Source organism: Callorhinus ursinus, unplaced genomic scaffold, assembly GCF_003265705.2.
Source record: "Callorhinus ursinus isolate GAN/ISIS: 27379988/994484 unplaced genomic scaffold, GSC_fseal_2.0 scaffold1, whole genome shotgun sequence".
Classification (NCBI taxonomy): domain Eukaryota; kingdom Metazoa; phylum Chordata; class Mammalia; order Carnivora; family Otariidae; genus Callorhinus; species Callorhinus ursinus.
In genome coordinates this window covers 95,582,606-95,642,699 of record NW_027397063.1, presented here as the reverse complement: position 1 = coordinate 95,642,699, position 60,094 = coordinate 95,582,606, and the positions used below count along the sequence as shown (strand labels likewise).

General features: G+C 37.8%; 2 protein-coding genes across 3 annotated transcripts; one reads left to right on the top strand and one right to left on the bottom strand.

Annotated features, from left to right (window-relative positions):
* The first annotated feature begins 6,745 nt into the window (after positions 1 to 6,745).
* GFM1 (G elongation factor mitochondrial 1) lies at positions 6,746 to 51,579 on the top strand. Of its 2 annotated transcripts, XM_025879780.2 has the most exons (18): positions 6,746 to 6,952; positions 8,186 to 8,338; positions 9,428 to 9,560; positions 9,996 to 10,200; positions 12,310 to 12,426; positions 14,494 to 14,644; positions 18,558 to 18,715; positions 19,315 to 19,399; positions 22,480 to 22,617; positions 24,147 to 24,248; positions 25,805 to 25,861; positions 28,711 to 28,848; positions 29,750 to 29,832; positions 40,175 to 40,337; positions 42,542 to 42,686; positions 48,123 to 48,283; positions 49,047 to 49,100; positions 49,252 to 51,569. In XM_025879780.2, the coding sequence occupies exons 1-18, from the start codon at positions 6,863 to 6,865 to the stop codon at positions 49,381 to 49,383; spliced, it is 2,265 nt and encodes a 754-aa protein (XP_025735565.2). In that variant the 5' UTR covers positions 6,746 to 6,862; the 3' UTR covers positions 49,384 to 51,569. The 2 variants fall into 2 exon arrangements, with proteins under 2 accessions (XP_025735565.2, XP_073754163.1); XM_073898062.1 differs by lacking the exon at positions 12,310 to 12,426 and having other exon boundaries at positions 49,252 to 51,579.
* On the bottom strand, positions 29,862 to 35,987 carry LXN (latexin). The gene is made up of 6 exons (XM_025879794.2): positions 35,665 to 35,987; positions 34,271 to 34,333; positions 32,997 to 33,174; positions 32,590 to 32,726; positions 30,449 to 30,511; positions 29,862 to 30,179 (listed from the first exon to the last, which is right to left on the bottom strand). The coding sequence occupies exons 1-6, from the start codon at positions 35,791 to 35,793 to the stop codon at positions 30,081 to 30,083; spliced, it is 669 nt and encodes a 222-aa protein (XP_025735579.1). The 5' UTR covers positions 35,794 to 35,987; the 3' UTR covers positions 29,862 to 30,080.
* Positions 51,580 to 60,094: the final 8,515 nt, after the last annotated feature.

Here is a 60,094-nt window from a genome sequence, read left to right as displayed (position 1 = left end):
ATTGTCTCAAAATTTCTTAGACAGGTGATATGTGTGTTTGAGCAAGGTACTTAATAATTCAGTTGTTCCTTTTATACCATTTAAAAATTCAGCTTTAGCTTTTTTATTCTAGAATTCAAGCATTAACCTTTTTTAGAAAGTTTAAAGTTTATGAGAATATAAAATCTTAACCCTTACAGGAGGAAAAACAACAGAAAATACACTATCACTTTATAATCCTAATATCTTGCTTTCTTCACTTTGGAAATAGACCTATGTCATTGTGCTTATACTTTCCTAATTTTCCTTATTATATCCTGTTAATTTTATTAGTCAGTGTGTTTCATGCCTGTAATTAGTTACTAAAATAAGATACATACATGTCAATTCATTTTTATAAGAAAAAGTAATTGAGCAGGTATTATTGAAAGATGTTAACATTTTCCTCTTATGCATACTTTAATATACTAATAACATATTGGGAAGTTGTCATAAGGCATAAATTCTAAATACTTTTGCATAAATTTACTTGATAGAGCAAAATCCCAATAGAGTAGACACTGTAATTATTCTTCTTCTGCCTAAATCATTGCACTGATGGTAATTTGAATCATTATATTCAAATATAAAAACATACTTTAATAAATAATTGTATTTAAAACAGTATAACTTCTCATCATATAGCAGTTAGAGCATTTACAGCTATTTTTTCTCCCAATTTGTTTACCATAGAAAGTAAATAAAAATTGAATTAAATATATATTTCTTCTTATTCCACAGTGCTTCATAAGGGGACACTCATAAAACTGTGTGACATAGATTAAATGTCAATTCTTCATATTCAATGTTGCTGAAATTGCCTCTCTTCAGAATTATTTTTACCATACTGCTGAAGTCAACCACATAAGAAAGAAGGTTCTCTGTAGCTTGTATACAGTTCATATTATTTTTCCTTTGTGTACAACCATTGATCTTTCTGGAACCCTGGATCTTTTGGGAATGGGAAGATAGTAACAATTTGGGAAATGTGGCCTTGGCAATGAGGCCAAGTTGCATACTTAACACTCCTTGCTACATTAGAGATTTTCCTTGTACCTGGTAGTCTCAGTGATAGGTTTCCATTACTCTACCTTTATGACTCCATTATCCCTTACAGTCACAAGGCAAGGGCAGAAGCACATTGGAACTGAGGGTTGCTGGAGGGGAGGGGGGTGGAGGGATGGAGTGGCTGGGTGATGGACATTGGGGAGGGTATGTGTTGTGGTGAGCGCTGTGTATTGTGTAAGCCTGATGAATCACAGACCTGTACCCCGAAACAATACATTATATGTTAATTAAAAAAAAAAAGAATCAGATGGTGCCCTAAATGTGGTAACATGATGATGATGGTATTTGGAGATGTTGCTTTGGGGAGATGATTAGGTCTTGAGGGTGGAGCCCTCCTGAGTAGGATTAGTGCCTTTATAACGGAGACACTAGAGAGAGCTCCCTTACCTTTTTTTTGTTTTTTAGGATTTTATTTATTTATTAGGGAGAGACGGCACAAGCAGGGGGAGCGGCAGCACAAGGAGGGGGAGCAGCATGAAGAGAGAGAGGGAGAAGCAGGCTCCCTCACAGAGCAGGGAGCCTGGGATCGTGACCTGAGCCGAAGGCAGACACTTAACCAGCTGAGTCACCCAGGTGTCCCCCCTTACCCTTTCTATTCCTACTGTTTATAAGCCACTATATTGTTTATGGTATTTTTGCTATAGCAGCCTGAATGGACTAAGACAGTTGTCTTAGGCTGATAGGGCAAGGACAATTTGGAGATTCTACTGAAGTGTGACATAGACCCTCACTGCAGTGAATTAGGATCTTCAATTTAGTAATAATGTACATATCTGAGACCTCTTGAGTCCCCTCTGTCCCTAATTACATGGAATTTGCAGTAAATTTGCATTCTGATGATTTCTTTGTCCCCAGGATCATGCTTATTTTGTCTTGGGGATTGGGAGTTCTGATCAGACTTTGGTGTTCTCTGGTGAATTTGACTTTAAGCACCATCTCCTATCTTCTGACTACTTGCCCAACATCTTATATTATTTGTCTGTGAAAACTTCCCTCAGTCTTGTCACTTGTATGAGAAGTTTGCTTTGGGAGACGCCTTCTATCTACCCATGTTGCCTTCTAACCACATGTGTCTCAGGTCGGTAGTCATGTGGCTTAATGTTAAAGCCTGAGACAGACATAGCAGTCAGTGTTTTACATTTGATAGAACATCAGGCGGTTTTTCATGGGTTTGTCAGCTAATAGACTTGTACAACCTCCTGGCACAACTTTAGCAAGGAATTGTAGTGACCATTTTGGGGAACTTGGATGTGAAAAAAACTTGCACTTGAACAAGGCACTTGCCTTGAGAGGCACGTTGGAAGAACAACACCAAAAAACAACAAACAAAACCTCAGGAGAGCCTTTGTGTTATTTGTCTAAAAGAGACCACTTTGTTTATGTAAAAGACTCTCTGTCTTTTATTTCCATACTTCATAGCTTTTTAGAATTTTTTTTTAAGCAGGCTCCATGCCTAGCATGTAGACCAATGCAGGCCTTGAACCCAGCCCTGAGATCAAGACCTGAGTTGAGATTGAGAGTTGGACGCTTAACCAACTGAAGCACCCAAGTGCCCCCATACTTTAGAGCTTTGTAACTGTATGGTTTATATTTAAACTTTCTCCTCCCTTCTTGAAAGGGGGAAAGTAATTAGCCTTTTACAGGAATACTTTAATATTTGTATAATTAATTAAAGAAGCCATTAGACTGAGACGGCTTTAATGTCTTAGTAGCCCATGTAAACAAACTAAAACAAGCCTGTTATGCCTCAAGGTTAAGAAATTGAAACCTAAAGACATCAATCACAAATAGCCAATTAGGCTTTCCCATATAAGGCAACCATTTAAACTATAGCCAGCCAATCAAATAATCAAATAATTTCCTTGCTTTGCTTCTGCCTCTTTGTTATAAAAGTCTCCCTTAGCTCTAGTTGGTGAAGACCTCCTAACCACCACTTCCTGTTTGACCACCGCCTGGTTGCAATTGATTTTTCCTCAAACTGGAATTTTCTTTTAAAGATTTTAATTTTTTTCAGTAATCTCTACACCCACTGTGGGGCTCGAACCTACAACCCCAAGATCGAATCACATGTGCTGCTGATTGAGCCAGCCAAGTACCCCCTCAAACTCAATTTTTAATATGCCATCTAGCTCACTGTTTTTCCTGTTCCTCCCAATTTTTTCCTCCCACTTGAAAATTTTTAAAGATTTTATTTATTTGTTTGTTTATTTAAGAGAGAGCATGTGTGAGTGGGGGGAGGAACAGAGGGAGAGGGATAAGCAGACTCCTTGCCGAGCTGAGCACAGAACCCGACATGGGGCTTATCCCAAGACTCTGAGATCATGACCCGAGCTGAAATCAAGAGTCAGATGCTCAACCCACTCAGCCACCCAGGCACCCTGCACTTGAAAAATTTTAAAGATGAATTAAGAAAAAAGTCATTTTTGCATATGTGTAATCTAGGAATATCTATCTAGTCCAAATAGTCTAAAATGTCTAAGAGAAAAAGTCAAACTATTTGTGCTGTTTTGCATAAAATTGTGGACAAGTGCATTTAAATAATAGCTTTTGTTAGTATGATTATAAGAAGAAAGGTTTCAAGATAAAAGTAACTTTTAAATATGATTTAATGATTATGAGTATAAAGTTTATGAAGTATGTTTTAAAAAGTTTTATGAAATATTTCTGATAAATAGGTGGATTTGGGTAAAGGAATGAATATATAACTATATGTCTTCTTCCAGGTTTTATTATATAAAATTAATGGTAATAAAATCTTCTAGTTTATATAAAACTAAGATTGAACTCATGATTTAAACTTTCCAAATTTCCTATATCTTATGGGTCAAATAAGTTATTATTGACTCCATCAATTGTGTAAGATTACAGAATATAAAATGGTGTTTATCTAAATAAAATTGAAATACAGATGTCTTTTAAAGGGGTTTTAATCTGGGTGCCTGGGTGGCTCAGTCACTTAAGCACCTGTCTTTGGCTCAGGTCATGATCCCAGGGTCCTGGGATCAAGTCATGCATTTGGCTCCCTGCTCATCGAGGAGCCTGCTTCTCTCTCGCTCCACCCCACTCATTCTCTCTCTCTCAAAAGAAAAAAGAAGAGTTTTAATCTTACAAGATTATGATAATACTATTAATTATAAGGACTAAATGTGTTAGCTAAAATTGTAATTTTTCAAATCCTTAGTTAACTTTTCCAGAGCTTAGAAAATATTAAATTAGTCCTTGGATACTTGGACAGTTTCTAAGTAAAAACTGATACAAGATTTTGGTCACTGAATAGTTCCAATTTTCTTAGAGATTATAAAATGACTGACTATGAATTAACAGTGTGGAAATGTTTTGGATGATACTGTATATGTGTATTTTGCCACTTAACAGAATTAGGAGTACCTGAGTGGCTCAGTTGGTTGGGTGTCTGACTCTTGATTTTGGCTCAGGTCATGATCTCAGGGTTGTGAGATCCAGCCCACATAGGGCTCTGCACTGGGCATGGAGCCTGCTTAAGATTCTCTCTTTCCCTCTGCCCTAGGCCCCCAGCAAGCTCTCTCTAAACACACACACACACACACACACACACACACACACACAAAACCTTAACAGAGATAATCTATAATATGTACTCATAAAAATTTAGCTAGACACTTCTTGGATTTCTGTCTTCCAGTTTTCTTTTTGGAATAAAGAAAAATGGATTACTTAAGTTAAAAGTGATTAATAAAAATAATATATTCACAATAATTACAGAAAAATATGAACATATAACACAAGATAATGAGCATGAATTTTTACTTAAGGAAACTATTTGTTAAAGTGATTTTAGGGGTGCCTGGGTGGCTTAGTTCGTTAAGCGTCTGCCTTCGGCTCAGGTCATGATCCCAGGGTCCTGGGATCAAGTGCCGCATTGGGCTCCCTGCTCCGCGGGAAGTCTGCTTCTCCCTCTCTCACTCCCCCTGCTTGTGTTCCCTCTCTTGCTGTGTCTCTCTCTGTCAAATAAATACATAAAATCTTTAAAAAAATAGTGATTTTAATGTAGTAGATATACTGTTTTATTTGACATAATTATATCTTAAAATTAAAGGTATCTTAATTTTACTATCATTTGCATAATAATATATTTATATATTTTAAACAAATACATAAAAGGCTTATAAAGATTAAATTTTTGAAAGTCTATTAGCAAAAAAGTTTATTGGGTATAGTCAACATTAATGAATTTATTCTTCAAATCAGTTTACAAATTGTTTATTGCAAATTAATACATGGATGACATACAAAAAGTAAATTTGAAATTCATCATTGAACTTTGATTTTTCTTTTCTTGCCCCTTGTACTTTGATTTCTATTAATTTGTTCTCATTCGTACATTCATTTAATACTTATTGAGCACCTAGCACACGCAAAGGGATACAGAAATTAACAAAACCAAATCAGTCTCCTTTTGCAATTTACATTCCCATTGGGAGAGCCTGACAATAAACAGGTATATGAAAGGTCTGGATATATCTAAGAAGTGTTCTGAAGGAAAATGAAACAGCATGAGAAGATAGAAAGGGAGGAACCTGCTGGTTTAGAAAAGTTGTTTAGGGAACATCTCATTGATGAGGCTATTGAAAATAAAGGAAATAGTTGGCAGTGTTGAGAGGCAAGGAGAAGGGCAGGTCCTGATCTATTTTTGAAGGTGGTGCCTATAACATATGCTGACAGATTAGGCCAGAGGTGTCCAAGAGTGGTGTTGAAATGACTAACATTTTGGTCTGGGCAACTTGAACGGAGTTTCCATTTTCAAAATAAAGACTGCAGAAGGTTTTGGGGAGGAAGATGAGAAGCTCCATTTTGGACATACTGAGTCCCAAACGTTGAGATCTAACTGGAATTCTCAAGGATGCTGTCTTCCATATGGACTGAATATGTTACATTTAACATTGAACAATGAACTTTTTTGAAATGAGAAAAAATACTTATAATTGATCATTTTTCCATATTCTTTTCACGTCATGTCTTTTTTTTCTTTTTCTTTTTAAAGATTTTATTTGAGAGAGAGAGAACATGAGCGGGGCACGGGGGGGGGGGGTGGTGTTGGTGAGGGGCAGAGGGCAGAGCACTGGGAGAAGCAGGCTCTCCACTGAGCAGGGATCCGGATGTGGGGCTCCATCCCTGGAACCTGGGATCATGACCTGAGCTGAAGGAGTTGCTTAACCAACTGAGACACCCAGGCGCCCTTGGGTTCATGTCTTATAATTATTTTTTTCCTATTTGTAATAACATAGATAACAATTTTTCTCTTTTCTTTTCTTTCTTTTTTTTTTACTTGAATTCTGTTATAAACATTTCTCTATATTGCTATTTTGGTGTGGCTGTTCAAGCAGGGCCTTGTAGGCACTTTGAAGGAGAGAGGAAGCCATTTCAGATTTTTTAAAAGTTATGAAAAATTTTAAACCTACACAAACAAAAGTAGACATGATAGCAACAATGAAAACGCAAAATAACCATGTTTTAAAAAGTTTGCCTCTTTCTGGGAGCATACAAATGCTTGATTAGCTCGCCAAACCGACTGCACTTTCTCTTCCAAGTCCACAGACGGCGCTAGAGCAGCGGACGGGGCTGCTCTGCTCTGAGTTCCGGAAGTCCCTCCTCTTTCCTCTCTCCACCCCGCGTCCTCCGACTCGGAAGCGCTCTTCCGGCACTGATTGCCGGCGTGACTTTGAACGGTTCTAGGTGTGGGTTAGGTTGCTGAGCAGAACCACAGCTACCGGACCTTCACGCCCGTTCTGCGCTTGCCATGAGACTGCTGGGAGCAGCCGCCGCCGCAGCTTTGGGGCGCGGGCCGCCCCCGCGGGTCCCCGCCACCCTGGGCTGGCAGGGGAAGCAGGTACTAGAGCCCAGCGGGGCGAGACGAACCAGGGACTGCATAGGGGACCTTGCTGTCCCTCCAGAGCTAGGGAACAGTGATGCTTTCCGTGGGACCTCCTGACAACTCCGGATGCGAGATGTCGTTCCTCAGTGCTGAAAAGTTTTTCGGTACCTGCACATCCTCTCGTTATTCATGAGCTCGTCTCGGTGCCTTGGGAGAGTGGAGGGGCCACCGATTTATGGTTCAGCCTCTTTTTTGGGGGAAGTGACTGGAGTGACGGTCAAAACAGCTGAAAAATTAGTGTGTTCAGGTTCGAACCCAGGGCTTCTGACTCATTATCAAGTGCTCTTTTTACTGCACAGTATCCTTGGGCTTTGGACAGCCCTCTTTGGGCAAACCCTGGGTTGTTTTGGCGTTCGAACTTCCGCGTACTTTTCTTTGATCGTATTTCTCCTTTTGCGGGGGTTGCAGAGTGGAGTAGGTTTGGGTAGGAGTTGAGCCTTTGCTAGTATGCAGGCATCGTTTGCTTGTTGGTATTCATGGAATTTCATCTAAATGCCTGTCCACTAGAATCCATTTACTGTTTGCCCACCTTTTCCAAGTTCTTCTGTGTCCCTTTCCCCAGAAGTGCTGCAATACATTTTGGATGTGCAGTCCAGTAGGGAGTAGTTTATAATGTGTCTTGATTCGGTGAAATACAAGATTCTCCCACCTCCACCAAAATGAAATAGTTTTTTAAAAAGTAACTGCTTTTGTGCAGAAGGAATTGGAAACCTTTTGTGGGCTACCTTGGAGCTATCCGCACCACAGCACAGAGCGTAAGTGTTTGAAAACATCCTCGCTAGCTGTGAACTACAGTAAGGGGGAGGGGGGTGCGGAGTAAAATTTAAACTAAAAACTGTTTCCTATTAAAGTAGTTGTTGGAAGTTGTCTTTCTGGTTTTATCAGCCTCAGCATATGTTTTCAAACCTGTGACATTCAGAGAAGTATCTGTTCCCTTTCATTTAACTAGCTCGTTTGAATATATTTTTCTGATTTATTTTAAGATTGTGTATATCCTTTCTGCCCTCTCTTGCAGTTTCTCCTTTAGTTACAGGAATTGCAGGTTGAGGCATTCCCTCTTTTGCCTTCCCAGGCTATGATGTTTTGTGTTCATTGAGATTAGTTGGTGGAAAGATACCAACCAAACCAATTCTAGTTGCCTGTTATCTCTTATAAAAAGTGCATTGATTTGATCTCTTATTTTTTCAGGTTAATTGGAAATTCCACCGATGGTGTTCATCAGGAGTGATTCCGAATGAAAAGATACGAAATATTGGGATCTCAGCTCACATTGATTCTGGGAAAACCACATTAACAGAACGAGTGCTTTACTACACTGGCAGAATTGCTAAGATGCATGAGGTATGGGGTTCATGGTTGATTCCAAGCTAGTTAGAGCTTGGCTTTAATTGTTTAATAGTTATGATTTAATGAACATCACAAAACCTGAAAGATTAAAAGAATGGTTACAGTGGATCTTAATCAAAGTCGTATCACAAAGGGAATAGATAGCTCAAATTGGCTTGCAGTGTTATTGTGAGGAATCTTTTTAGAAACCATCACTATGAGTATCCTCAGTAGATTGTCTTTTAGGAACGTTAAGTCTACACCTGAAACTAATATAACATTGTCAGTTAGACTTCAATTAGGAAGTTAATTCATATGATATATTAAGCAGCTGTTAAAGTAGTATTTACATATTTTTTAATATTATGTAGAGATGTTTATAATGTTAAGTGGAAAAGGGTTTTAAAACTATGGTATGATGTTAATAGTTACAAAATACATGTATCAGGAAAAAAAATTTTTTTTTTTTTAATTTGACAGCGAGAGAGGGAACACAAGCAGGGGAAGTGAGAGAGGGAGAAGCAGGCCTCCCGCCGAGCGGGGAGCCCAATGCGGGGCTCGATCCCAGGACCCTGAGATCATGACCTGAGCTGAAGGCAGTCGCTTAACCAACTGAGCCACCCAGGCGCCCCAGGAAAAAAATTTTTTAACTTGAAAGTCTTCTAAAGAAACTACCATATCATTGAGTAACTTAACTCTTCAGATGCAGGTCATCTTGTTAAATCACATATTTTGAAAGCTGAATCCTTCCCACCCAGGCCTCAAAATCCACATGTTGTCGAGCAGGGAAAATCTGTTCTTTGAGCTTCTGCTCATGGACTACCACAAGGCTGGTGGACAGGAACAGTGCGGAGGAAACAAGACTGAGGTGATTGCTCCATGTTAGCTGTTGCTGGGGACAGCAATGGAAAGAGGATTAGACAGTAAATAGAGGGCAAAACTTATAATCACTTTTCTGTTTCACAAGATGATATGGTCTGACGATAGCCTTCTCTGAAAATTGCATCAGTTAACTATCTGTGTTTTAGTTCCATCTCAGTAAAGATTTCTTTCCTTCTTGGGACGCAGGGACGGGGGACTCTGAATTGCTGTGCTTGTGTTTAGGTGAAAGGTAAAGATGGAGTTGGCGCTGTGATGGATTCCATGGAACTAGAGAGACAAAGAGGAATCACTATTCAGTCGGCAGCCACCTACACCATGTGGAAAGATGTCAATATCAACATTATAGATACTCCAGGTGAGCTGAATTCTTGGTTTTATTGTTGCAGCTTGTTTTGACAAAAGCCCATTTGGTTCTTTACTATGACCCAGCTCATTTTTGAGTGTCAAATGATACTCAAAAGTGTGACTATGAATTCCTGTTGGAGAAATCTGACTTGGGACCTAGAGCATTTCATCATTATGTGGTTTCCTTAAAAAATAGTACAAAGAAATTGTGAGTCGGAAGGTTCTTGCCTCTTGAAAACTGTCGCTGATTTAAAGGTGCCCATGCCCTCATAGTTTTTTGAAGAGATGGGCCCCTGGACCTTCTGGTGAGTAAACAGTATGGTGTTTTAAGAAATCCACATTCTAATTAGAATTATGTCATGAGCAGAGATACAAAAGCTTGTGATCGTGCATGTTATAAAAATTCATACTTTGAGACTCTCACATACTTCTTTGTCTTATTTAGGACATGTGGACTTCACAATAGAAGTGGAAAGGGCCCTGAGAGTGTTGGATGGTGCAATCCTTGTTCTGTGTGCTGTTGGAGGGGTGCAGTGCCAGACCATGACTGTTAATCGTCAGATGAAGCGCTACAACGTTCCTTTTCTAACTTTCATTAACAAATTGGACCGAATGGGCTCCAGTCCCACCAGGGCCCTGCAGCAAATGAGGTACTGAGCCTTAGAAAGAACATGAGGGGCTGTGATGATTTGGATAAGAAACCTTAATGCAGGAGGACAATTAACTCAGTGTCATTAACTTTATTCCCCCCCCAAAATTTTTTTCTCTAAAAAATTTATTTATGTGAGTGACTTATCTTAGTAAAAGAAACATTGAGGTCAGTATTTGGTTTGTGGTGTGATCTCATCAGCTACCTTCTCTGTAAAATGGGGAAAATGTGACTAAAATTGTAGGGAGGTTTAAGGTGAGTTCAGAAAACAATCTGGCAATTCACTGCTTTGCTGTGATTAGAGAAGTAATAATCTAGTGTGGATTCTAAAAGTACTTTATAGGATTAGACAAACCTAGAGGATCACCTTCTGTTTTAACCTTTACTTAAGGAATTTTAATTAATGCCCTTAAGGAGTATGGTGTATTCCCTTGACTTCATATGGTAACATACTTGCTAAGACAACAATAACACTTCCTTTCTGTACCAGATGTAACTAAGTCTGGTTGTAGCATTTTACACTTTGCCCAATACTGTATATTTTACATAGCCTTTGAAAAGAGTGGAAGTTTCACTTTTTACCTTTGGTAGATGTGTAAATGGAGCTATCAGGTTCCTATTCAACATTTCCCAGGGCAGAGCTGATGAAAATAGTAAAGTCTGTGGTAGTGGAGAGACCAAGAGTGATGTGTCCGATGACGAAGGATATGGTGTTGAAGAACTTCAAGCGCTAGTATTGCTGTGTGCACTGATGGAAGTGATGTATTTGGGAATATAAGCATGAAAGTTTTCTTTATTGGGTGTTTGTAATAATTTCTTGGCAAAACAAAACCTTTTCACTTTTTGTCCTTTTTACTTATATTTTACTTGTACTTGGCAATGGATGGGCTGTTTCCACCAAGTCTTCGACTGAATTCCAGGAACATTCTCTTTTAGCATTTGACCACTGCAGTTCTCTTTCTGCTCTACTCCCTTTTATCCACATTCTGTAACTCCTATTAAACAGATTTTAGAACTTCTGGATCCCATCTCCACGTATTAACTTTTCTACCATACACTCTCATACATTTTGTTTCTTCTCATTTTGGACTGCGTAATGAAAGAATTCTTGAGGTTGGTCTTCCAACTCACTAATCTGATATTTAACTGTGTCCCTTCTATTAATTTAGCCTGTTTTTTTTTTCTTTTTAATTTCTGCAATTATGTAATTGCTTTCCTAAACTTTCTCTTTTATTGCAACATCTTCATTAATAGAGAGGTAGTTACTTCTCAGGTCTTTACGTTTTTCTTTTTTTATAACTCTCTACTTGGAAGTTAATACTGTTTCTGGAGCTCACACCTCTTTCCAGCTGTTGGTAACCTTCAAATATTTGGTGATTCTTAGTTATCTATCCATAGTTATAGATGGAGGCCTAGAGTCTAGACTAAACAATGGTAGAGCATATTTTTTTTTTAAAGATTTTATTTATTTATTTGTCAGAAAGAGAGAGAGCATAAGCAGGGGGAAAAGTAGAGGGAGAGGGAGAAGCAGGCTTCCCACTGAGCAGGGAGCCCGATGCGTTGCTCTATCCCAGGACCCTGGGATCATGACCTGAGCCGAAGGCAGCCGCTTAACCGACTGAGCCACCCAGGCACCCCCTAGAGCATATTTGGTTTTGAGTGAATTCCTGCCGGTGAATCCCTTCACTGGTTGTGCCTGATTGAGGGAACAGGCTGATGATGAGTGTCTGATTTTTAACGCGTGTGCTGAGAGTTCTCCTGTAAGAACTTCCTCTTCAAATAGCTGTACTCAGCTCTGCCAGAGTCGACTGATCTAAGAAAGAGATGGGCAAGGTGATCCCAGTGTCCTTTAATTTTCTGACCAACCACCATTGATTTGTTCTTCCCCCTTACGTTTTTGATGCAGGATATAACTTTAGAGTTCTTTTGTTGCCTAAAATGGGTTTTGGCTTCCTGAGCATGGTGAGTTTGGTTGTTCCCAGCTGTTTTCTGTTTTCTGTTTTGAGTTCCTGATTATACCCCTCTCAGTTCCACAACATCTGCCATTGATTTATTTTTATTTGTCGTTTCAAAGGGATTTAGGGAGGACATATGTATTTTTATTTTTCAGGTCTAAACTGAGTCATAATGCAGCATTTATGCAGATACCTATTGGTTTGGAGGGTGATTTTAGAGGTTTAATAGATCTTATTGAGGAACGTGCCATCTATTTTGATGGAGACTTTGGGTAAGTTAAAAATGTATTATATCTTATATTTTAAAAAGCATCAAAGAGAAGAAAAAGGATGATTTCTTTAAATATAGAGAAAACATCTTTTTAAAATGTGGCTGGAGGAATATACTTCAAAATGATTTTGTTTTAATGCCTTTAATCCTAGTTGCTTCCCATTTTGCTTGATATTCATTCCAAGGGAGAGTGTGTTAACTTTTTGGGTAATTTATATCATGATATGCATGGTATGGTAAAAGGCCATCAGCTTGGGCTAATAATGTATCCCTTTTTCCACTTGTTCATTTATTTATTGATTCATTCTGTAGACTTTTATGGAGCCGCTACTATGTCCTGGGTATTGTGATAAAAACTTGGAAGAAAATGTGGATCATGAATATTTACTCTATCTACTTTATGAGATTACAGAGAAAAGGATAATATGTAAAAGCAGTTAAATAGTACAAATGTGGTTTCGATAATATAAGAAATAAATTGGTAATTTTATGACATGATATTTGATCCATCCGTCAATTTTGAGTGACCTCCACATACAAAACACTAATTTCCCAGGGGTTACCAAACTTTGACATTCAGAAAGATCACCTGAAAGCTTGTTAAAACACATTCCTGGATCCACCTCCAGAAGATTCTGATTTGGTACATCTGGAGCCTGGAATGTGCATTTCTGGAAAGCTCCCGGGGGATGCTGGACACTATAGATCTACAGATTGTATTCTGAGTGGCCCTGTTTTAGACAGTGTGGGAGGTCATAAATGACCCTTCCTTATGAGGAGTGGCCCCAGTAGCCTGGCCGCTTCCCCAGAGGCAATCCCTGAGAGGTTTTCTTTCTCTGCTGTGAAACTGGGATTGCTAGTCTGGCGGGTGGGTTAAGGGTGTTGTGTTCACTTAACTATCATTTACCCTCATCAGCTGTCTCGTAGGCAGGGAAAGGATGTAGGCTGCCGAGTGGATGAGGTGTTGCTCTCACATTTTCTGTGACAGTAGGGACTGTGGTTTATCTACCGGTTCTTGGAGCGTAAGGAGCAGGAGGGTGTGGGTATTTTATCAGGTTTATTCAGTGCCGTCCCCAGCCCTAGAAGTTACTGGTACACAGTACGGACTCAAAAAACATTTGTAAATGAATGAGTAAATCCGCTTTTCCGAAGTTAACCAGGGCACACATTTGTCTTCTAAAGTAAAGACTCAAACTTTGCTGTATGTCCCAACCACAGATGAAATTTCTTAATATACCTGCCCCCTTTCCCAGCCCTAGACCGCTGGGTATATAAATTTCGAAAGGACCCACCGCTGATTCTGACATAAAAGGTTAAGAACCAGGGAGCTTGACAAGAAGGATGAAATTATGATCTGAAGGCTGTGAAGAGCATTGTTTGGGATAATAAGAATTATTTTCTGAATATGTGCAGTTGGCTTCTTTATTTTTTTTAATTTAGGAACATGTTTTCTGGAAAGCGTATTTTTTTGACATTAGTTTCCATTTTTAAAGAAATACTTTGAAACCTTTAAGGCTGTTGTTTTTAAATATCAAGTATATCCATTTCTCAGTTGTGTATATTTTATTTGTAACTCTTACCTATCCAGCCCCTAGAGAAATGGAGACCTGGGGTTAAGGTTGAAGAGTGTCATATTTAGTAACCTTTTTTACTGTTGAGTATTCTGTGTTAAAATTGTGTAATTGGGTTGGTTATTAATGGAAAGGAATAGAGTCAGGTCTCTATTCCTCCTTGTTAGTGACTGTGATATTCTGATTAATTTGCTTAATAGAATTTTCAAGAGTCATAAGAGCTTTGGAGTCAGATTGGCTTTGACTCTTGGCTCTCACATTTACTAGTAGTATAACCTTGGCAGTTTGCTTTGCCCATTTAAGTATTTTTGCCCACTGTTCTGTCTGCATTTTAAAGATCTACCTTAGTCTCACTTGCATTTTAATGCAGATATATCAGAGCTCGTTTTCATCTAAAAAAAAAAATTTAGCCATTAGGGATTATCTTTTTCATTGGTGCTTTATACTGTTTAACTGGATATCCTTACAGTAGTAAAATAAAGCATTTCTTTTCTTAGTCAGGTTGTTCGATATGGGGAAATTCCAGCAGAATTCAGGGCAGCGGCAGCTGACCACCGGCAAGAGCTGATTGAATGTGTTGCCAATTCAGATGAGCAGCTTGGTGAGATGTTCCTGAAGGAAAAAATCCCCTCAGTTTCCGATTTAAAGGCAAGTACAAAATAAGTCTTACAATAACAAGAAAAAGAGGGTGCGGTTTTTTGTTGTTTGCTTTTTTGTGGGTAAGAGACATGATGCTTTTATGCATGGGTTTTATTAATGAAATCTGAGGAAATTCATTTAACATCATTGGTTTTTTCAAAAAATACTTGCTATGGCATATTACTTTTTAAGTAAGGGGAAGGAGTTATAGTTTGTTCTAAGAAAAAAAAAAGATTTAAACATCCAGCCTCTTGGGTATATCTTCTTAAGAAGAAGGAAAATAAATATATAAGTGTTAGAGCAGTAAGATTAAGTGACGAGGCTGCTGTTTACAGACTAAACGCTGATATTTGTACTGTTTAGAAGGCTGTATAGATTTCTTCACTTTTTCATTTATCTCCTTTTTTTTTTAAGATTTTATTTATTTGACAGAGAGAGACACAGCAAGAGAGGGAATGCAAGCAGGGGGAGTGGGAGAGGGAGAAGCAGGCTTCCCGCGGAGCAGGGAGCCCAATGAGGGGCTTTGTCCCAGGACGCTGGGATCATGGCCTGAGCCGAAGGCAGACGCTTAACGACTGAGCCACCCAGGCACCCCGGTTCATTTAGCTCCTTAAAAATAAAAAAAATCTCTGCTTAAGACTGGTATTTATTTTTCAAATAGATAATTTTTCCATAGGAGACATACAGATGGCCAATAAGCACACGAAAAGATGCTGAGCATCACCAATTATTAGGGAAGGCAAATCAAAAGCATGAGATTTCACTTTATCCATTAGGATAGCTATTATTTAAAAAAACACAATTTTTTTTCTGTTGATAGTAAAATAACAAGTGTTGGTGAAGATGCAGAGAAATTGGAACTCTTGTGCATTGCTAATGGGAAAGTGAAATGAGGCAATCACTGTGCAAGAAGTATGGCCACTCAAAAAAATTAAACCTAAAACTACCATATGGATCCAGCAATTCCACTTCAGGATAATATCCAAAAGAATTAAATAGGTATTTGTATACCTGTGTTGATAGCAGCACTCTTCACAGTAGCAAAAAGCTGGAAACAACTCAAATGCCCATCAATGGATGAATGGATAAACAAAATTAGTGTGTGTGTGTGTGTGTGTGTGTGTGTGTGTGTGTGTGTGTATCTACATACACATATATATGCACACAATGGACTGTGATTTAGCCTTAAAAAGGAAGGTTCTGTTGCGCTGTAGCGTGGATGAACCATGAAGACATGCTAAATGACATGAACCAGACATGAAAGGACAAATACCGTATGATTCCACTTATATGAGGTACCCAGAATAGTCATAATTCTTACAGGCAGAAATAGTGGTCACCAGGGGTGGTGGCAGAGGGGTGGGTTACAGAATAGAGAGTTTAAGGAGTAGAGTTTCCATTTGAGATGATGAAAAAGTTCTGGAGATGGATAGTGGTAATGGTAGCATAGCAGTGTAAGTGTACTTAATGCCATTGAACTGTATACTTAAAAATGGTTAAAATGATAAATTTTATGTTTATTTTACCATTAAAAAATACTTATTTTGCCAAACCACGTGGTACACTTAGCAGAGATCAGATAAATGATTACTGTGTGTAAGACCTTGCACAATGGAGTCTTTAGTAGGTCAAATGCACAAGGAAAGAACCCTGTCCAAGCTGAGGATGCTTACTAATATCATCTCATAACTTGAGTCCTTTAGCTTTCACAAACTATGTAGGAGGGTATTGGTCAAGCATTGGGTCCTGGGAACCACAACAAGGGTTAGGTTTTTGATCTATTAAAGGTCATATGTCACAGGTCCCCTAGACCATTCCCAGGTTCAGTGATTCACAAGGATCACTCAAAGTTTTCAACACATTTTCATACTCTTGACTATGATTTATTACAGTGAAAGGATACAAAGCAAAATCAGCAAGGGGAAAAGACACATGAGGTGAAGTCCGGAAGAAACCATGTATAAACTCCCAAGAATCCTCTCCCAGTGGAGTCATGGCAGGGCATGCCTCATTCCTCTAGCAGTGAGTCGTGACTGTACCTGTGAGTCTCATCTATTAGAAACTCGGTGCCCTTGGTTCTGTCAGGGGCTAGTCACAGATATCCTCTGCCTAGCATGTACCCAGATTCCAGCCTCCCAGGAGGAAAGTGGGTGTTTAGCATTCCCCTCATTGTGTAGACTATAGGCACTGAACCATTCTCAGTTCTGGGAATGCCGGGAACCCTCCTGAAATCCAGGTTCCCAGACACCAGCCAGGGGGCCAACCTTGCAAGCAGGCCTTTCTAAGCATAGCCGATTCAGTGCTGCTGTGTTTACTGTTTTCTGCAGAGGATACATGGGTGTTCTTTCTGTATTGTTGGATATATCATTAGGGACAGTGGAAAGGCAACGCCTTTGGAGTGTGAAAATGATTCTTATGAAAACAAGGGAAATTTTTGGAAAAATAAAGTTTTTGTTAGGCTGGTATTAGGATAGTTGTAATTTTTTTTTTCTTCTGTTTATCTACCACCCTCCTGTTTTTCTGTTTTAAGTGTGGTAGGATTCTTTTATGTCCCTACCTGCATGTAAGGGAGGGGTGGTAAGGCAGAGTTGTGGTCCTGTGGCTTAAGGTAGCTTATTAAGTGGTTAGTGACTTAGCCATTTCTGGATCCAAGCAACAGCAAGCTTTTAAGATAATTTCAAATGGTAATTGCTTTCTTGCCATGCACATTTCCCCCCTTTTTATACTTCCTTTATTGTGTGCAGCTGTTATTCTCCTTTTCATTGTGGTGATGTTTCGAAATTGTGGTGGTTAAGTTTTTGCTTTAAGCTTTTTAAGGATAACTAGTTTTCTAGAGAAATAATTGTACACTGCTTCCCTACTTCTGCTGTGGCAGGTTGTGGCCACAGCACTGCTGTTGACGTCTTCCAGCTGCTAAGACGTGAAGTTAGTTTCCCTGCTTGCTCTCTGACACCTGCTGAGCCAGGAGAGCCACTTGTGGCACGCAGCTGGGACACATTCATGGTGCTTGCACCGGGGTTGGGGTAGGACCTGGAGGTCATCATCGTAGAGCCTGTTACTCTCATGGCTCTGAATTTATGAGTGATTTGTACTACTTGGCTTCCTGTATGTGTGTTGTTTAAAAAAAGAAAACATCTGTTAATGTGTTTTTTAATAGACGATATTTTCATAGGTTTTAAACATTTAAAAATATATGAAGGTACAAAATAAAAAAATCTCCCGTGTGTCTCCTGTTTGCCTAGTTCTCTGCCTCCTCCCTAAAACAGGTTACCAGTTAATAGTTTTTGGTGTATCCTTCCAGACATTTGTGTGTGTGTGTGTGTGTGTGTGTGTGTGTGTGTGTGTGTGTGTGTGTGTGTGTGTTACTTTTCCTTATGTTTTACATAATTGTTAACCTACTGTTTACACATTTCTGTGTGTGTGCCTGTTTTCTAAGTGTATATATATTCTTTGTCATGTTGAAAATTAGTGACATTCCAAGAGTGTCGAAAGCAGTTAAACAATAAATAGCTTCCTAGCCCTGAAGAAGGAACCGATTTTTTTTCTTGTATTTTGACCTTAAGTTATAGAGGACCTGGTTCTAGTCTCCACTATAGCCTGTACTCCAGAGTGTCAATTCCTGGGGCACCTGGGTGGCTCAGTCGTTAAGCGTCTGCCTTCGGCTCAGGTCATGATCCCAGGGTCCTGGGATCGAGCCCTGCATCCGCATCAGGCTCCCTGCCCCGCGGGAGTACTGCTTCTCCCTCTCCCCCTGCTGTGTTCCCTCTCTTGCTGTGTCTCTCTCTGTCAAATAAATTAAAAAAAAAATCTTTAAAAAAAAAAAAAGTGTCAATTCCTTTTATTCACTTACTGGTTTGTAATTGATCTGAAATACAAAACTTTTTTTAAGGTTAAGTAATTATTAAATTTTTTTCTTTTGTAGTGTGCAATCCGAAGAGCTACTCTAAATAGGTCATTTACTCCTGTCCTTTTGGGAAGTGCATTGAAGAACAAAGGAGTTCAGCCTCTTTTAGATGCTGTTTTAGATTACCTCCCAAATCCATCTGAAGTCCAAAATTACGCTATTCTCAATCAGGAGGAGTAAGTCTTGGAAATTGAATCTTAGTTTATGCAGAAATACTTTTAACATTTATGCACTATGAAAGAATTTAAGAATGGTTCTTTTGATTAAGTTGTGTTTGTGGGCTCCCCCCTCCCATAATTTACGAAAATCAATTGCCAGTTTCTATTTGGGTAACACTTTTGACATATAGAAAACTGTTTATTATACCACTTGCCATATCATACTCTGTAAGTTAGAAGTATGATTAATTATCTACCAAGGTTTATTTACATCATTAGTAAATTTTTTCATTTGGGACCAGCTGTTTTCAGCCACACCAAAAAAACAGAAACAAAAAATACCCTTAAACTTTGAGACACAGACTTTTTTTTAAGTTCTCATTGATTATTTTTTTCTTTCTCTGCCATTTTTGGTGTTTTTAGTCTGCTTTGGTCCTGTCCTGATGTAGTAACTAAGCCCTGAGAAGTTATTCTTACTAATCTCTTTCAGTGAAATTTCATTTATGTGAGGTCAGAAATGTTTAGCATGTATATGCTTTTTCTCAGATAATACTCTGATAAATTGATATAAAAGAAATATCAAATAATGCATCTCACAGATTTATATTTCTTTTAAGTGACTCAAAAGAGAAAAACAAAATCTTAATGAACTCCGAGAGAAGCAGTTCCCACCCATTTGTAGGCCTAGCTTTTAAACTGGAGGTAAGTTGCTTTCTAATGTATTTAATTGCTGTACGTGGATCGTTTTTCCTATTACAAAATGACTTTGTTACAAATTTCTCTGCTGAAAGTTAGTCCCCCTTTTCCTCTTTCCATACTGCCTCTTTAGAAGGAAGTTACTGTATGCAGCCCACACTTAAGGTGTGGGGAATTATGTTCCACCCCCTTGAGGGAGCAGTATCTACTGTTCAGTTATTTGGGATTCTTCTATATGGGAGAGTTGTCTTCTCTCCCCCATTTATATTTTTATTCAGTCATTTCTGTATATCAGCTTGGCCTCATGGATATTTATTTTGTTATAATGAGTAGTATGTTATTTATTTTGTTGTGCAGGTTGGCCAAGTTTGGCCATTGGAGCTCTTTTAGTTGCTCCTGTGTCCTTTTGACATTCTGCAATGTTTTGTTGTTTTGAATCCTTCCTGACTTTGTGGCACTGCAGGATCCTCCACGCCTAGAACCTAGAACCAGTCCTTTCTCTAGGTGCCTTGGTTCCATTCCTTTTAACCGAGAATGGTATTAGAAACCACGATTTGGGTACCTAGGAGTATTTTTTGTTAGGTTGTTGTTGCTGCTGTTCATACTATTTTAAGGGGGAAAGAAGGTGGTTAAGTTAGAAGTGTTAAAAGTGGTCATTTCTGGGGCGCCTGGGTGGCTCAGTCGTTAAGCTTCTGCCTTCGGCTCAGGTCATGAATCAGGGTCCTGGGATCCAGCCCCACATCAGGCTCCCTGCTCGGCGAGAAGCCTGCTTCTCCCTCTCCCACTCCCCCTGCTTGTGTTCCCTCTCTCGCTGTCTCTATCAAATAAATAAAATCTTAAAAAAAAAAAAAGTGGTTATTTCTGGGATGGGATTATATTTTGGGGGCTTTTAGTTTTTATTTTAAAATTTTTACAATATACTTATTCTAAAAAACGTAATTTTAAGTTAAAAAATACAAATAACATTGTGGTGACAATTTTTATGGGTAAAGCTTTTAAAAATATACATTTAGGAATATCTTCTTAGGATTCCTGGAATGGTGATTACTGAATTAAAGGAATAGAATGTTTTATTATTTAATGGGTTTATTGCCAGATTTTGTTCATACTCTCAGAGTTAATGTATTAAATTATTTCAAGGAATCTTTATCAGCATTGAGTATTATTTAAAAGTTACTACCAATTTTATATGTGAAAGTTAATAATTCTTCTTTAATTCCTAATGGTAGAGAACATTTTTCTATATATTGATTATGTAGTTATAATTCCTTTTTTGCAATTGTCTCTTTTCTTATTTTAAAAATTAATGCCAAAGTGTTTATTTAAATGATCTTTCTCTAATCTTATTTTTTAAAACAACAGTTTAAATTTATAGTCTAATGTATCAGTCTTTTTTAGTTCTCTCATTTTTTAACCTTAGAAATCCTCTTTATATATATTTCATAAACGTTTTCTACTTTTTCTATGATGGTTTTTTTTTTCATTGTTAATCCAGCTGGAATTTGTTTTGCTGTGTGCTGTGAGGTGGACTCTAAATGTATCTCCTCTGCCTCCAAATAGAAGACCAGTTGTCTAGCTCCCAGTTTTTGAACAATGCTGTACTTTTCCATTGTCATGTCTTTTGTCAGCATTGTCTGTTGACAAATATATTCTGCATTTTAGATATTTTTTTTACTCTGTGTGCTATTCAGTTTAATTTGTGCTACTTCTTTACTTTTTAAGTTTGGAGTATTTGATATGTTTTTATATCAGTCATGGTTAGCTTCTTATTGCCATAATACTTCAGAAATTTCTATTTTTATCCATTCTTCTAAATGAACTTTAAAATCATTAATCATATGTTTAAAAATTCCTCTTGGGATTTTTATTGCTATTGTGTTAAACCTATAAATTAATATGGGAAGAATTGGCAACTTTTAAAACATACCCAGTTGGTTAGTGTTAGTATTGAGGAGGAATTGATCCATGGTTATTTCTTTTATATTCAGTTACTTTAAAGAATGCTTATTTATATAGCTTTCCAGGTGCTTATCAAAGGGTTTTTTTTTTTTTTTAGATGTATAGTACATTCTTACCATTTCTAATCATATCTTTGTTGTCTTTCCAATAATTATAGTTTGTGTTTTATATCTTAATTGTATTAAACCAAACTTAGGAAATAGTAATAGAAGGCAAAAGGATATTTCCTTATTGCATACACAATTTAAAATTATTTTCTAGGGGCTCCTGGGTGGCTCAGTTGGTTAAACCGCTGCCTTCAGCTCAGGCCATGATCCCAGGGTCCTGGGATCTCGAGCCCCTCATCAGGCTCCCTGCTCATGCAGGAAGCCTGCTTCTCCCTCTGCCTGCCGCTCCCCCTGCTTGTGCTCGCTCTCTCTCTCTCTCTCTCTCTCACTCTCTCACTCTCTCTGTGTGTCAAATAAATAAATAAAATCTTTAAAAATAAATAAATAAAATTATTTTCTAATTTTTATTTCAGAGAAATCAGAAGTAGTACCAGAAAGATCAGAAACAACCATTTAACTCATATATATTCAAAGCTAGTATTTATTTATTTTTTTTACAATTTTGTTTATTTGCGAGAGAGAGAATGAGAGACAGCATGAGAGGGAGGAGGGTCAGAGGGAGAAGCAGACTCCCTGCCGAGCAGGGAGCCCGATGTGGGACTCGATCCTGGGACTCTAGGATCATGACCTGAGCCGAAGGCAGTCGCCCAACCAACTGAGCCACCCAGGCGCCCAAGTATTTTAGACAGTCAACCAAAACGTGTATAAAATATACTACTAAAATTGATAGGGAATGATTGGAGGATGTTGTGAAATTTTTTTCTCTTTCTCTTTTTTTAAAGATTTTATTTATTTGACAGAGAGCACAAGCAGGGAGAGTGGCAGGCAGAGGGAGAGGGAGAAGCAGGCTCCCCGCTGAGCAGGGAGCCCAATGCAGGGCTCGATCCCAGGACCCCGGGATCATGACCTGAGCCGAAGGCAGACACTTAACTACTGAGCCACCCAGGCACCCTGAAGTTTTTCTCACAATTTTGATTCTTATGTTTCTTTTTCTTCTTTCCGCCTTACCCCATCTTCTAGGCTGGGCGATTTGGACAGTTAACTTATGTCCGCAATTATCAAGGAGAGCTGAAGAAGGGTGACACCATCTATAACACGAGGACAGGAAAGAAACTGCGAGTGCAGCGGCTGGTTCGCCTGCATGCTGACATGATGGAGGCAAGTATAGGTCCTTCCTGGCAGATCAGAGATTTCTCTAATGCAGGTGAAATAGATCTACCTTCTTGGTACCCTGAGCCCCACGAGAAAATCACTTCTATTTGAATGTTTCACTAACTTCTTCCTTTTTACTTAGATGTGCTATAATTCTGATGTAGCTCTTTGGTATGGGCTAAATTAGCAGATGTTAAGGACACATTTTATGTACTATTTGTGATTAGTTGTATTTCCTCAATGGCCAAGGTTAAGGAGAAGGGACAGTTAGTTCCTTGACTTAGAACCCAAGATTCAGCACCTTTCTCAAGAGCTGTCATTACAAAGAGTATAACAGGTGTTGGGACAGTGGAACTGTGGTTCTCAAAGGTAATTGAGAGTAATCAATTCACATACAATGTCCCACATTGTTCAGTGAATTTACTTTCGCAAGTATGGCCCCATGTGGAAGCCCTATTTAACCTAGAGTTTTTTATTCCTGTTATAGAACCAACGCCTCCCCCCCCCCGCCGCCGAAGGACCATATTGGTGCTAGAATCCATCTGAAGATTTAGAACCTCTCAAGGTCTTATCTGGGAAATAAACTTTGGCTTACAGCTTAAATTTTTGAATTGGCTCTGACTCTATTCTAGCCTTCTATATAGTCTTTTGGGGTTAGGCCTTAGTAGAAATGCCACATGTGTGGCGTTGTCTCCTACTCCCACTCTTTCCCCAGTCAGCTCTGTATTCCTGGAGAAATTTATTAGTCTGAGCAAAATCTTACGACATTCAGAAATTTGTGGTCTCTCCTGGAAGATGAATAAGCAGTCTTTCAAAATTGGGTGTTATTGCTGTTTTGTGAGATAGGCAGCAGGGGGCATGATACAGGGAGTAGTGATTGTCACAGATGTTTTTATGGGCCAGAAGCTACGAGATGTTTACATCTGTGGAACTGTTAAAGACTCAGGCACAGCCACAGCTGTTATGAATGAACTGTCAGTATAAATGGACAAAAACTAGGAAGTTTAAGAGGCACCAGTGCTTTGTTCTTAGATTTCCTGTGTTTATTTGACTGCTTGCATCTGTGAGAAATTAAGATTATTTTAAGTACAATGGGCTGAATTCTCCTGCCTTTGTTTTCAAAACTTCCTTTGCAGTTTTTCCTTGTACATCTTTGTCATATCTCATTGTTGGACTGTGGCAGCACATAAAATATATCCTTCTTAATCCATAGAAATAACTTTAGAAGTGTGAGGCTCTGTATTCTGTCAGTACTACAGATCTTCCAACTTAATGATGCCATAGCTCTGAGTTTCCATATAAAGTAAAATCTTGTCAGTTGAGATGTGGCTTAAATAAAGGCCCTATTCAAGGTATATCTTGCCTTGGTTGATTATTGGTATTACATTGGTTCTAGCTAATTCATTCTCTATAGAATTCATGGTGAGATTCTGCCATGTTTATGTACAATGTGCTCAGTGTATGATTACTTTTCAGTTACCATGTCCTGATTTGTATTATTTGCAAGTGTTATTTTGTGTTATTTCTTTATTTAGGATGTTGAGGAAGTGTATGCTGGAGACATCTGTGCATTGTTTGGCATTGACTGTGCTAGTGGAGACACATTCACAAACAAAAATAATAGTGGCCTTTCTATGGTACGTCATTGAATTTCAGAGCTATTTATATCACTTGAGTTTTAGAAGTCTGTTTTTATGTAGTATATTTAGTACTTCAGAAAAACAGTCACAGTTTTCATTTATTGCCACAGGCATCAGTATAGATTTGTCGTGGCTTTTTGGATGTCAGTGAGACAAGTACTCTGTGTGACCTAACTTACCTGATTTTTCTTAGTAAAATAATTCCACAGTCCTCTAAGATTTAGCATAGAGGGAAAAATCTTTACTAGATACACCTGAACTGTGTAGCGCTGACTCACCTACTCTGAGATCTTCTTCCCCATTGGCGATTCCTCTCTAATTCCTGTCACCAGAATCAGGCTAATCCCGGTGGATGGCCACTTACTTAGCCAGAGTGGGCCCTTGCGTCAATCCCCCGGAGAACTGTAACATGTAAACTAGGGGATAACAGAATGGAACCTTGCTCGAAGGCAAGGTGCAACTAGACAGTCTGACTTAGCACACATAGTCTGTCCTGTGGAACTCAGAGGTCCCTTTTCATGACTGAGGGATCCCAAAGGGAAGAGCATGCTTGGGCACTTCCTGCCTTTGAATCCCCTTCATTCACTTCCTTTTTTTGCCCCTGTAGGAGAATAGGCTCTCCGACAGTATGACATCTGTTCATGAAGGTGGTCCCTCTCCTGAATTCAGTAAAGAAAGAATATGAGTACATAGGGGGATGGGTAATTTGAGGTGAAGGAATTTACAGTGGGTCATTTACATAAGAACTGGTCCAATCCTAACAGATGAGCACTGTAGTAGTCCCTGTATTAGGTGATGAATTTATAATTTTACAATTTAGCTTTTCTGTGTAAGATATTCTCTAATGTCTGTGGTTTTACATGTTGCTTTAAGATACTACAAAAAATCAATCTATACAGGTCTTTGGGGGGTCTAGAGAAGGGGCATGGTTTATAAACAAATATTGTTGATAAGGCCTTCTCTAAATACTTGTAATTAGTATATGAGGGACTGGAGGCTGTGGGAAGTGCTTAGGCTTAGGACCTTGATTAGAGTCTCACCTCTGCCAAGTTATTTTGTCTTTCCAAGACTTTAATGATTTTATTTGTAAAATGGGGATAATAACTGCTTGTCAGAGTTGTGACTGAATGAGGTATCGTATGTATAAAGAATCTAGTGTCCTTTGTTTTACAGTCAGTCATGGCATATTTTGATTAAATAACTTATCGAAAGACAGCAATAGCACATGTCGCCACTAGCCAATAAGAATTCAAATCTTGGCATTTGGATTCATTAAGATTTTGTTTAAGATGTGTCAGTAAACAAGGGTCTTAAACAGTTAATAAACAGTTTATTTTTGTTATTTTGGGAGAGAGATCATGTAAGTGTATGTATTTATTAATGTATTAATATATTTAATACAAAACAGACCAAGATATATATTGTCTGGCCTAAATGTGTTGACTAGTATTTGTCCTTTGTTCTTTTGTAAGTACCACATTAAAAGTAATCCATCCCTGACCCAAACAGTACTGTATTTGAATTCTTCTCTGTTCTTTTAAAAAATATTTTAGGAGTCAATTCATGTTCCTGATCCTGTCATTTCAATAGCAATGAAGCCTTCTAACAAGGTAGGAGTTTGGTTTCAATCCGAATAAAAACTTGAGCTCTTTTTCATCTTTCTGCACAATGCACATAGTATCTTGTGATAACCAGCAATCTTACGGTCTCTATTTCTTCTTTTGGTATTGAGATCGCCTTCTAAAACTACCAGTCTCTTGGTAGTGATTAGTTCTCACTATACCTGAAAAAATTGATGGTATTAAAATGGGCACAAGACTGTGCTTTCTAACTCTTTATAATATCATTGGCTCCAAAGTGGTAAGAATATTTTCCTATGTTCAGATCATAAAGGAGTGGAAAAAGGGAAACAGGGACATTTATCCTAAGTTGTAGTAAAACCTCACAGGTCCCTTAGATTACTACATAGATTAATTGCCTCATGGATTATATTACATCTCTGGATTTGTGGCAGTTATGGAGTATAACATGGAAAGCCTGCAAACAAGACTTTTTCTCACTTTTTTTTTAAAAAGATTTTATTTATTGATTGAGAGGGAGAGGGAGCACGAGCAGGTGGGAGAAGCAGGCTCCCTGCCGAGCAGGGAACCCGATGCAAGGTCGATCCCAGGGCCCTGGGACCACGACCCGAGCCAAAGGCAGACACTTAAAACGACTGAGCCACCCAGGCGCCCCTCCACTTTTTTTTCTTTTAAAGTAGGCTCCATGCTGTGTGTGGATGTGGGGCTTGAACTCACAACCCTGAGATCAAGAGTCGGACGCTTAACCACCTGAGCCACCCAGGCACCCCTTTCTCAGTTTCAAATATAATAGTTTTATGGTTGGATTTGATGTCATTTAGCTTTTTATGGAACCAGAATTCCTTGAATAGGTTCTTACTCGCATTACTGCCATTAGAATTAGTTTGTATTAATGCCATATTGTTTGAGTTCTTAAATTGCTTTGACATTCATAACAGTCATGTTAATATGGTAAATTGAAACGGACTCATTCATGCATCGAGAACCACTTGTCATCTGGGAACTACTGTTTACAGAACATACTCTGATGTATTGTCTTGTGGGTACGTTAACAGGTACTTCCTCTATTTTGGGGAAATGAGCTTTTCCAGACCCTTCTTAGTATAGAAAAGAGAATGTTTAGGGAGCAAGAAACATTATGTCATTCCATCTCAGAAATTTGAGGAAAGGCAAACCTTGCATATTACCACACAGAGAAATGCCACAGTTCCAGGTGCTTTGCTAAATTGCTTGCTTTTCCCTTCCGAATAATCAGAGAGAGAAGTTAAAGATACTGTGCTTTTTCATTCCTAATTCAGAGTTTATGTAAGATATTTAACTGTTGATAGTTCACAACAGTGGAGGAAAATCAAAGGCATCAATATCTAAAAGGTTTTTTTGATGTTTCAGGCTTGTCTGTTTGCTGGAGTAAATTAATTTAAATCAAATAATGAAGTCATTGCATAAAGCTGTGAATCTCGATAGTGGGGGCAAGGATGATCTTCTAGTAAGTTGGGAGTACCTGGCTTATGTAGGGAAAAGGCAAAAACTTATAGACTAACCGAGGTTTCAGTCCCAGCTTTGCCATGCACTAGCTCTGTGGCCTTGGGCAGGTCAGTCAACCTTTCTAGACCTAGTTTCTTCCCCTGTGAAATGTGGATAATTCTGTCTTGCAGCATTGTGGTTAGAATTTGAGGTACACATTCAAAACATGTATATAGCACAGTTCCATGCACTCGTGATAACTGTTAAATACTGGTGATTCAGGGTGTGTTTGTTTTCTGTTGCTGCCATAAGAAAGTACCACACACTTGGCTTAAAATAGCACAAATGTATTATTTTACAGTGTTAGAAATCTGACATAGTTCTTACTCGACTAAAATGAAGATACAGGACTGTTCCTTTCTGGAGGCTCTAGGGGACATTTTATTTTTGCTTACTCAGATTGTTGGCAAAATTCAGCTCCTTGTAGCTGTTGGGACTGGGGTCCCCATTTCTTTGATGACTGTCATGTGGGGCCTGTTTTTAGCTTCTAGAAGCTGTCCATTTTCGTAGGCTTTGGCCCCATCGTCTTCAGTGCTATCAACCACACAGTCAACTCCTTTTGTGCTTCATATATCTTCTGCCTCGTCTTCCCTCGTTCCATCTTTCTAACTTAACCCTTCGGTTTTCCTCTTCCTTTTTCAAGGCCCATGTGATTACGTTGGGCCAACCCAGATTCTTCATGGTAATCTTCCCATCGCAGAGTCTATAAGTTTAATCATATCTGCACGATCCCCTTTATCACATGAAGTAACATTCACGGGTTTGGGGGGATTAGGGCTTAACTTAGAGGACCATAATTCTACTTACCACGTATGGAATTATATCTAAGGAGAATAAAGATGCATGCAATCACATCCAAGCAGGTTGTTTTGAAAGGGAGAAGTCTCAGTATGACATTTGCCTTACTCTTGGTCTTAACCGTCCTGCTTGAATCTACAATCACATCTTGGTAAACATGCTGATTCCTGTGATTATGTATAGAATTTCTAAAATGTAATAGAGTAACAAGGATTATTTTTCTTCATTGGAGAAAGTTTTCCACAAATGGATAGTTTTCCACAAATGGACAGTTTCTATGTATATCCAAGAATAAAATAGGAAAGGACATAGTTAAGCCTTAGACTCTTGTATCTTGTTGTGGAAAGAAAATTCTGTCAGCCAACCGTTCCCTGATGTCTTGACTGTGTGTTGTCCAAGCTCACATATTGAAAGGGTATGTATGGCCTAGGGACTAGATGGGGATCATTGTTATTTCCTAACTGTTAAGGTACTTGACTTCATTTAGTAAAGTTCTTTCAACAGCCCCATTACTTATCATGCTTACTAAAATGTGTAATGACTTTCTTTTTTTAAAGAATGATCTGGAAAAATTTTCAAAAGGTATTGGCAGGTTTACAAGAGAAGATCCCACATTTAAAGTCCACTTCGACACTGAGAGCAAAGAGACAATTGTATCTGGAATGGGAGAATTACACCTAGAAATCTATGCTCAGGTAATGAATAACAAGGAAGTTAACTTAAATTCATTTTATTTATGTCTGTGTTTTGTTACAAGTCAGTAACTCTCAGTCTAATGACTGTAAACTAATAGTGGTTCTTCAGACTTCATTCTGGCTTATATCCAGATGTGGTATACTGTGTTACAAATGTTACTGTCTCTTACAGATTAATTATTTTTGATTTCTAAATCCTTTTATTTGTAAAACATTTGCAGACTCCTAGAATCAAGACTCCAAGTATTTGCAGTAAGATCATCCATCCATCCCTAGGTCGTGGTTAGTTGGGTCAAGCAAATCCTGGTCTCAACCTTAGGGAGACAACCTGCAGGGAGAGACCTGCTGGGGAAGTTGGCCCACCAGTGCCCACTCTTGAGGCCATTTCTTGCCTGTTTTCTTCTCAAGTTAGTACTTGAAGATCATTAGAATTTAGATAATAGAAAGAGTAGATGGGCTGTATTTTCCCTAGGAAAGGTCTTCTGTATCTATGAATGAAAATGAAAGCTATTTGACTTATGATTAAAAATTCTGGTTGTGATCATATTTTTGAAGTTAAGGTAGTAGAAAACTCTGACGACAGATTCATAGGCTATTCCAGAGAATATGTAATAATATGAAACAAGGGTGAAGTTTTAGTGGATAGATTAATTAGAGGTAAGTAAAAGTTAAACAGTCTAAATTAGAATTCATTTATATAAAATCTCAAAGTCACTTGTATCACTTAATATCATGTATCTAACCTTTGTAAGATAACTTTGTAAAGATACTGATTTAAGATTTATCATTTTTTATCATATTTAAATGAGTGCTTCAAAGGTAGTTAAGATTCTTATGATTTTTCTTCTTTCAGTTTATTTTTTTAAGTATACCAAAAAATTAACTCCCCTCTTCTTTTTAGCGGATGGAAAGAGAATATGGCTGTCCTTGTGTCACAGGAAAGCCAAAAGTTGCTTTCAGAGAGACCATTACTGCCCCTGTCCCGTAAGTATGCAACACAATTAAACATACTGTGAGGCCAGAATTGAAGCTTTTTATTATGGGATATACACACCACTTTTACATCATGATAGTTTCTATTAGGGAATCTGTATCGTTCTATACTGTAATGAAGACATTTATACAAAGTGACATTTTGGGATTTGCTCGGCCCCATAAACTAGGTATTGATGAAGACTGGCATACACACATCATTGATAAGCATGTTGACTCGTCAGTGTTAGGGTCTTCATTTATTCCAGCTGTGCTTCCTTTGGGAGACGGCTATTATGTTTGACTTTAGTACCATATTGTGGATGCCAGAGAACTTGCATTCGCCAAGGAATCATCTCCTGCAAGGAAAGGAAACTAACGCTGTAATAAAATTCAGAAAACATTTAAGAAAACAATGTTGGGTTTAGATTTTGTTAGCGACAAAACAGTCCTTACAAAGAACAACAAAAAAGTTAAATGGCTACCAGTATAATATACTTCAACCTGGTGTCTATATTAATTTACATGAATTCTGATTTAGAGTCAAAATTAATAAGGCATACACTGTGGCTATAAAACATGTCTCAATTTTCAAAGTGTCATCAAATAAAGGTAAATGATACTTTACCTGAGATGCAATGTCATGAAGTAGAATGGTGTAGTCTAACTCAATGAAGTCATCATTTCTTTGCTATCATAAAAAATAAAAACCTGGTGTTTGAAACTTAGTATCTTTGGAAATAATGATACGTTCATTTTAAAATTCAGCTTTCGTTACTAGATGATGATACTTCCAGTTAATAAGTAAAAACAAAAATTGAATGTTATAATTTATTTAGCCTGATCAGAAAAACTGTGTTCTTGGGGCGCCTGGGTGGCTTAGTCAGTTAAGTGTCCAACTCTTGGTTTTGGCTCAGGTCATGATCTGAGGGTCGTGAGATGGAGCCTGCTTGAGATTCCCTCTCCCTCTCGGTCCCTCTGCCCTTCCTACCCCCCCAAAAAAGAAAAACTGTGTTCTTATAAAAAAGTTTTCTTTCAAACTACATTTTAAAATCGTGATTTTTTTCACCTGTTACTCTAAAAGTTGTGTACCCTTTTTAGGTTCTGAGTTGTGATAGCTGCGTCAGAGCATTATGATCTAAAGTTTGTCATTTAAGATTCCTGAATGTTTCCATTATTCAGAAAAGCATCATTTTAAGGGATAAACTACTGAAATGAGTGTTTACATTAAAGGGAACCAATTTTATAATAGAAATTCTCTTTTTAAAAACAAAGTAGGAAAACATAATGAGTGTAGTTATATGGTTTTGCAATTAAAGCTTTCATCTGTACTTATTGTTTTGGGCATATAAAGTATTTATACCACCAGCTCCACAGAAATACTGCATCCACATAGTTTAAAACTACATTCACCAGAGATTTGCTGTACAAGGTTTTTTAAGGCTTATAATCAATGTGTTGCAACAAGCCCTGGCCTCTGAGGGGCAGCATGAGCTGCTGTGTCCCTTTTGGGTAATAGCAGTAAACCTTTCCGCTGAAATTTTAATAATGCTTTAAAACTTTGATGAAGGATTATAGGAGTTTTCTGTCATAAAACTTCTAGCACTGTCTTGAGCATATTTTGAAAACCATGATTATGATTGTATAACCTCTGTAATCTGGCCCTGTTACTCGATTATTTGAGCCTTAGTACCCCAACAGGAATTTGTAACCAAAGTTGATGTCTACAGAAATGCATTTAAAAAATCCTCTGTTGGGATACCTGGGTGGCTTAGACAGTTAAGCATCTGACTCTTGATCTCAGCTCAGGTCTTGATCTCAGAGTTGTGAGTTCAAGCCCTGTGTTGGGTTCCACGGTGGGTGCAGAGCCTACTTAAAAATTTAAAAAACAAAAAAAGGGCTCTGTTTCTTAAAATGTTGTTGTGGTATTTATGTTAGGTATTGGCATCATATTCTACCTATTGTGATTGGGTATCCTGCCCTCCAGTGCCCGTAGGTGTCTAAGAAGTGGTTGCAAAAACCTGTGGAGTAAAGGTGCTCCAGCTTGCAGTTTGTTTCCAGCAAGCTGAAACAAGTCATTTGGAAAGTCCTTTCCTCTTAAAAAACTAAAACTGTTTGTTGTGGTTTCTTTGCACTGTTTTTCTACATATCCATGAGATATCAATGGTTGACTTTTTTTTCTTTCTAACCTCTTAATAAAGCTAAAATGTGAAGTTGACTTTATGTCTTTAAAGACTAGAAAGAGGCGGTTCTAAACAGTCGTATCAGACTTAAAAGAATAGGCTAGCAGTGAGATACAAGGTTGTACATTATGAGTAAACGGGTTATAAAAGCAAATGATACACAGCAAGCTTCACAAAGATTAAAAGATGATAAGATATTTGTTCTAGCTGATCCTTGGGGCAAAAAAATGCCGGCCACGTCTCAGGGTAGCTCTGGCACCACCATTTCAATAGAGGACAAAAAGCACAGTAGTTTCATTTGCATAGCTGTAGAAACTCGAATACAAAATTTAGATCGCCAAAGGGTATAATCTGTATTAAGCTGAGCGCAAAAACGGAATGCCAAATTATTTGTAACTCAATATTTGACTCTGTTGAAACCGCAGCTTCAACTTTTTTAACCTTGGGAACTGACCTCCTTCAAAATGCCAGGTTCACTATTTTCAATATAAAATGACTAAAGGGGCACTATTTATCCAATTATGAATTATCACACTTTCGGTAAAATAAAACCCTGTTAATAGTGTATTTTATAGAAATCACTTACCACTTGCTTGACAGTTTGAATTTTTACCATTTTATACCATGTGTTTTCGGTAGAATTCTGCCATATTATATAACCACAGGCAACCCAGGCTAAGTGTCGAACTGGCTTCATTTCTGGAGATACATTTCCAAAACTGTCTGGTGAGGGAAACATTTATATGGTAAATGGAATTATTTTATACATACAGTGTTAATTTGAGAAATCTAAATTCTAAGTCATGTTTTAGTTTCCTTCAAATGTGTACAGAATTTAAGTAAGGCCCTTTTTTGTTGAATTAGACTAGTAATGAATATTTTTGCAAAAACCAGTATATTTCCAACATATTGTTAACATCTAATAGTTTGAGCACAGATAATTAATATTGATCTTAAAGTTGAGAAAATGTTTTCCATGCCATATTTATATACCTGGAATATTTTGTGCTTCAAGTGGTTCCTTCATGGACTTGAGTCTTTGATAAAATGTGTTATCTTCTTTATCTGGATTCTTTCCAATTTCTCCTTCAAATGTGAAGTTGACTTCTGGTGCAGTATCTTGTCCCATTAGAGGGTAAAGTACTTCAGCTGTGCAGTTCAGTGTAACTTGCTGTTTGAAACATTTTGCAAAATACCTTTACATGTAAATGGCCATCCATTCCTAATTATCATTCTTGAGATAGAACATTTAAAGTGTTGGCCCCCTAACAGTGTTTCAAACTTGACTTCAGAGTTTCTATTACGGAGGTATCTAATTGGGTGTGGCCTACAGTTTTCTTGAAGGTATCTAAAATAGATAACTTATTTTATAACTTTTAAAGTATCATAATCTTATATTTCATCTTAAAACTTTATTATTTCAGTGTTAATGGGGTGTCCCATTTGTAAGGCCAGATTTTAGTCTGACTTTATGTACTACCTCTGGACTTTGGTTACTTTTTAAGTCTATTACTCTACCATCTGCTTCTGAAATAACAGACATATTCTCAAGCCCAGATAAATTAATTTGTATCTAGATGTAAAATTAGAAAATAGTAGCATTGGTTCTTTGAAAGATGGCTGTCTAGTAGCTCAGATAATCTTTTAATAAATCTCTTGTTAGCCTGTGTGTCTTCTGAATTATGGTCAACAAAAGGCAAGCTTTTTTTTTAAATTTTAAGATGGTTATGGTACAGACTGCAGTTCCTTTTTTTTTTTTTAAAGTTTGTCTTAATAATTTGGCAAGTATGTTATATTTAAAAATTTCCCTGCCCCATTACTGAAAGATTCCTGTGAACATGTTGGTATCATTTGGTCATTTTATTGCTCATAAATATCTAAAAGCACTGGCTTTCTTTAAATGAAAGAAATCAAAAACAGAATGAGAAGGGCAGACCTAAGAAAGTAATGACTAGAGAGTAAATTACTTCATTTGTCATATTAGGCATAAATTCAGACTGCCCTAAGAATATATAACATTTTTAAGGGAATTTATTTGAACTGAAATGTGTAGTCTTTTCTAAATAGCTCAGTAGAATTACTTCATGTATCGATACATTTTTAAAAGAGTATAATCTGACCCTTGTATGTTCATTATTTTTTTTCAAGGCAGGGATTTCACAACTTTAAAAAAAAATACAAGTTAATCCTATGACTTGATCAGCAAAGGTGATCTAAAATATTTATAGAGTCAAATTCTTTTTCATAATAAAAGACATTTCACTTACTTTTTGGATAATTTCTTCCACAGAAAATTTAAGGCAATACTTGTGTCCTCTTCCCGGAATATCCTATTAAGAAAATGTAGTGAGTTATTACAAGAACTCGGTTCTTTGTGTTGTTAGAAAAATACACTCTCATTTGGTTGGGGCAGAGGGCTGACTGGTGAGGATAAATGGTTAAAGCCCTAAGGCTTTACCTTGAAAAAGGCATGTCACCATGTACGTAACATGTAATTCAAGAGGTCCTTTATGAGATTTATTTTGGATGAGAACAGAAGAGTGGGATAAAAGCATATATAAAATGGGTTATAATTCACTTTCAATCATTAGAGGACTTCAACCTCTGGATCTGTGATCCTGAATTCTCTACAAAAGAAATTGTGAAACACCTTTTGATTCTAAGACAAAAAAACAGGATATACCTTTGAAAACATTTTCAAAAAGCCCTGTGTACCCTCCAAACACTGTTCAATGAAGGTGAATTCCATTTGGGGGCAGATTACTGGGAAGTGGTTAGAGATGTTAAGTACTGTTTTTACTTGTCCGTTAGTAGACCTGCAAAATGATACTTTTAACAAATTTTATAACCATAAGACAATTGTTTAGGTATTTCACTTTTGAATCAAGATACAATTAAGAGTGTACACCTAATTATCTGGTGCAGTTTTGAAGTAACATCTACTCCCTGTCAGCTCTCACAGACTGTTAGTTAAATTTATGTCCGATAACCAAGCCACAATCTCAAATCTTATATTTTAGTAAAATGGAAACAAGCCTGGTTAGTGACAGCTGTAGCCTTAAGCATTTAATTTAACCCTTTGCCAGAGGGAGCATATCTTTTACAGGAGTCAGTGGTAGTGGTGTTTGGGTAGTTAAGGCAGAGCTTAAGCCCACAATACTTTTGTTTTCTGACTTTGGTTGTCAGTTTGTCTTACTGTTTGCTTACCCCTTCATTTTGGTTAAAGGGTCTGATAAAGATTGTAAAATTCAGGCAAAGAAGTATCGTTTGGAAGACGGGAGCTTTTGTTGGTTCAGATTGGAGTAGATGAGAAACGTAGTAGGAGTTTTGAGATGCTTTTGAATGGTTCTACAGGTTTGTCAGAAAAGGGTAAAATGCCACCCCGCATTTAGAACATTTTCCCATTTCTTTGTAATAGTGCCCATTAAAAACTGTCTCTGTCTCTGGCTTTCCAAGAAAAAACAAACAGCCCTGGCTGTCCCAGAGTGTCAGCTATCCCCAGGAATGTTAACTTCCCTAGACCTGACGTCAACAGCGAGTCCCAAAACAGGCAAGGGTGGAGTGGAAGGGAAGTCGCGCTAAGAACGAGGCTGAGACCCTTGGGAGCTGGAGGGCAAGCAAGTAGGTGCCGGCTCCCGCCCACTGCCCTCGCCGGACTCACCTCCATGCTGGCTTGTTTGATAGTCTGCACCAGAAACACCTTGTGGGGGGTCCCCTGCTGGTAGTTGATGCAGTTCTCCGCCACCGAGGCTGCCCTGGAGGCTGGGAAGTGGGTCGGGGGGATTTCCATTCTTGGTGGGAGCTTACGGCTGCTCACGTTGAAGGGGACCAGATGGTACCAGTGCACCGCCGGCTCAGCCTCCTCCTGGGTGGCCGAGACGGAAGGGTTGTTAGAGTCGGCACGCCTAGGTCGGGCTGGCTGTAGGCGGGATCGCCAGCTCCCACCCTCCTCTCTTCCTCCTTCCCTCCTTCCGATTCAGGAAGCTGCCGCAGGGGCGCTGGCTCCCGCGGCTGCTCCTGTGGCCCCGCCCTGCTGCCGCCCACTTTACCGACTGAATCTTGCGAGGGGTGAGCCCCGGCCTTTCCGGCTGGCGGGGGTGGCGGTGTCGGGAGGGAGTCGGTGGGTTAGGTTGGCTGGAACTTCATCCTTCCCTTCATTAACCTTTACTGAAGTGCAAGGAGGGGCTTTCTGGCTTTTTCCTTTATGGAGTGCCTCCGGGGCCTGCAGTTTCCTCTCCGTGGAAGAAATCTGGTTGCTTCACATGCAGTCTGCAGCACACCTTCCTTATATATCGCGCAGTGTCAGGCACAGGGCAAAGTGCAAAGGAGCTCCAGATAGTGAGTCGGTCAGTTGGTTACTTCTTTCTCCTTCCCATTGTGAGGTGCAGAAACGCGCTTGGTTAATCCCCCTTTTTGTGGGATTGGACCAATGCTGCCCAAATCAGGGTATGAGAAATTTCAAAGGATAGCATTAATTTGGAGGATAATGTAATTTGGATCAGGAGAAATAAATACACCTGCATCCCCTCCCCCTTTACTAATCTAAGAAAAATGAGGTTTTGCTGTAAATCACGTTGAAATTTTTTTTAAAGATTTTATTTATTTATTCATGAGAGAGAGAGAGAGAGGCAGAGGGAGAAGCAGACTCCCAAGGAGCAGGGAGCCCGATGCGGGACTCATGGGATCATGACCTGAGCTGAAGGCAGACGCTTAACCATCTGAGCCACCCAGGCGCCCTCACTTTGAAATTTTTAAGAATCAAAACATATTTAAGAACTGAACTTCAAGCACTACATGAAGTAACTTCTAACAAAGACAAGAGTTTTTAAAGCTGCTTAAAGCAAGCACAAACTTTTAGTAGGCAGTGCATTTCCATTCTCCAGGTTTCTTAATTGTCTTCTCATTTTACCTTTGAAGGGACTATGATTTAGGCATTGGATTGCTCTAGATCAGGAAGCTAAGGTTCCTTTTAATCTGTATGGCCAAACCTTCCCTTTAGCTCTTTGGCTTGGAAAAATAGAGCTTCTTAGTTTTTTTTTTTTTTTTTTCCTCAAAATGGATTTTTGAAAGTTCTTTGGGTGGGCATACGTGTTGTGCTTTAAAAAATAAACTTAAAATGTATTTATAATGTGTTCTCTTCCCCAAATACCCTTTTTAATCTAATAAAGTTTTTATTTGGACTAAGTATATTTTAAAAAAATGTAAGGAATAAGGCATTTCTGTCTTTTCTAGTTATTATTAGCCAACCAACTGTCAGGTAAGTAGAGGATGAAGGGGTTAGTTTCTCCCCTTAAGGCTTTTTCTTTAAAAGAAAAAAAAAAAAGGGTAGGTTTTTCTTTTGGGGCGTGAGAGGGTGAGTCATTCATGTATTAGCCAACCTCTTAGGTTGTCAGTGTGTGTGTGTGTGTGTGTGTGTGTGTGTGTGTGTGTGAATTGTTCGAATCATGTGTTTCTTTAATAGTGTCCAGGAAAGAGTGGCTGAGTACATTCTGATGATGCTGAAAGAGCTTTTTGCTGATAATGAAATTTTAAGTTTCACAAATAGCTAGTCAACATTTCCTGGTTATTTCCAGTTAAAGTTGTTAGAAATACAATATGTGAGCTTCCTAGATAAAGTCACTGTTTGAAGCTTTATGAATACCATCGCTGTAGGTTAAAGCTCGTTAGTAGGTTGTGACATATTAGGCGTTTACTAAAAGCACACATACTAATTTATATTCTTTTCAAAGTATAATTATTACATTAAAACATTTAACTGCCTATCTAGATGTTAAGTAAACTGCATTAAGAGAATCTTATTCCTATACTTGAGTCCTTGAAATCTTATCTACTTTATGAATGCTTTATGAATGGTTAGTCTAAAGTCTGTTATCCTCAAATTTGAATAATGTATGGGTTACCTTTAAAGTAACAAAATTATTACGGGTCCCTGGGATCAGGTAAATTATTATAATTTTATATAACTTGCATGAACATAAAAAGGTCTGTGGCTTGCAACTTTGGTACAACTATAAAATCAAAATAAATCTACAAAATAGAGAGAAAACCAATAGAGTTAATGGGGTGCCGGGGTGGCTCAGTTAAGTGTCTGCCTAGGGCTCAGGTCGTGATCTTGGGGTCCTGGGAGCAAGCCCCACATGGGGCTCCCCGCTGGGCAGGGAGTCTCCTTCTCCTTCTCCCTCTGCCCCTCCCCACCATTTGTGCTCTCTCGCACTCTCTTAATAAATTTAAAAAATCTAAAAAAAAAAAACTAACAACAACCCAACACCATTCTAATTAACATTAATTTTATCGTGAGAGGTGATGTTTTTTCAAAACGAAATTGCCTTTCCAACATGCTAGTGGTCTGATGACCAGGGCATGGGACCTTTTACCGCCAGCACTCCTGTTTGCTGCCTACCAAGCCATGTCTTAGTTCTTCTACCTTTTGTCTAAGCTACTGTAAAATCTGTCTTCATGTACCGCCCTCTAACAGCTTTTCCAATGAAATCATCATTTGCAGGTTACGTCAGCTTATGTTTTTATTGGCCTTCTAGAAAAATGTTTGATGAAGAGCATTGGTTTTGGTGCAGATCCTGGCTCTGCCACTTAACTGCATCATATTTGGCCAGTTACTCTCTCATCTGTAAAATGGTGATAGAAATAGTACACTCATCATAGTTTGTGGTGAAGAACAAATAAAACGATCCATAAAAACTGCTTAGCACAAGCCTGGCACCTATGTGTTTCATTATTCAGCATCCACTTGATTATGACTCAGACCTGGCCCCTGAAATTTACTGGTCTGTGAACTGGTCCTGCCGGGCAGTCTGGAAATGTTCTCTGTGCTGCCCTGTCCTGTAGCCGCTTCCCCCATTTGACTGTTGACCACTTAAAATGTGACCAGTGCAACTGAGGAACTGAATTTTAAATTTTTTCAAAATTTTAACTTAAATGTAAACATCCCTGGTGAGTGATTACCCTAGAGATAGCACAGATGGAGCGTGTATTTGTATCAATGTTATATTATTGTCAAATTGAAAACAAAACTGTAAATGTCGCGGAGACCTTGCACATACCCACGACTTGGTCAGCAGACACGGTTGTGGAGCCCCTGCGGTCGTTCTGTGGCGCTTTGCCAGTTGTTCCCCTTCTACTTTCGTTCTCTTAGTTCTGAGAGAAAGTTCTTCTTTCAGCGGTCGTTTTCCTCAGCCCGTCCTGAATCTCTTGGCAGCTGGAAGATTATTTAAAGGCAGCTCATCAGGCACATTCACACTTAGGCTTTTTATGAAATCTGCATATTCCAAATGGCATCACCTACCAAAATGAATATTTACTAATTCCAAACCAGCACAGATCTGTAGGTAGGAACAGGCTCGTTAATGTCCATTTACTTGCAGTTACCTGAGATAATTTTGAAAGTGGCTGGCCTCTTTCATCTTGTGGTCTTGAGGAAGGTTTCGGTTTAAAGGAAGAAATGCTTTGCAGGTAGTAGATACTCATGAAATGTTTTCATCGGAAATAGTGTATGTTTACAAATGTTTAATATCTATATAAAGTGCTTATTCTATTTATGTTGCCATTCGTGGTTCGAAGTAAACACTGACCTGTCTGTATATGTGTGTATTTAAATGACTGACTGATGTTAGTCATCATTTTGCCATTACTATTTTCAGGTATTAATCCACCTGAAACTCCCTTCCCTCATCTTGCATCACTCCATAAAGTCCAGGTAGTAAACTCAGATCTGAATAAATTAACTGCAGAGCTCCTATTTTCAAGTAACTATCTTTAGTTGTAGAGATTTAAGACGAGAACAACACTGTGTCCCAGGGAAGGGAGGCATTCCAAAAGAAGGTGAGCTCTTTGGAATGTAGATTACTAGAGCACGAACCTTAGACTGACTTTTAACACTTTTACTTTTCTACTTGTGAAGTAAAGAATTGGCAGAATTAAAGAAAACCGTGGATTACTTTGGTGTTGTACCTCACCCTCACCTCCAAGTAAAAACATAAAAGAAAGAATTACTTTTTAAATAAATTTTACAGTAAAATTTTATGGCAAGGTATTCAAAGGAACAAGTAAAAATGGGGAAATGTGGTTTTTCATTTAAATCAGTAGGAATTATTTCATTTTGCTAATTAACATAACGCTATATTGGTTTTTCCCCCCCCCTCCTAAATCACTTTCAGGTTTGAATTTACACATAAAAAACAATCAGGTGGTGCAGGCCAGTTTGGAAAAGTGATCGGTGTACTGGAGCCTCTGGACCCAGAGAACTACACTAAGTTGGAGTTTTTAGATGAAACATTTGGGGCTAATGTTCCAAAGCAGTTTGTGCCTGCAGTAGAAAAGGTAACAACAAAAATAACTTTATTACATTTTTTTCAACCAGTTTATTGGGTATCAAATCATATTTCTTTTTTTCTTTAAGTTTTATTTATCTAAGTAATCTCTACACCCAGCGTGGGACTCGAACTCACGACCCCGAGATCAAGAGTCTCATTCTCTTCTGACTGAGCCAGCTAGGCGCCCCTCAGATCCTGTTTCTATCACATTGTCTTACATGGTTCATTTTAGTTACTGCCCTGCTTCTTTATCTGATTGTTAAGCTTTCCATCTGATTTAGAATCTTCGGTTCATTAGGTTGAAGAGCTATAAATATATGCTATGACAACGAGGGGGAATTCATTCTGTTTCTTTTTCTTTTTTCCAAAACAAAGCAGTAGTTTTTTCTCTAAGAGGACTTATTTGCTTTCTCATAGTCCAACCATCTCAAAATTGTAGCCAGCTTTTTAAAGACATGCACTTAGCAAGTATTTATTAAGCACTCTTCATATATAAAGCACTCTTCTAGGGGGCAGAGGGAGAGAGAGAATCTTAAGCAGGCTCTGTGCCCAGTGCAGAGCCTGATGGAGGGCTCGATCTCACAGCCCTGAGATCGTGACCTGAGCTGAAATCAAGAATTGGATGCTTAACCAACTGAGTCACTCAGGGTACCCCTCATTCTGTTTCTTAATCAGAGTTATTCTATTTCTTTTGATAAATTGAACCTACTAAGTTGCAATCAACAGTTAAAATTTGTAGCAGTTGTTAGGAATTTATGAAAGTTTTAAGTTTACTGTTGTAGTACCATGATCATTCATGAAGACTCCCAACATCCCTGCTACTGGTTAATGTGCTCTTTGGTAAATCATGGTGTTCAGAGCCAGTTTCTTCATTTGTAAACCATGAGTAAATAGAAGACTAAACATGAACCCCTCACCAATTTTAGGATGAGATAATACCCTGTAACATTTCTTTGTAAATTGTGAAGTGCTTTGCACATGTAAGAGGTTAGTGTTTTGTTTGCTTTCTAGGTCACTGGCTTTAAGACTCTTGTAAACCTTCAGCAACTGTCGGTTCTCATACATTGAAATGTTTAGGTTTTCATTTACCCTTTTAACTTAGAAATCTTTACTAATAGATTATTTGCTTTTAGTGGTGGTAGCATTTTTTGTGATTAGTGTATTTCATTCCTCTTATACTTTATATTTCAGGACAGTATTTTGTCACTCATACTTTTAAGTTATCTTCTATTCTCAAAGATTAATGTAGGTGAAGAAGAACTTACGTATTTTTCAACATACAGAGTTTATAGTTTTACAGTGTCAGAAATATATTGTACTATATGTCAGCAATCTGATTGTTTGCCGAGAAAAACTAACTTGAATTGTGGTAGCTCTACAAGTGTTGAAGGGACTGAAAAAGAATGGTACTTTTAAAATATGTTTAGTCTATTGTGTGTCAGTCATACATCAGTGAAGCTGTTTTTTTAAAAAGGAACTGCATTAGGAAAAGTGAAATCACTTTTGAATTCCAGTTCTTACGTGTGTAACACCAAAGCTATAGTGTTGTGGTCTGCCATGAGGCAAAGCAGTGGTGGGTGTATAGTGGGAGCTCAAGACATAGCTGTTGAATCAATGCCAAGTTTGATGGAGTTACTCTTTCTTGCCTTTCCTCTGTTTCCTCCTTATAAAAAATTAAGAGCATGCCATCTGTATAATGGGTTATAAGAGGTAAGTAATTCCTAAAGATGTTAAGTGTTAGCGCTCTCAGCATCACTTTCAAACCAGCTCACATCTTTTTTTTTTTTTAAGATTTGATTTTATTTATTTGAGAGAGAGAGAATGAGAGATAGAGAGCACGAGAGGGAAGAGGGTCAGAGGGAGAAGCAGACTCCCTGCTGAGCAGGGAGCCCGATGTGGGACTCGATCCTGCGACTCCAGGATCATGACCCGAGCCGAAGGCAGTCGCTCAACCAACTGAGCCACCCAGGTGCCCACCAGCTCACATCTTTAAGTGATATGCTTTTCCAAGGGATTCTTCATCTAGATGCCACAATAATAAAATTTAGGTAGTTAAGCTGTTCAACTTTTTAAAACTCTTTTTTTGAGGGGTGAAATGTAGTATTCATAAAAATGCTTAACTTCTGAACAGTATAAATGTGTGAGTATTCTTCATAATTCATGTGCAAGTGAAATCCACTGACTCCAGAAGTTGTGTTTATTCATTAACAGGGGTTTTTGGATGCCTGTGAGAAAGGCCCTCTTTCTGGTCACAAGCTCTCTGGGCTCCGGTTTGTCCTGCAAGATGGGGCGCACCACATGGTGGATTCCAACGAAATCTCTTTCATCCGCGCGGGAGAAGGTGCTCTTAAACAAGGTATTCTGAGTCCTGGGACTTGCTGCAACACTGTGTCTGTTTTCCCTGATAGACCATCAGAGACTCAGAATGCAGCTGCAGTGTTTTAGTCTTGTCCCCCCCAGAGTATTAGGCAGCCCACCAGGGAACATGGCAGGTTTTAGGCAAATATTTATAGAATTGAAGTGAGGGTAGATTACTGTGTTCTCTTTCTTACAAACTGCCTTGTGTCCTAAATTGTCTAGTATTTTTCATATGCTTAAATTTATAGATAATCTGTAAGTTCTGGTTTTTTTTGCTTTTTTAAAAAATCAATTAATTAGCATATAGTGCATTTTTAGTTTCAGAGGTAGAGTTTAGTGATTCATCAGTTGCATGTAACACTCAGTGCTCACTTCAAGTGCCCTCCTTAATGTCCATCACCCAGTTACCCTGTCCCCCCAGGGACCTCCCCTCCAGCAACCCTCAGTTTGTTTCCTATAGTTAAGTCTCTTACGGTTTATCTCCCTCTCCGATTTCTCCTTATTTTATTTCCACCCCCTTCTGTGTTCATCTGTTTTTTTTTTTTTTTTAAAGATTTTATTTATTTATTTGAGAGAGAGAGAATGAGAAATAGCACGAGAGGGAAGAGGGTCAGAGGGAGAAGCAGACTCCCTGCTGAGCAGGGAGCCCGATGTGGGACTCAATCCAGGGACTCCAGGATCATGACCTGAGCCGAAGGCAGTCGCTTAACCAACTGAGCCACCCAGGCGCCCTATCTGTTTTGTTTCTTAAATTCCACGAGTGAAATCATATATTTGTCTTTCTCTGACTTACTTCACTTAGCATAATACCCTCTAGTTCCATCCACGTCGTTGCAAATGGCAAGATTTCATTCTTTCTGATGACTAATATTCGTGTGTGTGTGTGTTGTGTGTGTGTGTGTGTGTGTGTGTGTGTGTGTGTGTGTGTGTGTGTGTATGCCACATCTTTATCCATTCGTCTGTCAAAGGACATCTGGGCTCTTTCCATATTTTGTCTGTAGTGTTTTTAATGAAGTTAGATGTGCTTGGAGTACTAAGAAATGTTTTATAGAAGCATTACAGTCATGCTATTTTTAGTGACTTACTCAGATGCCAGGAAATCCATAAGTTTGTAAGTAATTTTTGTAATGTATGACATTGTAGGCTTTCAGGCATTTTGAGGATGGCAACATATTTTGAAGGAACTCAGTAAACTTTATTTACAGCGCAGACCCCTTGCTAAACTGCTGGAATTGTCAACCTTTTCCACACAGAATAACCGGTGTATTAAAACCCTGACCCTGATGAACCAGAAACCTAAACAATTGCAAGTATATGTGATTCATTGCTTTTAAAAGAGAAAAGCAAATAACACAGCAATCTGACATCAGGGTTGTCCAACAAAGGAACTTGAAACTTGTGTCCTGAACCCAGAAAATGTATTCTCTTTGTCATCTCTTCCATATTCATTATTAATAATGTCCATAAGTATCTTCACACAGGAGAATTATATTATGAAGAAAAAAAGAATTATGACTTATAAAACATTTCAGAAACATTTTTCTCAAAGAGAGGGTCAAAATGGACAGTAAAAATTAGATAAATCATATCTTTTAAGCATTCTGTGAATCACGATTTTATTGATTCTCTATGAATTTTGGACTTCGTGTTGTTTTTCTGTTTGCATCTGTCATCAGGTGTGGGGCAATGGTTGGAAAAGGTTGCTCATTTCTTGACCAGGTTGCTAATTCCTTTTATTACTTAAACTAATGGCAACCGTTAGTAATTTGTGTTTTAGTTTCTCAGTTGTGAAAGGGAGAGAAAATCCTTCATTTTCTTTATGCCAGCTCTCTGTTAAAAACGCAGTTGAAATCTGTGATCTGGAAATTTTGTCATAATCTGAAGATTGTGTTAATAGCAAAAAGGGAAATTAAGTCACAAAGAAAATAAGATTTTCTTAGGCATGATTCACATTAAAACACGTGCCTCTTTTGCCCTTTAGGGTGTTTACCACTTCAGTAAATCTTAAACTAGACAAATTAGTTGTAATCACTTTTGTACCTTTTTTTAAAGCTTTATTGCAGTGTAACTGACAAAATTGTGAGATATTTTAAGTGTACATGTGATGATTTTATATACATATATTATGATACTTTCTACAAGCACAGCTGAATTAGAAATTACCAATTGTTCTATCTGGTTCTTGACTGGAAATTAGTAGCTTTCCTGGAGATAGAGTTTACACAAAGCCAGATAATTGGTATGGTTGTCAGTTAACAAAAAGCCTCATCATCTTTTTTAGTTGCTCCTGTATGAAATATAATTAAATGTAGATGTATATGCCCATAATTTACACATATGATTCCACGAAAACAGTCTGTATATCTACGAATATTAACAGGTGAATATGTGCCATTTACTTTTTAATTATTTAAGTGTACAGACATTAAGTATGATTAACTGCCTGGTGGGTGTGCAAAGGAAAAGCACTAGATAGTAGTTGAGAATTTTTTTTGTTTTTTTTTTTTTTGCCAGATAAACATGGACAAAATAGGGTGCTAGCATGAAAAATGAATTACTTTGCTGTTTCTTCATCTGTTATTCAGTCATCCAAGATTGAAAGACAGAAGTGTATAGGGTGAAAGGAAGCTTTTCTTCAGTAAGAAAATCAGCTTTTCATGCATAAACCTCTATTTAATGCTGTTTTAGAGTTTTGGGGTGAAAATGTTGATAAATGAGTCCAGTATCAGAATAGTTTAGACTTAAGAGCCATTCTCTGTTATCAAAATTGGGAGAAAAATAGTTCAGATTCTCATTTTTTCATTAAAAAAATGAAAACTGGAACTGTGTTGGGTCACAGTTTAAACTTTGTCCCTGAGATTAATCAGTGATATAACTAAAACTGAATCTAGAATTGAATGTTCTGTTTGGGCATGTTTCACCTTACGAATGTGACCATTGCCATCGTTTTCTGTGGCCAGGTTTTAGAGCACTGTGCTTGGTCTCCCCAGAAACCTCAAACTTGTAGCCATTCCATAAGAGAAATAAAGGCCTAGAAGTAAAGGGTAGCTCATTTAACTTGACAGCACTCCGTCTTTGATCTCTGCCCCATTATGTGATGGGCTTGGAGATCAAATCCCAGCTCTGCTCCATACTTTGTGGAAATGTGCAAATCATAGGAATTTCCCCCAAGCTGCTTGGAGATAGTAATTCCATAATATTATATGGGAGAATGTAAAATTAAATCTAAGAATGTATTTGAAAACACTCGCACGTGCATACTTGGGCAGTGAGTGCTAGCCATTCTTTCCTTCGTATTACCTTCAACCCGGTGCTGTGCCATGCCACCATTACCAACTTCTTGTCTCAGAGTGCTCATAATAGCATCTGTTGATCACTGTGTGCTGTGTATTATGCTGAGTACATGAATTATCATATCTTATGTTCAAAATGACCCTATAGTTGAGAAAATCAGGACTCAGAGTAGTTAATTGAATGGCTCAAGATTACATGATTAGTGGTGGAGCTGAGAGTGAAACCCAGCCCAGAGTCCTAGCCCTTGAACACCACCTCAGATGACCTCTTCAACACCTGGCCTGGTGTTATCAACATTATTCCTAGTGGCCTGAAATAAAAATATTACCACCTCTTCTCATCACTTCAGGCTTAAAAGTACCTGTGATGATGTTGGTATTTTTACTTGCTATCTTGAAAAGCCAAAGACCACATGGATCTGTTTAAGGAAACTTAGCTTTTAGGAGTGGGCTGCCATGTGACTGTCGAATAGGGCAGGGAGAATCCTCTCCAGAGTCTTGTCACGGTGGGTTAGGAGAAGGCATGGGTAAGGACACGGTTCTTTGGAAGTGAGTCAGGAGGTGAATTTAGGGGGAAGGAGGGAGTTGAAAGGAGCAGGTTGAGAGAATATAAAACTGAGAACTGGACAGGACATCCTCAGCAGTTAAGTGATGGGCACTGTATACCTGGCCCTTTCTTCCCTTTAAAATATGACCCTTTCACAGTCTAGCTCTTTTATATTACTGACCTATTGAAAACACTGGGTAATGTGTACTAAATCTTAATATGTGTGCTCGCGTCTGTCTTTCTGGGTGTCTTCCGCATTGATTGCATTTATTTAGAGCCAGGGAAGCTCTGGTATTGTGATAACCCACGACATTACAAGAAATGGAGCTGTTCCTACAGTCCGGAATTGTTAGTCTGCTGCTTTAGATGTCTGTGCAGGGTTCTTCGGGGCTTAACTGAGAAAGCTTAGGAGTCTGCAAAGTTCAGTTCTTTCTCTTTTTAGAACAGAATTCACTCACTGGGACTAATTAGTCAAAGGTATGAGCTATGATTTGAATTAGAAAGTATTTCAAAGAAATCCAAGCATATTAAATTGCTGTTCTTTAATTATTGCATTTAAGCTAATAGTGTCTTTAAGAGAAGTGTTTTAAGGAATATACAAGAATGATTGCCGATTAATTCATTATAAACAAATTGATGCCTGGAAAGCTGTGATTATCTTAAAACAATATTTTCTTTGTCATCTTTTCTCTGTTTTGCTTAAAATCTTTATTTAGAGATAATACATCCACTCTGAGGCTGAAATATTATTCCACACTCTCATAACGTACAAATTAAATATGAATGTTTGAAATGTTATTCTGTTCTCTCCACATTGTTAAATATAACCCTCAGTCAGCATTTGTCACAATAAGAAGTGTTCTGGTTATGTATTAAGGGGGTTAAAAATGTTTGGACACACGTTTTAGTGCTTAGATGTCTCTTCACATCCAGTGTCTTTATTTTGTAGGTGAAGAAACTTGAGGGCTGGACACATTTTGTTTTTTCTAAAAGGCATATATAACTTGTTAGGGTCAGAGCGGAAACTAGAAACTTGGTCTTCTGATTCTCAATCAGGTGTTGAAATTGCCTAGCCTAGAAAAGGAAAGACAGAACTCAAGTGTGACTTGATTATTGTCTCCAAATATATGATAAAAGTTATTCTCTTAGAGTTAAAAATAACCATCTTCTAGGGACCAACCAGAAATAACTGGTTTACCTGGTCAAAGACTTAACAGTGAGTGTCCTTACTCGTCAAAGTATTCAGAGAGGGAGAATGAGTAACCCTCAACTGGATAATTTAGATGGTAAAGAACCTGACTGAATGTTGCTTGAAGACCCGTTTTATATTCTCCACAGCTTAGTAATGTTTAAGGATAAAAATATAGTGATAGAAATATTAATACTGTAATCATGTGTTGTCTTATTGGAATTTCCATTTAGGAGAGTGACTATTACTGCTACCAGAAAAAAAAGTCCAGGGCAAGTACTTTAACCTCATCACTCATGTGTGTACCTTTTAAGAGCACTCTCCCTTTTGTATATCTGGGTAAGGAAGATTTCCCATTTGTATAAAGATTAATAAACTGGTTTGTGTCTTTTTTTTTTAACCCAGCTTTGGCAAATGGAACATTATGTATTCTTGAACCTATTATGTCTGTGGAAGTTATAGCCCCAAATGAATTTCATGGACCTGTGATTGCGGGAATTAATCGGCGCCATGGGGTAATCACAGGACAAGATGGGATTGAGGACTATTTTACACTGTATGCGGATGTAAGTACTATTGGTCACTGACAATCTTGCTTTTAGTAACCACAGACGGAAATGAGAGTTAGTTTTTGTTTTTGGAGAGTGTGTTTTGGAGAGTGTAGAGCAAATTGATACATTTTCCTAGCTATTCGAGTGTTGTATTCCTGGCAGTTTCTATAATTTGCTGCCAGAGCAACTCTTAAATGCAAAAGCTAAAAATAAGATTTATGTGGGCCTTTGTGAATATGTCATTTTCTTAGATGTATAAAAGTTATCTTTCTTTCTTGTTATAAGTTTCCTTTGTATAGCTGCTTTATCATGTTATCTCTGATTTACTGGATAACGTTGAGTTCCATTGCCTGTACTTAAATCTCATGGGAGAAAGTGTCTGTCACATTACATAAGGCCTCCTAGAAGACACTACTATCAGCATATTATTGAGGTGTCCAGAGGAAAGTTGTATTAACATTCTCACAGAAGAACCACTTGTCCATTTTTGAGCTTCAGCCAGAGTGTGGAGTAGGTATGGGGCGGCGGGGAAGGCCGTCAGGGGTGTCCACCCTGTGAAACAAAGATTTGGTTTCTGGTTGTGACTGTCACATTAAATTATTTTTAAATAAGATATTCAGTAAAGCAAAAATATACTTCTCTGGCTTTTAATTTTTTTAAATCAAGAGTAGTTAGTAGAAACTTAAGACTAAAGGAATTAAATGCCTAAGGCTTTTCTGTACTTTCTCAAATATTTTTCAATAAGCAATACTAAAATATCCTCTGTGTTTGTTTTCAGGTCCCTCTAAACGATATGTTTGGTTATTCCACTGAACTTAGGTCATGCACAGAGGTAAGCAGATGTTTAAACTTTATTCAAGTGCTCTTTAAGAAACTGCCCTACACAGTGCTCAAATATGTGAAATCCTGCCTTTGCAGGACTTTTCCTTGGTAGATGTACCAAAACAAACAAACAAAATCTGTGTTGTTTTTTAACTCCTTAGGGAAAGGGAGAATACACAATGGAGTACTGCAGATACCAGCCCTGTTCACCGTCCACACAAGAAGACCTCATCAATAAGTACTTAGAAGCTACAGGTCAACTTCCTGTAAAAAAGGGAAAAGCCAAGAACTAACTTCCCTCACTTTAAGTTGACTAGCTGTAACTGTATCTGCGAGATTTATATACTTTAATGGATTCTGGTGGAATGAATTCAGGCTGAAACAAATTTTAGAAGCCCTTCCTATTATATTCAGGAGCTTCTGTCATATTCAAAGATAATTCTATGTATATCCCAACTCTGTGGATTGGTTTTATAGTTCATTGAAAAACATCAAATAAAATATGACTATTACTGAAATATATTTAATATCTAAGGGAATAAGAGATGGATTTCAGTTATACTTCTAAGCGTAGAATGGTATGTAAATTTCCTTTCCGAATATCTTAGATGCTAAGAATTTTCAGCATATAGAAAAGCTGAAAAAAGGCAGTACAGAGAACAGGCCTATACCTTCCATCTAGACTCAATAATGAACAATCTTGTTAACAATTTGTTCATCACATGATTATTTTGTCATATTTGCTTTATCTGTCTTTGTCTCATACCTCTATATTTAAATTTTTTTTTAAATTATTGTTTTGCTGAACAGTAATTTGAAAGTGAATTGCTTATATCATGACACTTCTTAGGAGTGTCCTCTTTTAATGAGCAGGTTTTGTGGAAGGCAGCTATGCTCACCACGGTGCCACCAACACATACTTGAACAAGACTTTGTTGTTGAAGAGTGGATTTCATATGTTCTTGATAGAGAACATTTTTCGGATTCTTCATTGGAATATTATGTAATATGGCTAGTGAATTTCTAGCTGTTTTATATATAGGTGATTGCTTCAATTTGTGGCTTCTGCAAATTTGTAAATGCCTATTTTTATGTTTCTTGTGGACATTTTAAAATGAAAAGCAGATCCTTGCATACTGCTGTTCTTACCTATGTTCATTTTAATGTTTCTGCAACTCTGAATAATAAAACATAATTTACATAGTTGCTGCCTGGTCAGTTTCATCCACCTGGTAAACGCCAGTTGAATTTGAGTCTGTTGGAATTTATCATATATTGTATTCATTGACACTGTGAAAGAACAAATGTTAAGTTTCTGTTTCTAGAATAGGTTGGACTTTCCTGGACGGTAGTACCATATTTAGGATTACTTCATCCCCAAATCATCTGATGGGAGGGGCATTTCCTGGTCCTTTCTCTTAGTGGGTAATAGAGATAAAATAACAGTTTTAAATTCCTTTCTTTTTCTTGATTATAGGTTTGGCTTTATAACTTAAGCTTTCTATTAAAAGATTTTTTGAAGTATTGAGCATGTTTTCAAAGTATCTGCTAAGTGCTTTAAGTGCATTTAATTTCGTTGTCACAACTCTATGAAAGTGGGAACTATTAGCCACTCTATTTACCATTTTGAAATAGAAGAAGCAAAAGCACGGAGAAGGTAAATAACTTGTCCAAGACCACACAGCTTGTTAAATTTTCAAGTTGATAATTAGTTGTATTCATGAAACCACATCCATTTCCCCCATGAATATGTCTGTTGCTATAGTAGCATCAAGCCTGAATAATATTGGCTGTTTCATTTCATCAGCATCTCATGCTATTGACAATGACTTTGAAAATTGTTCCTGATGAGGAAATACCTTCCAGAATTTAGTATAGTTTCTCTGGCTATTGCCAACAGTTAGGAATATTGGAACTAAGATGGATAAGTTTTGATGTGTTTTTAACTTGTTAAATACTCTAGTTATAAAGATAGAGCATCAGAAAAAAACCTAGATATTTAATCCAACACTGGCATTTCATAGGCAAAAACACAGGCCTGGCTGGTGGGAGTAACAAGAGTATGGTTGACACAGGGATAGATCTAGGACCAGAGCCTGCATCTCTTGCCATCTCTTGCTAATTAGTTTGGTTATAATTGGTAAAGACCACATAGCAACCAACGTCTGTAGCAAGGAAAAAATTAATGAGAACATTCATAAATGAGGATTTTTTTTATGTTACTCTTACGAAGGATAATTGTTGGCTAATTTAAAGAAAGACAGTATTGTGTTGGAGAAAAGTAACAGCACTAGGCAGTATTGCAGTGATTCCCAACCCAGTAATTCTGGCAGCACTTTAAAAACCACATGGGGAGCTTTAAAAAGAATTGCCCAGTCCCGTCTCTAGATGCTTGGATTCTTTGGATCAAGATCAAAAATTTTCCACTTGATTCTAATATACAGGAAAGTTTAAAGAGCAGTATTCCCTGCACCTCCAAGACATGAAGTGGAAGATTTTTTTGTGTCATATTTTTCATTTTCTCTTGTGTGATGTTACAGTTGGGCTATATAGGTTCTCAGTTTGACAACTTTGTCTTTAAAGAAATAGGGTCAATTTTCTGTCTATTCCTTTTCCTCCCTGCTCACTCTTAGATTATTTAGTTGTAAAATCATCAAAATTAAATCCTGAAGTATTAGGATTTTTCATATTTTAATATTTTTCAAATCTGGATGAGTTTTAAAATTGATGCCAATGAAACTAGGCAGCCACAAGGTAGTAGTAAATTGTGACCATGTAGAAGTATATCCCTTTGTAAGAAGACAACTGTTTGCATTGCTAAAACTGGAATTGGTGAATGAGAGCTTTAATTGCTGCTTAAAGGGTCTTCAAATAAATAACACTGGAATGCACCCTTGAAACAGTTTGTTGTATTTACAGTTTATTGTGAGCATTCATTTATTCGTTTATCCATGCAAATAAGTGCCAGGCAGCAAGTTAGGTGGTTGTAGCACTTTGAAAGCTAGGCAAGGTCACAGAACAGGTCATAGAATTTTCTAGGCTGAGAGAAATTGGTGGAATAAACTCATTTCATGAAGAACTATCATTCAAGGGCAAATATAGAAACTTCCAAATGACTTTGAGAAGAATTTGTTTAATTTCTAACAATTCATAATTCAGGTAGGAAAAATGAAACAGAATAGAAGGCAATGGGATGCAGACAAAATCCTGGTATTATTTTGTAGGTCTTAAAATTTTGAAAGTTCTAGTGATTAGGAAGATAAATGTGATATATATATCTGCCACTGGCTCAGTGGTTCAGAAGAATTTAGGCTCCTAATGAAAAGAAGACTTAGGGAATTTAGAGTTTTCATTTTATGTCAAGGATGATGAAGTAATTTTTCTCTGCTGTTAGCTGGCAAAATCAATATTAGTAAAATCAGGTCAGCAATTTTAGAGTTTGTGCTAGAGAAGATGTTCTAATTGTGATATTAGTGAGAAATATTTGGCTTAACTTTTGGGAGTTTTATAAATTTAGACAATTGTGTGTTGTCTATGTGTAGAATTCCTCTTCATGATCTATTGTACTGAAATAAATCTGTAAATTGAATAATGATCATATTTGTGAGCCTAATCTCATTAATTAAAAAATGCTTTCATGAGGAAGAGGACTTTGAGATAAGTGACAGTAGAAAGCTGAAACCCTTTTCTAGCCCTTAATGTGATACTAAAAAGTTGATTAAAGATCACAGGACATTGACATTATTACTATAATGCTCTTGGCACCTTTTTTGAAGATTATTTAGAAACTTCCTTTAGAGGAGCTTATTGCTTGGTTTTGACATAATTTAATCATTGTAGATAGATATTTTAGAAAAAGTATTTCCTTGCATTATTACGTAGGTGGGAGATCTGGTGTTTCATTTAAATGATTGGTTCCAGTGCTTCAGGATACTTAACAGTTCTTTAAATCGGGGATATTGGGAAGATGAAACAAAGGGCTTTAAATAAAAAAATATATGAACTAGATCTAAAAAGTATCTGTTCATTTTTATTTTGTGATAGTCCATGTCTGTAAAATTTTTCTCTTCAGTATAAACTTTTCTAATTTTCTTACAGTATAGACTTAAGAGTAATATTTTGGGATATTTTGAAGCTGATGCTTCCTAACCAGTTACTGCCCAAGGGTCCTGGTTAACGGTTTTGAGACACTGACATAAGCATTCCTTTAAATGTGTAGAGGCCAAGGGCAGGCCACCCCAAAATGTCCCACTTCGGTATATTGATTATTTTAAATAAGTTGCATAAGAGACAAGACTGCACAAGGACACCTGGATCACACCCTCTATGCCCCCTGAAAGCAGGAAATGAATCTCCGACGTGAAAAGGCACCCTCTCTGTACCACAAGGTAAAGAAACATCCTTATTATCAGAGATAGGAAACTTAAGAGCCAAGAAAGCTATATAAATAACCTTGTAACTTGTTACTAACTTAGAATTCTTTACTAATTGAAGGTTAATCAAAGTTAAGTTTTCTTTGTCCTGTCAATGCCTCACAGATTGTCTCTGTCTGTAAAGTATAAAAACTGGGCACCTGGATGGCTCAGTTGGTTAAGCAACTGCCTTTGGCTCAGGACATGATCCTGGAGTCCTGGGATTGAGTCCCACATTGGGCTCCCTGCTCAGCAGGGAGTCTGGACCCTCTTCCCTCTCGTGCTCTCTCTCATTCTCTCTCTGTCAAATAAATAAAATCTTTAAAGTATAAAAACTACCCATTTTTTAAGGTGTCAGTTGCATTATTGGACCTCTCTGTACACATAATAAAACTTTTTTCTCCTGTTAATCTGTCACCTATCAATGTAATTCTTAGACTAGCTGGAAGAACCTTGATGGGTAGAATGAAATTTAGATTCCTCCCCTATAGTTGGCATATTTGCAGGATCAGCTTCCATGGGATAGTTACTCCGAAGATTCTGCAGTTTTAAGATATTGGGACATCTGACATAAAACCAGCAGAAGGTAAGATTTCTTTCCATGTCTGCCTCCCAGAATCTCTGCAGAATCTGGTGGAGTGAGAGTAACGAGAATCATTTTTTTTTCTCTCTCTAAATTTAGATTAGCAAGAGACAATCTTGTGGAACTAATACATTGGACTTAGCAAATCTTGGTAAAAATGTGGTTGAGTACTGTTAGTGATCCATTTCCTCCCAGAGATGGTCTTTGTTTTCCTTTGTCTCTGTGTTTTGTGTTGTTTGTCATAAAAAGGAATTTCCATGGGGCAGAAAGGCATGGGCTCTAGAAGCCCACTGTTTGAGCCAGCCTCACAGACTGATGAATTAATGGCTGTCATCAGACTGGTGTCTGCTCAGACAAACTTTACTGTGAGTTAATGTGCACATGCGGTAAAGGTTGTTGCCATGGGAAATCTTGGAAGCCAGAGCCTCAAAACTGGTGGGCATGGGTAAAAGCTATTAGACTGCTTACGGCTTAACTCAGTGACTCCCGTGTTAGGATAAGTTGGTCACAGAACAGGTTAGATTAACAATAGGTCATCTGTAACCCACGGCACATCCCTCCTAGTTATTAATCAGTTTGGCTCTGAGAGACCCAGCACATAGCTAAAGCTGTTAATGTGTACATCAGAAAAACCAGATGAGATTTTTCCTTTCATCTTGTCATATGTCCTAAGAGCTTGGCTTTGTGATCAGTAAGAATATTCTCTCTGGTCTTCACCTTCTGGACGGTACACTTACTGGTGTGCAACTTGATGGCCAAATAGACTGGGGTTCCAAGACCTGCGGTTACAAGCAGCCCGCTTCATCTGGGCATGCCAGTTCTCAAGGGAGTTTGTCATAAAAGGTCCTCGCCTGTAAGGGGCCTTTGTCATCTCATCCTTCATTGCTTGTTAGTGTTGGAAAGTCCCAGTCTGGTAGTGTCTGGCCGCTGTCACAGATGAGCAGGTCTACTCATTTTTGTGGGAGACTGACAACACCGTTTTCGCTACACCATCCTTATGGCCTATGCAACAAAGTCCATTGCTTGCTTAGACAATCTTTGGAGGGAAACTTTTGTATGATAGGAGCTACACTATCTTGCCTCTCTCTAGGGACACCTCTTGCGTCTTGGATTACACCATCAAAGGGCTTACTGGTTTGAGCTGCTACTGGAATTAATAAGATCCTACTTGTCAGTGGCTGGAAGAGGGGTCCTTCAAATTGGCTGTATTTGCAAGGAAACATTTATGGAGGGCTCTCAATTGTCTGATTAGTATAATCACTAAACTTAGGGATGCCCCGAATGAGATGAAAAAAAAAAAACCTAAGACATTAATGTCCACATCTAACATAAATTCCTTCTTAAAATCCGGCCCCATCTGCCTATTTTAACTTTCCCTGGAAGATTTACAGAGAACACTCTGGTCTAATCTCTCAGTTCAAAGTAGACAGGTTACTCAGGCTAGTCACGTACATTCTGAAAACCAGAAAGTGCATGTAGCAGAAGCACCTGGGAAGGCAGTAGGGCCTGCTTTGCTGTAATCAGGCCCTTTCAGCTTCAGGAATTTGTGGGCAGTACCTTCGTAGATGTGTCCTAGACTCCGCCACTGCAAAACCCATGTCTCCTGAATAGCAGATCTTCTGAATTGAAAAGCCTTTTTTCCTCCACTTTCAGAAGATCCCACCAAATTCAGAGAAGAATTAGCTTATTGGCTATTCCCAGGTCTACTCACAGAGACCTTGATTGGCTGCTAAGGTGAGTTCTTCCACCCATGATGATACTATGGTTATTTGGCCAGACAGGCCCCTGGAGAAACCCTCCCTTCACAGAGGGAAAACAAGACCAAAATGTCTCCTAGCCCTCCTACAAATGAACCGGGGAAGGCCAATATTCAGGCACTAATGGAAGCCAAGGTTAAATTCTGTACTCAGAAGACTTTTGTTAAAATGCTTGATATAGATTTTACAAAGGCATAAATCTTCTGATTCCTTTTTTAGTTGAAAATCTCCCTGATACAAAAAAAATAAAAGTTTTTGGAGTGCCTGGGTAGCTCAGTCGGTTGAGTGTCAGGTCATGATCTCACCTTCGTGGGATCGAGCCCTGTGTTGAGCCCTGCATCACGAGGCTCCACCCTCAGTGTGGAGTCTGTTTCTGTCTCTCTCTCCCCCTCTCCCCCTCCCTCTGCCGCTCTTCTTACGCTCTCTCTAAAATAAATCAATCTTTAAAAAAATAAGTTTCATTAAAAAGGCAAAGCAATCTATAAATATTCAGTCTATAATCCATTTCTTTGGGGAAATTTGAAACAACTGTCTTTGTCTTACAGAGTGTTACAAAACCAGAAATGCAACTCTAGAAGTCTTTCAAGCCCACTTTTTTTTAAATTAAGTTTTAAATTTTGATTCCAGTATAGTTAACATACAGGGTTATATTAGTTTCAGGATACAATATAGTGATTCAACAATTATATACAATACTCAGTGCTCATTATGATAAGTGGACTTTTTTTTTTTAAAGATTATTTTAGAGAGCATGAGTGGGGGGAGGGGCAGAGGAAGAGAGAAAGAGAAGCAGACTACCCACTGAGGGTAGAGCCTGACAAGGGGCTGGATCTCACAACCCTGAGGTCATGACCTGAGCTGAAATCAAGAGTTGGTCCTTTAATAGACTGAGACACCCAGGTGCCCCATAAGTGTACTCTTAATTCCCTTCACATATTTCACCCATCTTCCCACCCACCTGCCCTCTGGTAACCACTTGTTTTTTGACTAGAGTCTCTTTTTTGGTTTGACTATTTTTTCCTTTGTTTTGTTTCCACATGAGTGAAATCATACAGTATTTGTCTTTCTCTGATTTCATGTAGCATAATACACTCTAGCTCCATCCATGTTGTTGCAAATGGCAGATTCCGTTCTTTTTTGTGGCTAAATGATATTCCATTGTGTATATGTACATCTTCTTTATCCATTTATCTGTGGATGGACACTTGGGCTGCTTCCATAATTTGGCTATTGTAAATATGCTGCAATAAACATAGGGGTACATGTATCCTTTTGAATTAGTGTTTTTATATTTTTTTGGGTAAATACCCAGTAGTACAATTGCTGGGTCAAAGGGTAGCTCTGCTGTTTAACTTTTTGAGGAAACTCCATACTGTTCCATAGTGGCTGCACCAGTTTGCATTCCCACCAACAGTGCACAACCTTTTTTGCCACAACCTCTCCAACATGTGTTGTTTCTTGTGTTACTGATTTTAGCCATTCTGACTGATGTGAGGTGATATGTCATTGCAGTTTTGAGTTGCATTTCCCTGATGATGAGTGATGTTGAGCATCTTTTCATGTGTCTGTTGGCCATCTGGATGTCTTTTTTTTTTTTTTTAAAGATTTTATTTATTTATTTGACAAAGAGAGACACAGCGAGAGCAGGAACACAAGCAGGGGGAGTGGGAGAGGGAGAAGCAGGCTTCCTGCTGAGCAGGGAGCCCGATGCGGGGCTCGATCCCGGGACCCTGGGACCATGACCTGAGCCGAAGGCAGATGTTTAACCAACTGAGCCACGCAAGCACCCCTGGAAATCTTTTTTGGAGAAATGTCTGTGCATGTCTTCTGCCCATTTTTAATTGGATTATTTGGCTTTTGGGTGTTGAGTTGTAGCAGGTTTTTTTTATAGATTTTGGATACTAACCGCTTACCAGATGTGTCATTTGCAAATATCTTCTTCCATTCAGTATTTTGTCTTTTATGTTTTTATGTCTTTTTATGTTGTTTCCTTTGCTCTGCAGAAGTTTTTTATTTTGATATAGTCCCAATACTTTATTTTTGGTTTTATTTCACCTGAGATGGTATTTTAAAAAGAGAAAAGAGGCTTTTTGAAATACAGACTGCTAAAAGTGCTGTTATGCCCAGACTAGCACCTCTGATAAGAAGCCAGTATGTCCCAAAAAGTTCACCTCGAAGAAAACTTGGATTCTTCCTCTGTCTTTGTGATGTAAATGTTCTACCCCCATCTTCTCTGGGACCTAAAAGCCATTCTTTGAAATACAAATTTAAAGAAGTTTCTCATCATCAAAACAAAAAAGAGGTTGGAAATCAGGCCTATAATGTCCTCACCACAAATATTAGTAAAAATAAAGGCTATAAGATTTTTGTTTCTATCTGTCTGTCTGTATGTCTGTCTATGTATCTAGCCAAAATTAGTTTGTAAAAGAGCTCTATTTAGTTGGTTTGAAGGCAAGCCCTAGTAAGGATTGGGCATTCTAAAACTCTTAGAAAGAAACTAACCCAAATGTTTTTCAAGTTCTGAAAAACAGATGATCTGAAAAAATATTCTGTATTGAAGCTAATTTAAGGTTGCTGGTTTAAAATAGACGTGTTTTTAACGTTACCAGCATTAAAATTAAAACTTTTATTCTGCATGGGTTTACTTAGAGTCAAATAAGCTGATGTTATCTATGTTACAAAATGTTTACAAAAATAATCATCATAGCTTGGGAGGATGACTGACTTTGCTATCTCTTGAAGTTTTTATGGGTGACTTAAGCATACTTGTTAAGAACAAGTAAATTGAATAGATGTAAATAAGAAAAAAATTTTTAGGTCAACTTTTTAAACAGTTTCCCCCAGATCTTTTTGGTAACCCTGAAACTTTGAAGTTTTGCTAAGTTTAAGTGATGAATTATGTTGAATTCATTGAATATCTAGGTCATTTCCAAATTAAACAAAATAAGAAACAATTACTAAGCATAAGTTTATCTACTTTTGGCTTCCTTATTACAGAGAAACTAAAAATCAATTTCGGTCTGTTAGTAAACATGTTTTGTGCTTTATTAAAAGATTACACTATGAAGAAACTCATGTTCCTAGAAATTATAAAATGCATTCATAAATTTGCCAGTGTAAAAATTACTGGTGTAACAGTAATTCACAATTGCTTACTAGTTTTCCCTAGAAATTAAATTTTCTAAGGGTGAGGAATTCTAATATGTGGTATTAAATGTACTAGAAATAAGAGAAACAACTCTGTATGCAAGGAAAGTAAGATACAGGTTTTTGGTAAGAAAAAGTATGAGATATAAAAAAATACATTTTTGTTGAGGGAAAAGAAAACAATTTTGTCCTAAAGTGAGGCTAATTATTTGAAGAGGGAAAACTTAGGACAAAATCTGAATGTAAAAAAAGTTGTAGAAGCTTCATAGCAAAGGAGCCTTTGGAAAGGAATTTTATTTGTGGTCATTACTGGCTAAGATTAAATTTATTTAAGAATGAGTTTTATCATTTGTACACTAGTACAAAATTAGAATTTTTTTTTTCTGTTAAAAGGAAAAAATTTTCTTAGGTTATTGATTTGCTTTTTATAAGAGTTGTAAACAGTTTTCCTTTACCTTTCATGTAATCTGCCTAGAAACACAAAGATGCTGTTTTGTCTCTGTTGGGTCTTTATCAAAAAATCCTGAGCCTTCTTGCTCACAACTATATAACGTTCTGTACTTGCTTTTGAAATCTTTTCTCACTTTGGTTAAATAGATAAGTATTGTTTCAGAATGATCTGTGAGCCCATTTAATCAAACGTTCAAACCTTTTGATATTTTTTTGAGAAACCTGCCAAATTCAAAGTCTAAAATGAAATCTTTTAACCACACTCTGAAATATTCCAGAGGGCCAACGGAACATTTCAAAAGATTTGTTCTCTTTATACAAAGGGAGGTATATTACACTAATTAGGCTTGTTATGTTCAATTACATGGGAAGCACTGGCAATAAGTGATACTAAACCCTCTTAAATTATATTTGTATAGTTATTAAGTGTTTAGAAAATTGTATGAAATCTGATATGTCCTAGTATGTTGTTATCTCAATGTTTTATGTGTCACAGAAACAACCAAATTTACTTGTCCACTGCATTATAATTCATTCTAATCAGCTATATCACTGTGGTCATTTTTAAGTCTTTTATCATTTATAGACACATATACTTTTACTCAGATGCTTTCACAAAAGCTTCCGTGCAGATGTGTTTCATCTTCAGTGAGAC

Excerpts from the sequence above, each read along its gene's own strand:
- GFM1 (XM_025879780.2), top strand. The coding sequence starts at position 6,863 with ATGAGACTGCTGGGAGCAGCCGCCGCCGCAGCTTTGGGGCGCGGGCCG. Across the intron at positions 14,645-18,557 it reads CCTCAGTTTCCGATTTAAAG|TGTGCAATCCGAAGAGCTAC; the intron begins GCAAGTACAAAA and ends TTTCTTTTGTAG. Across the intron at positions 22,618-24,146 it reads TGCATGCTGACATGATGGAG|GATGTTGAGGAAGTGTATGC; the intron begins GCAAGTATAGGT and ends TTCTTTATTTAG.
- LXN (XM_025879794.2), bottom strand. The coding sequence starts at position 35,793 with ATGGAAATCCCCCCGACCCACTTCCCAGCCTCCAGGGCAGCCTCGGTG. Across the intron at positions 34,334-35,664 it reads TCAAACAAGCCAGCATGGAG|GATATTCCGGGAAGAGGACA; the intron begins GTGAGTCCGGCG and ends TTTTCTTAATAG. Across the intron at positions 32,727-32,996 it reads TGAAGCACAAAATATTCCAG|ACAGTTTTGGAAATGTATCT; the intron begins GTATATAAATAT and ends TTCCCTCACCAG.